Raw genomic sequence first — 71,568 nt, 5'->3', positions numbered from 1 at the left:
ATTTCTTCACCCAGAGAGTGGTGAACCTGTGGCATTCTCTGCCACAGAGGGCGGTGGAGGCCAGTTCATTAAATATATTCAAAAAGGAGTTGGATATATTTCTTAAGGCTAAAGGGATCAAGGGATATGGGTACTGAATTTGGATGATCAGCCATGATCTCATTGAATGGCGGAGCAGGCTCGAAGGGCCGAATGGCCTACTCCTGCTTCTATCTTCTATGTTTCTATGTTTCACTGGCTGGGAGGAGGATGAAAATCTTCCAGTGATCTTACATTCTGAGAAACACTGAGAAGTAAGAACAGGTGTGCATTGGCTAAAAGAATATGTGCAAAAAGTTGTTCTGAGCTGCAGAAATCACTATTGAAACTTTCCACACTCTTCATTTTTTCCCCTCTGACAAGTTCAAGCCAAAGCTATTGGAAGAGGCTGAGGCCTTTAACTAAAAATGTTAATGAAGGCATTAAAAGATGAAAAAGGCAATTCAATTGATAAATATAATTATATTATTGTGAAATATGTAATCTTATTTTTTAAATTTTATCTTTAACTTTTATTTTGGACATTACAAATTACTGATACTGAGAAAAAAGTTGGATGATTTTATTTCATAAAGCATTTTGAGCGATTTGTAGGGAAAAGATAATACAGTACCACCTAGTGAGCTGATTCTGTAATTACACAGTAACAAGAGCTAGTTTACATAGAAATTTTCAACTATAAATCTGGATATATGAACATATAATGGAAAAACTTGACACAAAAATGTGACAATAGAAACTGAGGTTTTGTAGATGGGAAGTCCACACAGACATCAAAATTTTAATAAGAGATAGATAGCTAGATAGATAGATAGAATGATACTTAAGTGAGGTCCTTCTTAGCCATTTCTATACTATAAATATTGAACTTTTAAAAAACTTTCCTGATGCGTTGTCCACCTTACTCTAGGAATCTTTGTTGTTGTTCTTCTCAACACCTTGTCAGTATGTGCAGCTGTTAGTGAGAATATAATCGGGGTTAGCTATGATATCATAACTTATTAAAACTTGAGTATGGATTTTCCTCTGTGGTGCGATCACTGCAGGAATTGTAGCTGGGCTAGGCTTTTGCTTGTTTTGTCATTATGCACGCTGCGGTGTATTCAAATTACTTTTCAGGAAATTTTTGAGTAAGTTCACAATGGAAAGATCGGTCACGGAACAGGTGCAGAACATTCTGTGGAAGGAAGGGGAACAGTCAGAAGGCATGGTCCATGTTGGAACCAAGGAAAAGGGTTGAGGTCCTGCAGTCAGAGTTTCAGGAGTTGGGAGGAAGTTAAAGTGCAGGACCTCAAAGGTGGTAATCCCTGGATTACCCTCAGTTCCATGTGCTAGTAAGTATAGAAGCAGTAAGATAAGGCAGGTTAATACATGGCTGAAGAAATGGTGCAGGAATGAGGGCTTCAGATTCCTGGGGCATTGGGCCCAATTCTGGGCAGGATGGACCTGTACAAAATGGATGGGTTGCACCTCAATAGGGCAGGGACCAATGTCCTCACAGGGAGATTAACTAGTGATGTGGGGGAGGGTTTAAACTAATTTGGCAGGAGGAGAGGCACCTGGATGAAGCATTAGAGAAGAAATACAAGGTGCACAGAGGACTAGGAAAGACAAACCCACCTAGAAGGACAAGGGCAGCAGACATGTGGGAACACCACCACCTGCAAGTTCCCCTCCAAGTCACACACCATCCTGACTTGGAAATATATTGACGTTCCTTCACAGTCGCTGGGTCAAAATCCTGGAACTCCCTCCCTAACAGCACTGTGGGAGTACCTTCACCACATGGACTGCAGTGGTTCAAGAAGGCGACTCGCCAGCACCTTCTCAAGGGCAATTAGGGATGGGCAATAAATGCTGGCTTTGCCAGCAACGTCCACATCCCATGAACGAATAAAAAAAAGAATAAAGAATAGTTCAGAAATAGGAGGAATCAGACAGGGGGAAAATCTGAGGCAGACCAAGATGGGTTGGAGTGCATGTGCGTAAAGGCACGGAGCATGGTAAATAAGGTTGGTGAGATGCAGGCACAAGTAGCCACATGGGATTATGATATAGTGGCAATAACGGAGACATGGCTCAAACAAGGGGAGTTATGCGCACTTAATATTCCTGGCTACAATGTATTCACGAAAGATCGGGAAGGAATAAAGGATGGGGTTTGTCAGTATTAATCAAAGATACTGTTACAGCACTAGAAATTAATGATGTACTTGAGTGTTCAAAGACAAATCTATTTGGTTAGAATTAAGGAACAATAGAGGAGCTATCTCACTGCTTGCTCTATACTATAGGCATCAAATAGTGGGAAGGAGATAGATGAGAAAACATGCAGGCAAATTGCAGAAAGATGCAAGAACTTTAGAATTGTGGTAATGGGGGACTTCAATTATCCTAATATAGACTGGGCAAATAACAGTGTAAAGGGCAAAGAGGGGGAGGAATTCTTGAAATGTGTACAAGAGAATTTTCTTGATCAGGACGCTTCCAGCCCAATGAGGAAGGAAGCAGTGCTGGCTCTAGTTCTGGGGAATGAAGTGGACCACTGAAGCATGTTTCAGTTGGAGAGTATTTGGGAAACAGTGTGACGTAAGAAAACTACTAGGCACTTGGTCTAAGCGTTAAACAAAGCTTTAATCAACTGTTTTACAACATGGAGGTCTAGTTGTGTCCTTCACTAGTTCCTGTTAAGAATATCCTGCGCAAGCTGGGCCCGTGCCCGAGTATTTATACACGCCCTGGACAGCGCCACCTGCAGGCCGCTCAGTTGATTCATGTCATTGTGCTCACAATATCATTAGGTTTAGAGTAGTTATGGAAAAGGAATTACAGGGGAAAACTGAAAAAGGAAATAAGAGGGGCAAAGAGAGTGAGAATAGATAACATAAAAGAGAACCCAAAAGTCTTTTATAAACATATAAATAGTAAAAGGGTAGTCAAAGGAAGGATGGGGCCGATTAGTGATCAAAAAGGGCAGCACGGTGGCATAGTGGTTAGCACTGTTGCCTCACAGCGCCAGGGACCCGGGTTCGAATCCGGCCTCAGGTGACTGTCTGTGTGGAGTTTGCACATTCTCCCCGTGTTTGCGTGGGTTTCCTCCGGGTGCTCCGGTTTCCTCCCACAGTCCAAAGATGTGCGGGTTAGGATGATTGGCTATGATAAATTGACCCTTAGTGCTAGGGGGATTCAATACGTGGAGTTACGGGGATAGGGTGGGATATGTGTTGGTGTAGGGGTTACGGGGATCGGGTGGGATATGTGTCGGTGCAGGCTTGATGGGCCGAAATGGCCTCTATCTGCACTGTGGGGTTTCTGTGATTCTGTGATTCTGTGAAAAAGGAGAACGCCTTGTGGAGGCAGAGGGCATGGCTGAGGTACTAAATGAGTACTTTACATTTGTCTTCACTAAAGATGAGGATGCTGCCAATGACACAGTAAAGGAGGAGACAGTAGAGAAATTGGACAGGAAAAAAATAGATAAAGAGGAGGTACTTAGAAGGTTGGCAGCACTGAAAGTAGAAAAGTCACCCGGTTCGGATGCGATGCGTCCTAGGTTGCTGAGGGAATTAAGGGTAGAAATTGCAGAGGCTCTGGCCACAATCTTCCAATTCCCCTTAGATATGGGAGTGGTGTCAGAAAATTGGAGGACTGCAAATGTTACACCCCTATTCAATAAAGGGGCGATGGATAAACCCGGCAATTACAGGCCAGTCAGCCTAACATCGGTGGTGGGGAAACTTTTAGAGACCATGGCCGGAATTTTCAGAGGTAAGAACGGGTGGGTTGGAGGCGTGGGGGGAAGTGAAAGTTGAAAAAGTGTGAACCCTGACCCCAACCCGCCTCCAACCCGTTAACATTCACCTTTCACTCAGGCGGGGCGGGGAGCGGGCTGCTAACCCGCTGCCAAGAGACAAGTTGGCAATTTACATATTAAAATGAGTCCTGAAGCCTCTACTTTAAACTGTTTTGCAAGTTTTACTGCAGGAGGCCGGGGATCCCGGGCCTTGGGCTTCCCGGTGTCTGCAATGAGGTGACCTCAGCCTCGGAAGCAATCCTTGTCGGCCGGGAGGAGCGGGAGTGCTTCCTCCCAAGCTCACCCACCATCAGCCTGGCCCTTCCCGGTGTCGGGGATTTGACCCCTCCAGGGATCGGACCCCCCACCAGGCCTGGAACATCCCCTCCCCCCACCCCCCCCCAGGATTGCGATTTGGCTCTGGGGTCGCAGATTGGACCCCCACTTCGGGGATCGTGACTGAGCCCCGGGGTCGGGGATCAGCAGACCCCCCCCCTGGGGCTTGGACCCCCCCTCCCCCCACTCCAGGGGACTGGACCCGAGAAGTGCCCAGTGGCGTCCCCCAGGGTTCGGTGTTGGAACCACTGCTCTTTTTGTTATATATTAATGATCTGGACTTAGGTATACAGGGCACAATTTCAAAGTTTGCAGATGACATGGACCTCGGAATGTAAACAGTGAGGAGGATCGTAACAGACTTCAGGAGGACATAGACAGACTGGTGAAATGGGCGGACACATGACAGATGAAATTTAATGCAGTGAAGTGTGAAGTGGTTCATTTTGGTAGGAAGAATGAGGAGAGGCAATACAAACTAAATGATACCATTTTAAAGGAGATGCAGGAACAGAGAGACCTGGGGTGTATGTACACAAATTTTTGCAGGTGGCAGGACAAATTGAGAAGGCTGTTAAAAAGACAAATGGGATCCTTGGCTCTATAAATAGAGGCATAGATTACAAAAGCAAGGTCATAAAACACTGGTTAGACCCCAGCTGGAGTATTGTGGCTAATTCTGGGCACTACACTTTAGGAAGGATGTCAAGGCCTTAGAGAGGGTGCAGAGGAGATTTACTAGAAGGATATGAGGGATGAAAGACTTCAGTTACAGGGAGAGATTAGAGAAAAGAGGGTTGTTCTCTTTAGAGCAGAAAACATTAAGGGGAAATTTGATAGAGATGTTGAAAATCATGAAGGCTTTTGATAGAGTAAATAAGGAGAAACTGTTTCCACTGGCAGAAGAGTCGGTAACCAGAGGACACAGATTTAAGGTAATTGGCAAAAGAACCAGAGGCGACATGAGGAAAACAAATTGACGTAGTGAATTGTTATGATCTTGAATGCACTGCCTGAAAGGGTGGTGGAAGCAGATTCAGTAATAACTTTCAAAAGGGCATTGGATAAATATTTGAAGGGGAATATTTTTCCGGGCTATGGGGAAAGAGCAGGGGATTGGGAATAATTGGATAGCTCTTTCAAAGAGCCAGCAAAGGCACGATTCTGTGATGTATCATTCTATGATTCTATGGGAACGGTGTAATGTATGGTATAAGTCGCAGATTACACCATTCCAGGAAATTATGGCCTAGCCACCATCAGGACATCCGCAGTCCAAGGGTACAGTCCCAGGCACCAGTGACCTTTGAGCTTTAATGGTTTCTAGAATAAACAATATTTAAAAATTAGCAATATTTAAAAAATTTACAACATATTAATTATTCCTGTATTTAAAATCGTAAGTTACGATCTTATTAGCTTTTTGCATCATCCATGCCCATAGTTTAAATCGTATTGGAAATAATTCGAAATAACACTTTACACAACCATAGAGAGTCCTCAGGCTAAAGTAAAATCACCACAAATAGTATGATAAAAGATTTACACGCAATGTTTTGTACGTTTTTTTGTATGTTCATTTTAAAATGTTACAGTCATAATGCTGTCGTTCATAGTACAGTAGTGGGTGCTTTAATCTTGTGACATTGCTAGAGGGCTCAGTTGAGCATAGTTAAAGATCAACTGCTCTTTAGTGAATCCTGTGCAATCTTTGCAGCATGTAACAGAGCATGCTGATTAGAGGAATGTTGCATTGTGAATTATAATGGCCTAGAAATTTGGGTCGGGGGCTTCCCGCGGGTATAAGCCCCCGACCTGCACTTACCCAGTGCGCCGGCCGTTGAGCTGTGGGCCCCCGTGGAATTCTGATCCGGGGCCTGGTCTAGCTGCCGGCGCGCAGTGCTTGCGTATCCCAGGGGCGCAGTTAGTTTGATGCGTCCCCTGGGATCACGTGGGCCATGGGGAGCCAATCGGAGCAGGGAATGCTCCATTCATAAGATTGACAGGAAGACCTGTCAAAAGTTATAAATACTACGGCCCCAAAACAGCACTAAATCTTCAAATAATTTTTTTTTTTTAATCACAATTTTTAAATAAACTATAAATTACATGAAATAACTATTTTAAACAATAATTTAAATTCTTGAAAAAAGTAATTTTATTTTCTAACGGGGCTAAAAATAAACTTACCTTGCTTTAAAGTATTTAAAAATAATAAACCTGTGGAAAAATTGTTTTAATTTTAATTAATTCACCACTTACCTTGTAAAAAGCAGGCCTTACGCCTGCTTTTTACATGTGTAACTTCTGCGTGCGCAGTGCATGCAGGAAACCGGCACTTCCATTGGGCTTACGGGTGAGTACCCCGTGTGTACTCACCCGTGGAGACCCGAATTTCTAGGCCATTAATATATCATGGGCAGGATTTTCATTGAGCCGTGGAGGCGGGCTTGGAGGCGTGTGGGGGGTTAAAATTGCAAAAACTGGCGTGCGGGACCCCCCCTGCCTGGTTCCCGACTCCGAGCAATTTTAACTCAGGCGTATCTGATGGTCCCGACTCCGTCCCGCATCCAACAGGAGGGACTGGTCGTTAAGGCCCTTAACAAGCACTAAATGGCCTCTATAATCCTATTTTAACAGGCCCTTGCAAATTTAACCCTTTTCCCACATGAAACACGCCTGGTGGGAAACACGAATGTGAAACCTGGCGGGAGCACTATTGGATTGCTGACTATCAACTGCAGGTCAACCATTAAAGAGGAGATTTGATCAGCCATCATTTGCAGGTGGCAGGACTTAGTGGTCTCAGGTCTGGGGCAACTTTTAGAAGGCTTAACCACACCTGTGGAAGGTTGGAACCTCACACCCATCTCCAGTGTGACCTCCTGGGAAACCCCTCTCACCACTTCACTCAGCGATTCCTCAACGGAGGCATATACCAGAAGCATGGAAGCCATTTATTTCCTTCCCATCTGGGCATTAGAGGAGCTCGCGCACCAGCTGCGGCACCAGCAGAACCAGGAACAACAGCAGCACCAGCAACAGCAGCAGCAGCAGGAGCGCCAGGCTGCTGCTCACCCACCTGAGGCTGCACAGGCCAGAAGGGGCCAGCGCCTGGAAGCCCGTCGGTGCAGGAGATACCCCCCAAACAGGGTCTACAGATGCAGGATCAGCTATCTCAACATGTCTGAGCAGCAGTGTCAAAGGCGGCTCCGGCTTTCACGAGAGGTAGTGACTGACACCTGTGCAATGCTACAGCAAGACCTGCTGCCCAGAGGACCAGGTGGACAAGCATTACCAGTGTCCGTCAAAGTCACCACCGCACTCAACTTTTTTGCCTCAGGCTCATTCCAGGGATCAGCAGCAGACATCAACGGCATCTCCCAGGCGGCTGCACACACTTGCATCATGCAGGTAACCGATGCCCTCTTTGCCCTCGCGCACAATCACATCCATTTCACCAAGGATCAAGCAAGTGTCACAGCGCGAGCAGTTGGATTAGCTCACCTGGCAGGCTTTCGAAGGGTGCAGGGTGTCGTTGACTGCACACATGTGGCCCTTAAGGCACCCCATCGCAATCCAGGTATTTTTGTCAACCGCAGGGCTTCCACTCCCTTAATGTTCAGCTGATGTGTGACCACAAGAAGGAAATTTTGCATGTTTGTGCCATGTACCCTGGCAGTTGCCATGACTCCTTCATACTGTGCCAGTCTAGTGTGCCTCCGCTATTCAGTCCACCAGACCAACTTAACGGATTGCTACTTGGAGACAAGGGCTATCCCCTGAGGACGTGGCTAATGACGCAGTTGAGGAGACCATCCAACGAAGCTGAGGAGAGCTACAACTCCAGCCACATGTCCACCAGAGCCATAATCGAGCAAACCATCGGTTTACTGAAGATGCGCTTCAGATGGCTGGATAGATCAGGTGGAGCCCTGCAGTACTCAGCAGCCAGGGTCTCCAGAATCGTCGTGGTTTGCTGTGCACTTCACAACATGGCACAGCGTCGTGGCTTGCAGATTCCTGAGGACCAAGTGGCTCCTCACATATCCTCCTCAGATGAGGAGGAGAAGGAGGAGGAGGAGGGCGAAAACGAACATCCTGCAGAGGCCCATCAACCAGCGGCAGCATTACGCGAGAACATTGCTGCCCAGGATGCAAGGAATGCACTCATCCTGGCCAGATTTGCTTAGCCTAGTCAAACAAACACCAGAGCATTGACAATGGGCAAGAACCAGAGGATTCCTAGCACTCTGACCACCACACTGACAGTTGCAAGTATGCCTAAGCCCTCAACGTGGAAGTCCCAGTAGCGAAATGACAGACGATACAACTGCAACATTTGTCATCAGAAATTTTATGTACATTAACGAAGTGATGGCATTTTTACAATAAACACAAAATTGCACCCAAGTGACTACCCTTGTGACTATTTGTGCAGAATTTTCCTCTTACGCGTGCTCCTACGTGGTGCCTCCCCTGTGGCTTCAGCAGATGTGGAGGCCCCTTGCTCACTTTGCTGCTGCTCCTGTCTCGACACCTTTGGCGGGCGTCCTCTGGGGTGGCGAGCCTGTGAAGGCTCGTCAACAGTCTGCTGCTCCTGCAGCTGTGCAGGGGTTGAGACCCCTATCTCACTTGGGTGTGGACTCTGGTTGGGCTCTGACCGAGGGCTCTGCAATGGCATGGAAGTGTGAGTGCTTGGAGAGGAGCCCCCACTTCCTTGAGGTCTGCCACCAACCTCCCTCTCATGGGTCAGGTCCCCCTCAGTGCCTGCAAGTGGCTGGAGAGCACCTTGCTGCACATCAGGGGGGCCATGGGGACCCATATCTGCAATGGCAGTCCTACTCAGAAGGACTTCCATAAAGGTCTGGTTTCTCTGTTCAATAGATGCCCATCGCTCCTCAAGAGATGTCATTCTATTCTGAACAATGACCATGTTTTCCATACCCTGGCGACTAAGCTCCTCCATGGCTGTAGCCATCCTCTCCTCTGCCGTAGCCATCCTCTCCTCTACGGTAGCCATCCTTTCCACGGAGGTTGCCATCCTTTCCGTGGTGATGCGTTCATGCGCCAATGACTCCACAAAGTCTCTGGTCATGGTCACTATGGACTCCTCCATTCGCTCCACACTCGCAGCGATCCTAGAGACAAAACCTGCCAGAGGCTCCTGCATCTGTTCCTGGAGTTCCATCACTGCTGATCTCATGGATGGACCCAGAGGCAGAGGGTTGACATGCTGCTGAGCTGAGCTGGCAGAGTCCTGCACCCTCCGACTAGGACTCTCCACTGCTGTCCCTGTCTCCACAACCTGCTGATGCTCACTTGTGAGCTCACCAGATGACAACACTACTCTATGTCCCGAAGGCCCCACCGAGGTGTGAGTGTCTGCGCTGGTGCCGGGTGCGCAGATTTCTGGTGACGCTGCACCCTCAGAGGTTGCAGCTTCCTCTGAGGAGTCTGGCTGCTCAGCCTCTTCTTCCTGGCTAGTGGGGACAGATGCTTGTGATGGTCCTGTGGGGGAGTAAAGGAAAGAGTCAGAGATGTGATGCCAAGGCTACATGCACATTGCTTTTTGCAGATGCTCATAAGTCCATCTGTTAGAGCTTCACAATCATTATCAGCGACTCATGCAATGTCAAAGAGAGAGAGATGGGAAACTTTTCTGTCACCAGCTTGCTGTCTTACACCCGTCTGTCCGTCCCCCACATGCGCATCATCCTCCAGTCCCACTATTTTGAGTGCCGCCTCCTCCCAGGTGGACTATAGAGGCTGTCCCTCCTCCTGTCCTTGTTCGCTCTCTTTTGTTGTGAGCTCTCTTTTCCTGCAATGAGGGAGACAAGTGGAGGTTGAGTGAGAATGAAGGAGTGAGTGTAGAGATTGCATAGCATATATACTTAGAAGGAGACAAAGATGGAGTGAGGTGGCAAGACCAAGGGCCCTCCCTGTGTGTTGTCAGTTGTTTTCATAGCATTAGAGTGATAGGGAGTGTGAGGGCTGCATAGTCGAATAGTTATGTGAATGTGAGCATTGAGAGAGAGGGAATGGGTAAGGGTGCAGGGATGTCAGTGTCAAGTGGGATGTGGAGGAAGAGGTTGCTAAAGCTGAGTGCTGGTGAGGAAAGGCAATGGGGGTCAGATTTAGGATGATGGGAAATTCATACTCACTTTTCCAGTGCGCTGAAGATCATGAAATCTTTTCCGGCACTGAATCCAGGTTCGCCGTGTGACTCCCAAGGAGTAGACCTCCTCAGCCACCTGCATCCACACTGCCTTAGTCTGCTTGGGAGGCCTCTTCCTCCCTGAGGAAGGGAAGAGCACCTCCCTGTTGGCCCTAGCCCCATCCACCAATGCCTGCAGGGCCACCTCGTCGAAACGAGGAGCTGATCTGGGCCTCCCGCTTGTCATCTTTACTGCAGGTCCCTCTGACACCAAATGGAGAAAGCTTGGCAGTCTGCAGAAGAAGCAAGGCTTGCTGTGGACCTTAAATGCAGCAGCAATGATGATGTCATCGGAGGGGACTTTCAGTCATGAAAAACCAATTTGCAAAGGCTTCCCACACGTTGGAAATCAATTGGCCACTTAAGTTAAAATTGCATCAATCTCCCACATCCATTTAGATTTGTGTGGGAAACACGAAATTCAGATAACATGACACCATCCCGCACCTGAGTTAAAATCCTGCCCAGTATGTATTTACTTGAAAAGTAAAAAATACAAAAATATGGATAAGAATGGTTGAGTAGATCTATATATGGATTATATGGAATACATACAAGTTCCTATGTTTCTATGAGTAAGGATATCAAGGGATATAGAAAAAAGGCAGGTAAATGGAGTTGAGGTACAAATCAGCCATGATCTAATTGAATGCAAAACAGGCTCGAGGGGCGAAGTGGCTTACTCCTGTTCCTATGTTCCCCTACTCCAATTTTCTTCAAACATATTAGAACATAGATTATATCCATATACAGAAACGACGTGTATTTAATATTATGATATGCAGGTAAGATAACAATAAAAATCATTCTGTGAATTGTACTTAACAATAACATTTCTGTTCCTTTCCCATTTTAAAATTTTAAGTGTGTCTACGATGTACAAATGCACTATTTTCATACTGGAATGTAACACTGAGATGTGAATAAAATTGAGTGTTTTCCATATTAAATCCTATGCTTTAACATTAGTAATTAGATTGACAGAAATATTCCATTTGAGAAAATATATGTTTCTGATATCAAAATTAAAGTATTAAGCTCTTGTAGTTTTAGACAGCCACAACAGTTAGGTATCCTTTTTAGTAGTGAACATCTGTTGCAACCTTGATTCCTATGTTCTTGTCCTAATAGAGTGCAGCCTGAGGAGCGGAAAAGTACCACACACCACAGGCAATTCATTTCACAGTGTTGTTGTAAATGCCACTCTTCAAATTATAGAGAAAGGGCATATAAAAGCTAATGTTATTTGTATTATATGTGTTACAGTAATCTCCCTTTAGTGCTATTAAATTGAAATGCGCTCAGGTTTTTCTAATCATCTTTTGACAGTTTGAATCACTCCTCTGATAGATTCCAAGGATAGATGCTTGGACATTTTTGCGTATCAGTAAATTTGTTTTTGGTTGTAGTGCTGCAATTTCAGGACAAATGATGTACAGAAGCTGCTGCAATCGTTTTTGAAGTAATGCCTTGTTAGTCCCTTGCAAATTTTGAGTTTATTGACAGCTGTTTATGATACATATACAAAAGTTTATATACAAAAGGGGGATTTTCCTCTTTGTTGCACCTAGAAACTGCTCTATTCCCTGGTGCAGGGAGGAAGTAAAGGGGTGGAAAACCAGGACATTTAGGGGGTTCATTTTTTCAGGAGGCAGGATCCTTTGGGGGGGGTGGGTGAGGTGGGGGGACCGAGGTGAGTGACAGCCCAACTGATTTTAAGTGCCGAGCCTTATTATCACATGCTTGGCAGGCTGGCTGCTCAATCGCATTGGCAGCAGGCCGTCCACCCACCTGACACATGTAATTTCTGCCGGATGCCCCAGACCATCAAATTTAAAGGGCAAATGTACTTCTTAAAGGGAGGTAGAATTCACATATTCTCAAAACTTTGACAACTTCGTATTGTGAATCTGCAGGAAGTTTCAAATGGCTGCAAGAAGGGGAAAGATAACCCCCAGATTTTGTTATCGTTTGAGGTGAGGGCCAGGTGTGATATATTTTTCCAACAACATGGGAAGAAGGTTCCCAACAGTTTGGCAAAAAACATGGCTAAAGATGGCATATCAGGTCAGCAGCAGGAACATCTCCCCAAGAACCTGGATACACTTTCGCTCTAGAGTTAATGGGGGAAAAATTCAGTTGGTAGTGTAGTGTATGTACCTTTAAGGGGAGAACTACTTTTTACAGCTCCTGTATACTGTAGTACCGGCAGTGACCACACCTGTATATAACCCTGAGTAGGGATCTGTACTGCTTAGTTTTAGAGCAACCCTCATCCAGTAAACACCTGTTGATTGTTATCTGCAGCCTCTGTCGATTATTTGAAGGACACACTACCTAAAGATATCCAGATTTAACATTGGCGACGAGTCGTTTCGAACCTACCTGCAACTCTGAAGAAGAAGGCCGATTCCACCAGTGCGGGCGTCGACAATCCAGGGAGAACTTGAGCATCGCAGAGGAGGCTGTAGAGAGCTGGGCTTGGTTCTCCAGCCGCGACGATCCAGCGCAGTGGGCTGGCAGCAGGTACGGCGAAGACCCTTCCCGGACAGTGGCGGCGGGAGCCGACCGACGGCACAGAAAAAGGCCGAGCAGCGTCGACGGGTAAGAGAGAGGGTAAAGCGCACAGGGCGCAGCCGGGGTTGAAGACCGAGCGGCGCCGAAGAGAGAGGGGGAAACGCGCAGAGCGCGGCCGGTGTTCAAGGGCTGAGCAGTGTCCGCGGGGGAAGAAAAGAAGGGAGAGCACGGGAAGACGCCATTTTGAGCCAGTGGAGAAGAAGGGAGAGTGCGGGAGACGCCATTTTTAGCCAGTCTAACCACACCCAGGGATGCCAAAGAGTGGCAGTGTCACAGCGTTCGACAATGAAGTCGAAGATTGGGCGACATATATAGAGCGCATAGAGGTGTACTGCAAGGCGAATGAGGTGCCAGATGCCAGGAAAGCACTGGTATTGTTGAATTCCATGGGTGCAAAAACGTACGGCTTACTGCGAAACCAAGTAACCCCAGAGAAGCCAGTGAAAAAGGATTTTGAAAGCATAGTGGCAATCCTACAGGACCACATAAACCCCACACCGCTGCTGATAACAGAAAGATTTAAGTTCCACAAAAGGAACCAGCATAAAGACGAAAGTAATGCTGAGTATTTAACGGAACTGCGCAAGCTATCGAAACACTGCCAGTTTGGAACGGGACTAGCAGATACTTTAAGGGACAAGTTTGTGTGTGGGCTTCAAAGTGAAGGAACCCAGAAACGGCTTCTATCAGAAAAGGATCTTACGCTGGACAAGGCTTTCAGCATGGCAGTATCACACGAAGCAGCCACATGGGGCGCTGCAGAGATACAATGGACACCGCAAGAATATGGCACAAATGAAATGTCATATGGAACGGGGAAGTGTTATCGCTGCGACAGAACAACACACGACCATAAGGATTGTTGGTTTAAGGACCAAGTGTGCAGACAGTGTGGAGAAGTAGGACACATAGCAAGAGTCTGCAGGTCGGGAAAGAAAACCAGCAGCAAGAAATCTCCACAGGAGAAGTACAAAAAGGTACATAAGGTGACGGAGAGTAGTTCAGACAAACAGAAAAGTGATACAGACTCCGGAAGCAAGGAGCTGGGTTGTCTGAAACTACATAATGTAATCAAAATGGAGGATCACCAAACTATCTGGGTCACGCTCAAGATAGACGGAGTACAAGTGAAAATGGAATACCCTTGAGAGATACAGAGATTGTCTTAAAGACGTACACGGGGCAAAAAGTCTACCCCAAAGGAAAAATAAGGGTGAACGTGATATACAACGGCAAGGAAACACCAAAAATGGACCTATATGTATTGCCAGATGGAGGACCACCACTACTAGGACATGAATGGATCCGGAAGATACAGCTAGATTGGCATTCCATACAAGCACAGACGGTAGATGCCAAAAAGGATGACGACGTCACACCTGGACGACTGTCAAAAATGCTAACTGATGCACAAGAAGTGTTCCAGGAGGGACTCGGAACACTAAAAGGCATAACAGCGACGATCAAAATAGAGGAAAATGCAAGCCCAAAGTTTTTTAAGGCTAGACCGGTGCCTTATGCGATCCGCCCAGCCGTCGAAGCAGAGCTGGAAGGTTTGGAACGTTCTGGAGTACTGTCCAAAGTGGACTGGAGCGAGTGGGCTACACCCATCGTTCCTGTAATGAAGAGGTCGTTGAGTAATACGCCTGGGGAACCAAAGAAGATTCGCATCTGTGGGGACTTTAAGGTGACAGTGAACCCAGTCCTTCACACGGTACAATATCCGCTTCCGCGGATTGAAGATATTTTCACCTCATTATCTGGAGGAAAACGCTTCACTAAGATTGATCTGGCCCAGGCGTACCTGCAAATGGAGGTAGAAGAAGCCTCGAAGCAGTACCTCACGATCAACACTCATAAAGGTCTCTACCAATACAACCGGCTGGTGTTCGGGGTAGCATCAGCTCCGGCTATTTGGCAAAGGGCAATGGATCAAGTCCTGCAAGGGATTCCAGGGACCCAGTGTTATTTGGACGACATCCCGGTCACGGGCGAAAATGACAGTGATCACCTTGCCAACCTGGAGCAGGTGCTCACTAGATTGAAGGAATATGGGCTCCGAGCTAATCGCCACAAATGCGAGTTTTTCCAGAAGCAGATCTCGTATTGAGGCCACGTTATTGATGAAGAGGGGTTACATAAGTCCCCTGAAAAGATTGAAGCAGTAGTCAAGGCTCCAGCACTGGAAAATGTATCACAACTGATGTCGTTCCTCGGGCTGGTGAACTACTACCATAAGTTCTTCCCGAATTTGTCTACAGTACGACACCCACTGAACACCCTACTGCAAACGGGGGTACCATGGAAGTGGAATGACGAATGTAAACGAACTTTCCAGAAGTGCAAAGAATTGATCACATCAAAAGAGGTGTTGGCTCATTTCAACCCAGCACTACCAATTCGGTTGGTGTGTGATGCATCACCCTATGGTATTGGAGCGGTGCTGTCGCACAAATTCCCGGACGGCTCGGAGAGGCCAGTAGCCTTTGCGTCTCGGTCACTAACCTCAGCCGAGCGTAACTACGCCCAGATTGACAGGGAGGCCCTCAGCCTAGTGTGGGGAGTGAAAAAGTTCAACCACTATCTGCACGGGCAGGAGTTCACCTTGCTGACTGACCACCAACCACTTGTCTCCCTCTTTAATCCAAAGAAGGGCGTTCCGGTGATGACTGCGCAACGGCTACAAAGATGGTCCCTTTTTCTAGGGGCGAACCAATATGAAATAGAGTATAAGGGCACGAAACAGCATGGAAACGCTGATGGGCTATCACGCCTGCCACTGCCTACTGCGGAGGAAGCACCAGCAGTGGACCCTGTCAAAATATTTTATTCGTCTATAATTGAACGCTTGCCAGTAACTAACGCGGATATAGAGAAGGAGACCCGAAATTACCCGACACTGTCCCGGGTATATGATTTGACGGTGAAGGGATGGCCAACACATGGCGACTCACTGTTGTCAGCATTCTCATCCAGAAGAGAACAGCTGTCAGTATGCCAGGGAACCTTGATGTGTGGATCCTGAGTGGTAATTCCACCCAAGTTAAGGGAGAGAGTGCTCAATGAGCTTCACGAAGGCCATCTGGGAGGGGTGAAAATGAAAAGCCTTGCTAGGGCTTATGTGTGGTGGCCGGGGATCGATCAGCAAATCAAGGACCTGACAAAGAGCTGCTCAGGATGCCAGAAGGTCCAAAATGCACCACCACATCCCCCTCTACACCCATGGGAGTGGCCCTGCTCTCCACGGCAACGGGTGCATATTGATTTTGCTGGTCCATTCATGGAGTAAATGTTTTTAATAGCTGTGGATGCGCACTCGAAATGGCCTGAGGTGATCAAAATGTCCTCCACCACCACGGAGAAAATGATTGCAGTCCTATGGACCATATTTGCCAGGAACGGCTTGCCAGAGCAGATTTGCTCTGATAACGGACCACAGTTTGTGTCCGAAGAGTTTCGGAAATTTATGAAAAGGAATGGGGTAAGGCATTACACATCTGTCCCGTATCATCCAGCCACAAATGGATTGGCTGAGAGGTTCGTACAAACCTTTAAAAAGGCAGTAAGGGCCATGTGTGATGACGACATTCCACTGCAGCATAAGGTGGACAATTTCCTGTTAGCCTACAGAAATGCGACACATGCAGTTACCAACCAGACCCCGGCCATGATGTTCCTTAACCGAAGGTTGAGATCTCGTCTGGATTTGCTCAGACCAAATGTACGAAGAAATGTTGAGAATAAGCAATTCCAGCACATCAATGAGAAGCCGACAAGGAGCTTCAATGTAGGGCAACCAGTCTTGGCCCGCGACTACCGAACAGAGAAATGGCAACCAGGAACGATATGCACACGGCAGGGGCCACTAATGTACATAGTGGATGTTGGGGAGAACATTGTGAGATGCCATGTCGACCAGATCCTAGCGTCACAGGAACGAGTCAACCCCATGTCTCGCGTACCTGGTAATGAACCCGACATACAGGTAGCATCTACCCCAGAAACAGCAGTATCGGAAGCTGGTGAACCAACCGACGACAGGGGGCCAGAATTGCCTCCGCACCAAGAGCAAGACACTCAGGAAAGGCGCTATCCAGAAAGTATCAGGAAGCCGCCCCAAAGACTGAATTTATAAATGGACTATTTTCAGCTAATGTTGCATGTTAAAAGTGTTAATTGTTAAATGAATGTTATGGTACTGTTAATCTAAAAGGGGAGGAATTGTAGTGTATGTACCTTTAAGGGTGTAGTGTCCGAGTATAAATAATACACGGACTGCAGGAGAACAATAATAACAGGTATTTACTGAACAGAGGGTACTCTTTTGTTTGTACCAAAAAAAAACAAATTGACTGTAAACAAAAGTTCAACTAAAACTTAAAAAATCAAATTAAAATGTGGTTATCCGGGTTGATGATGCACTCCACTCCCCGCGGCGCCCACCGGTCGCGGAAATACTCAAGCGCACCGGCGGACACCGCGTGTTCCATCTCCAGGGCCACCCGGGCGCGAACATGGCCGCGGAAGAGAGGCAGGCAATCCGGCTGGACGACCCCCTCGACCGCCCGCTGCCTGGACCAATTGGTGGCTCTTTTAGCCAGGCCCAGGAGCAGGCCCACAAGGAGGTCCTCCAACCTATCCGCTCCCCTCCGCACCGGGTGACCGTAGATCAAGAGCGTGGGACTGAAGTGCAACCAAAAATCGTGGAGCAGCCCCTTCAAGTAATGAAAGAGGGGCTGCAACCTCTCACACTCTATATAAATGTGAAACACGGACTCCTCCAGGCCGCAAAAAATGCAGGCGGCCTGGGAGTCCGTGAACCTACTTAAAACCTTATTGCACGGGACCGCTCCGTGCAACACCCTCCAGGCCAAGTCCACGATGGAACAAGGGAGGACTCCTGCATAGAGAGCCCTCCATTGGGGACCTCCGCCACCGCCGGTCGGCAAGACGCCACGCCAAGGCATGTCCGGACGGTAGACGAAGATGGCAAAGTGGAGAGTGTGCAGGAGCAGCCCGTACAGGAAATCCCTCCGCGCGGAATGAAAAGGCACGGAGGGTATTTCCTCGAGACGGCTCAAGTTGTGAGGTGCCGGTTCCCGAGGGGAGTTTCGGGGCCGGGCGCCGATGAGGAATTCCGTCCGAACGGGGGTAAGCTCGGACGGGATCGCCCCACGTGCTTGAGCTGCCTCGATACACCTAGTGGAGTCGGGGCCCAGTGCCGCTTTTACCGATTCGATGGTTTCGACCGCGAGCCGGACGTTGGCCCAGGACAGGCACCGCGCCAGCTCCTCCGGCGCCATCCAGCCCGCTCCTCCGCCATCGAGCAGGTCCCCGACTCTGGTCACCTTGCCAGCCACAGCCCTACCCTCTGCCAGCCGCCCGAACCCGTGTTCGTGGAGGTGCGGATTCCTGAGTAGCGGCTCCCGAAGGAGAGCCGCCGCTCCTGACGGGGGAGAGCTCCGCCTGGAAGCGACGTAGTTCCAAACCCATAGTAGTTCCTGGTAGAAAACAGGCAGCTCCCGCAGGCCGGCACGCCTGCTGCCCACTTTCGCAAACAGGAGCTGCGTGTCGTAATTGAGGCCGTGCAGCTGGCGGAAGAAAAACGTCGCCAGCGCACACCATCTCGGAGAATTCTCGACGTACAGGTATCTCTGCAGCGTCTGAAGACGGAAAGTCGCAGCCTGGGTGCGAAGGCACACCAGCGCCTGACCGCCCTCCCTACGCGGGAGACACAGAACCGCGGCAGAGACCCAGTGCTTCCTTTTGTCCCAGAAGAAGTCAATGAGCTTCTTCTGAATCTTGGCGACAAACGCAGGGGGAGGGATCAAAGTGACCAACCGGTACCACAACATGGCGGCCACCAGCTGGTTTATGACCAGCGCTCGACCCCTGTAGGACAACACTTGGAGCAGTCCTGTCCAGCGTCCTAGGCGAGCGGTGACTTTGGCCTCCAGCTCTTGCCAGTTCGCCGGCCAGGCGTCCTCGGCAGGGCTAAGGTAGACTCCCAAGTAGAGGAGGTGCGTGGTGCTCCAGGCGAAAGGCCTGAACTCCTCCGGCAGGGAGTCCACCCGCCACTGACCCATCAGGAGTCCGGAACATTTCTCCCAGTTGATCTTGGCGGAGGATGCGTCCGAGTAAATCTGCTGGCATTCCCTCATCCTCCGCAAGTCAGCGGGATCCATGACCGTGAGGAGCACGTCATCGGCGTAAGCCGAGAGGACCACCTCCACGCCCGGCCCTTGCAGAGCCAGTCCCGTCAACCTCTTCCGCAAGAGGCGCAGGAAAGGCTCCACGCAAATGGCATATAACTGACCGGACATGGGGCATCCCTGATGCACCCCGCTCCCGAAGCGAAGGGGCGCCATCAAGGACCCGTTAACTTTAATCAGACACTCCGCGGCGGTGTACAGAAGTCGGATCCGGGCGACGAAATGCGTCCTGAACCCGAATGCGCGCAGAGTCCCGAAGAGATACTCGTGATCCACCCTGTCGAACGCCTTCTCCTGATCCAGGGAAAGGAAGGCGACCGACAGACCAGCCCTCTGGGAGTGGTGGACCAGGTCCCGGACCAGATGGATGTTATCGTGGATGGTCCGGCCTGGGACCGTGTAGGACTGGTCAGGGTGGATCATGTGGGCCAGCACGGTGCCAAGGCGAGCAGACATGGCCCTGGCAAAGATTTTATAGTCCGTGCTGAGGAGGGAGACCGGGCGCCAGTTCTTAAGGAGGCGGAGATCGCCCTTCTTAGGCAGCAGGACAATGACCGCCCTGCGCCAAGAGAGGGGCATCTCCCCGGTCGCCAAACTTTCCCCCAGGACCCGCGCGTAGTCGTCCCCCAAGACGTCCCAGAACGCCCTGTGGAACTCCACGGTCAGCCCGTCCAGCCCCGGGGACTTTCCCCTAGAGAGCTGGCGGAGGGGGCCGGTCAGCTCCGCCAGGCTTAGCGGAGCGTCCAATTTTTCGGCGCCCTCCGGGCCGACCTTCGGCAGGTCCTCCCACAAAACTCTGCGCGCATCCTCGCTGGACGGATCCGGAGAGAACAGAGCCCCGTAATAGGCGCAGGTCTCCGCGCTGATTCCCTCCGGATCCGAGACCAGAGATCCGTCGTCGGCCAGCAGCCCCAAGAGCTGCTTACGGACCCCCTGTCTTTTTTCCAGCGAGTAGAAGAAGGGGGAGCCGCGGTCCAGGTCCCGCAGGAGCTGGATCCGCGACCTCACGTACGCGCCTTGGGACCCGACGAGCTGCAGGTCCTTCAGCGCGCCCTTCTTCTCTTCGTACACCTTCCGCAGGGCCGGGTCCTCGACGACCTGACCGAGACGGGACTCCAGGTCGAGCACCTCCTTCTCCAACCGCCCGACCCGGGCCTCCCGCCTCTTGGTCGACCCCTTCGCGTACTCCTGACAGAAGAGACGGATGTGAGCCTTGCCCACATCCCACCATAGCCTCAAGGAGGGGAAGCCCCCCTGCTTCCTTCTCCAGTCGGCCCAGAATTGACGAAACGAATCCCGGAACCGTGCGTCCTCCAGCAGCAGCTTGTTAAAATGCCAGTATGCGGACCCCCCCCGCGCGTGCAGCGGAGCGAGCTCCGCCCACACCAGGTGGTGGTCCGTGCATGGCACCGGCCGCATGGAAGCTGCCGGAACGCAGGAGACGTACGCCCGGGAAATGTAGAGGCGGTCGATTCTGGACCTTCCTCCCCCAGACCTCACGCTAGTGAAGGCGCTGGAGTCGGGGTGGAGATTTCGCCAGACGTCCACCAAGTCGAAGGACCCAACCAGGTCCCTCAACTTCTCCATCGCCGCCGGGCTTCGCGGGGGACCCGAACGGTCCCTCGCCTCGAGGGTGCAGTTAAAATCCCCCCCGAGGATGACGCACTCGCCCACGTCGATGGAGCCAAAGAGAGCGGACACTTCTTCGAAGAAGCGCACTTGCTGCGCACTGGTCTGAGGGGCGTACACGTTCACTAGATGGAGCGGCACGCCCCCCAGGCGAACAGTGACCTGGAGCAAGCGGCCCGGCACGTGCTCCTTGACCCCCAAGATCTCCGGCTGAAAATGCGGGGCCAGCAAGATAGCCACCCCGCTGGAATTGTTGGAGAGGTGACTCATGCTGACCCCGCCTTGCCACTCCAGGAGCCACGTGGCTTCATCTCCCGGAACGGTGTGGGTTTCTTGCACGAAGCACACTGCATACTTCCCGTCCCGAAGGACCGAGAAGTTATTGAATCTGCGGCGCGCCTCCCTGCTGCCGTTGATGTTGAGGCTGGCTATGGTTATCTTCATGTCAGAAGCATAGTGCAACCTCTACCTACACCTAACGGGGGGAGGAAGCGCAGCCGCTGGTCAGCCGCCACTTCCTCAGCAGCCCAGTAAGAAACGTTGTGAGCCGACGCAGCTCGAGCGGGTTCACACCCTCGTCCGCGCCCATGATCTTAACGGTGGCGCGGACGGAATCGATGAGCAGCGCCAGCTCCGACCACCTGTCGAGAGCCAGCCGGACCTTATTGCGCTGACCCAGGCATGTGGCCATAAAATCCCGGAGTTCCCTTACGGGAATGAGGGGAGACTCGGCAAGGGGCATGAGGTCATCCATCGCCTCGTCGGCGCTGGAGTCCGAATCGTCCTCCGTGCCCATCACCGAGTCCCCATCCTCCTCCAGGGGGTCGTCACCAGCGGCCGACCCATCCGCCGCGCAGTGCGAAGCGAACGGCTCGGCCGCGCCAGCCAGCCCCGCCTCCGCCCGGATCCCACCCCCAGGATCGGCGGCAGAGGATTTCTCCCTGGGCTTCTCTAGGGGTGCTGGGCCAGAAGACGGCGGCGGTTCAGAGCCCCCCTCCGCCTCAGACGCCGGAACGACCGGAGAAACCGGGGAGAGAACAATTCCCAGCTCCTCCAGTACGTCCGGCACCAGAGACGCAGCCAGGGGGCCATCCTCCTCCCCGCCACCAACCTCCGACCCAGCGGATGGGGGGTTTTGAATTAAAAGCTCTACCAGAACGAGCATGCCCTGGGAGATGTCCAGGTTGCAATGGGTGAGCTCAATATCCTCGAGCTCGCCCGACCCAGACCCCAGGCCGCCCGACCCGGCGAGGGGTAATGGCACCGATAGGTCAATTTCAATTACCGCCGCGGGTGGTTCCGCGACCCCCCCACGGGCAGGGTCTCGTCCCCATCCCCGGGAGGCACGCGCCGGACAGACACATCTGCCTCAGCCTCCCGAGGGATAGGCGACCCCTGCCGATCGCTGGTGATGATGACAGCGGGGGGGGGTGCGCAGCACTCGCGGCGGGCGACGACTCCCCCTGCTCGGAGGGACCTTCCTCCTCCCGGTCCTCCTCCTCTTCCAGGGGGTCGCGCCTGCTTTTTAGCATGGAGGGAGCGAGGGAGACCTCCATGTCTGCAAAGGCCTCCTCCTCAGCTCCCTCCGGCGGAGCAGGTTTGTCGGGTTCCTCGGGCCCAAGCCCGGCCGCAGGTATCGGCGTTACTGCTGCGGCGGTTGCGGCCACAGGCTCGGGCACGAGGCCCCTCCCGCTCGCGTCTGCCTCGATTAACTCCGCAAGGAGCACGGGTGTAAGGGGCTCAAGGGGCAAGGGCTGTGATATACCTATCAATTCATCCAATGAAAAGCGACGAGTTAAGAAAGTAACTATAGGTTTTTATTGGCTAAATAACAGAGCCCACCCTCGTGGGTGATCGGATCCAACAAGGAGGAATACCAGCCAGTCGACCACCTTTATACCTGGGCAGGTAGGTGGAGCCATGGGCGGAGTCAGCAGTGGTCAGCCCAGGTATAACAGCGTGACAAGAGGCGACCTCGTGTAGTGATACAACAGTGTAAACAGTGATAACCATAGTGTAACGATATAACAGTGATAACCATAGTGTAACGATAGTGAACGATAAAAGTGGTTTACCACATTCACCCCTTGTTTAGATTTGAGTCCGGCGGGGTGAAGTGTACTACCAGTTCGGGTATGTCCGTCTGTCCGGAGGCCTCGTAAGCCTTTCTGATCGTCGCAGCAGCGGCGGCAGTGATGCAGTATCCGACGTTAATGCTGGTGTCTGCGTGGTCAGCGAAGGCTCGTGGGGTTCCGGCATGCCGTCTACCTGGGCTGGATCTGGGGGAGTGGTGGGGGGTAATGGTGTTGGGTCAGGGGTGCCCGAGGGTGCAAGGTCTCATAAGGAGACTGTGTCCTCCCGCCCGTCTGGGTATGCCACATAGGCGTACTGGGGGTTGGCGTGCAGGAGGTCCACCCTCTCGACCAGGGGGTCCGTTTTATGGGCCCTCACGTGCTTTCGCAGCAAGACGGGCCCCGGAGAGGTCAGCCAAGTTGGTAGCGTGGTTCCCGTAGTCGACTTCCTGGGGAAAACCCACGAGGGTGGGCTCTGTTATTTAGCCAATAAAATTGATATACCTATCAATTTATCCAATGAAAAGCGACGAGTTAAGAAAGTAACTATAGGTTTTTATTGGCTAAATAACAGAGCCCACCCTCGTGGGTGATCGGATCCAACAAGGAGGAATACCAGCCAGTCGACCACCTTTATACCTGGGCAGGTAGGTGGAGCCATGGGCGGAGTCAGCAGTGGTCAGCCCAGGTATAACAGCGTGACAAGAGGCGACCTCGTGTAGTGATACAACAGTGTAAACAGTGATAACCATAGTGTAACGATATAACAGTGATAACCATAGTGTAACAATAGTGAATGATAAAAGTGGTTTACCACAGGCTGGCCATCCACGGGGGGACCCGCCCTAAGGTGTTTATTTTTCCGCCCCGCCTTCTTTCCGGCCGGACACGCTCCCTCCCCCTCGCCGGAGGCCTTGGTGGCATCGGCCCCCGACGTCGACCGTGCATCAGACGTTCCCGACGCGCGGGCAGATCCGGTGGGAGGAGCGTCGGCGGCGCCAGCCTCGGCCGCACGAGATGATCCGGCGGCCTTGGAGGCGGGGCAGTTTTTCCGGATGTGCCCCACCTCCTTGCAGGCGTGGCACCGCACACCGTCCGACGTCCAGAAGACGCGATAGGTGGTCCCCTCGTGGTGGACGACGAATGCCCCATCAGTGTCCTCCTCCCGCGCCAGCTGGATGAACAGCTGGCGCCGGAAGGAGAAGAAGTGGCGAAGGCTGGCCTCCCGGAAGCCGAGCGGGATGGGTGTGATCCCCGACCTCACCTCCCCAAGTTGACGTAGATGGGGAAGGAGGAGCTCACCAGGAACATAGGGCGGGACGTTCGAAATAACCACCCTCTGCACGGTGGCCTCGAGGGGGTCCACCGGCAGGAAGGTCCCGCCCACGGTGAGCCCCTTGGTGACAGCCAGGGACACCGCCCGCTCCGACCCCAGGAAGAACACAGCCTTCCCATACATTTTTGAGGCCGCTACAATGGCTGAGGGGCCGACAACCCCAGCCATGGCTTTAACGCAGGCCTCAATAGTCATAGTGGGGTGAGTGTAGCTCTTCACCCCAAGCTTTTTTGTCATCAGCCTAAAAGGTGACGGGGCAGCAGAAGCAGCGGGAGCAGCTGTGGCTGTGGCTGCCACTCCCGCATACGTCTTGGCTGGCCCCGTCACCGGCGAAGATGCAGTCGCCATTCTGGGGCAGTATTATAAAGGGCTGCACTCACCCCAAGTCACAGGCCTGAAGATGGAAATGGCCTCAGGTATTTTTTTTTTGGTTCTCTACCGAGCAGAGGGAGCTGTTTAAAATGAAGGCACACCTCTCCCCTTATTGCCTGAGGTTGGGAGAGGGGCCTTCTCCCCTCTGTTCAATAGGCAATTAATTAATAAAGTAAACAGGTGCCTTAGAAAAAGAGGCAGAGAGAGACAAAGAGAGAGAGAGAGGGGGGGTGGGAAGGAGGGAAGCCGCAAAGGCAGGGTCGCCACTCAGGATGGCGGGTGGGTGGGTGTTGGCAGGGGTGCACTCTCCTGATGGAAATTTAAAGTCTCTGACAGTGGTGTTCTTCTGGCAGGGGGAGAAGATGTCTTCACCTGGGAAGCTGGAGATGCCCAGGCTCAGTCCTGCACCAGGTCTTAATGATGTAATCAATGGAATTAACCACTTAACCTAGGCAGCTCCAGCTGGCCCAGGTCAGGCAATAGAAGGGATGCTTAATTAGCGGTGTGTGTGGCCTAGTTTTTAACAAGAACCACACACACACACACAGCCACCCCTTGATGTTCCGGACTTGTTTCTTCTTTTCTCCCCCCACCTAAAATACAAAGGCCTAGAAATTCAGTGGATAGCACCAGCCGTTAACGCCATAAGAGGGGTCTACTTCCAGCGCTAGGCACTTTGCGCCCGGGCGCAGCGCGATCCGCGCCGACGCCCAAATTCAGTTGACATTTAGCGCCGGCGCAAAGTGTTTGCGCCCGCTCAGGTGCGCGCGCAGCTTATGACGTCATATCGTCGCGCAACGCTGTTTGTGCGCCCCAAACCGGAAATTCAGTGGCGCCCGCCCAATGTGGGCGTGGCGCTGCTAAGAACTGTGAAGTGGAACGCAACAGAGGCCCTGTGGGCCTCGGGGAGCGCTAATTAAAGGGCACTTACACTGACCTATAAAGCCCAGCCATTTTGCTGCAATGACTTTACTGCTTTGGATTTCTGGACAGAGACCAAGGGACAGAGCTAACTGATTTGGGACAACATAGGAGAGGTATTTTTGGCTTCTGGCCAGTGCTTTGACATTTGACTCATTGTGATTTCACTGTTTTCAACTTCATTATGGGGGCTGTATGGGGGTGCAACCCTGAGTTGCAGCATTATGTGCGAAGGGCTCGCAGACGCTGTGAGAGAGGGCCAGCCATGCCTAGACGCAGAGGGGCCATCAGGCGTCGGCAACGTAGGCCTTACACACTCAGGCAATACCGGCAGCAGGTGTCCTATCTCACCATGACTGCGGCGCATTGTGTTAAGAGGCTGCGCTTCAGAAGGGAGGTGGTTGCAGAGATCTGCCAGCTGCTTCACAGAGATCTGCGTCCACAGCTGATGTGCAGGACATCTCTCTCAGTGGAAGTGAAGGTCACGGTGGCTCTGAGCTTTTATGCAAGCGGCTCCTTCCAAGCCGCTGCTGGGGACATAGCGAACATCTCCCGGTTTGCCGCGCATCGCTGCATCCGGCAGGTCACCGATGCACTTTTCGCGAGGAGACACCAATTCATCTCCTTCCCCATGACCCGACAGAGGCAGGAGCAGCGTGCAGTCGGATTTGGCAGGTTCGCGGGCTTCCCCATGGTGCAGGGCGCCATTGACTGCACGCATGTGGCTATGCGGGCACCTATCCACAATGCCGAGGATTACCGCAACCGGAAGGGCTACCATTCCCTCAATGTACAGCTGGTGTGTGACCACAGGCAGCGCATCCTAGCTGTCAATGCCCGCTTCCCAGGAAGCAGCCACGATGCATTCATCCTGCGCCAGACTACTGTGGCTGACATGTTCGAGGCACAGCCTCCAACAAGGGGATGGCTTATTGGGGACAAGGGCTACCCTTTGTGTACATGGCTCATGACCCCGCTCCGCGCGCCCAGGACCCCAGCGGAGGAGGCATACAACGAAAGCCATCAAGCCACAAGGAACATCATAGAGTAAACGATAGGCGTCCTCAAGCAACGGTTCCGCTGCCTGGATCGTTCCGGCGGCTCTCTACAGTACTCGCCGGATAGAGTCTCCCAGTTCGTCGTCGTGTGCTGCATGCTGCACAACCTGGCTATCCGCAGGACTCAAGCACTGCCACCTGACATTGCACCACCACCTCAGGAGGACGAGCAGGAGGACCATGAGGAGGAGGAGGAGGAGGAGGAGGAGTACCAGCCCAGGAGGGAGCCACAAGGTCCAAGGGCCGTCCGCCGGGGGCTTATTGCTCGACACTTCTAGGCCCCCTGTCAGGGAATGGGCTGTGGAAATGTACGCACCTGAAGGCAGCCGCTCCACAAGCCCTCAGCCGGTTAACGCAACAACCACTTGAAACATGACACCTGGACATGCTGAATAAATAAAATGCTTTATTTCACAAACTCAGGGCCCTTCCCACATGAAACAGAAAAACAGACAAGAGCCCCAAAAAACAGTCAAAAACATCTGTTGCTCCCAAAACCTGGGGAGGACTTAAAAAACTTGGCCATCCAAATGGCCTTCAACATCGGCCTTACAAAAATAAGGGCCCCCCTCCACAACACAAACACCCCCATAAAAACAAACAAGGCCTTGATCTTCAGCCTTCCCAAAATAATCCCCCCCAAAACACAAGCCCCCCCATATATAAGAAACCGCTCTCACCACACTCTAGTGGGTGTGCCGAGAGGGCGAGTCCTTAGACAGCCTTCCCCGGCCCCTGCCCGACCTGCTGCTCCGCCTCAACCTGGGCCCTGTGGCTGGGACAAGGCTGGGGGAAGGCTCATAAGGGCCCCGAGGCGTGTCGGCAGATGCCCTTGGGGGTCGGCCTAGACGACGCACGTCCCGGGAGGGGCCGGCTGCTGACTGCTGCAGCTGTCGCTGGCCAGCATCAGTGCCAGCAGCAGCTCGTCGCACCTTGGCTGGGGGAGTGGCAGTGTCGGCTGCACCAAGGGGGGCAAGCTGGCTGATGGCAGGCGCGCGATGTTCGCCAGAGACACTGGCACTCGGCCGGCCTGGCAGTGCAGCAGGCGCAGCTATCTGGTGGAGGCCAGACCGCTGTGCTGCAGCAGGGCGGCGGGTGCCGTGGCGAAGCCTCTGCGCCACAGCGAGTGTGGCAGAAGTGAGTGCCCGAACTGCCCTGGTATGTGGCCGCATCAGCTGTGCCAGTGTCTGGACGGCACCACTCATCTCGCGAGTCGCGTCCTGCACTGCCGCGAGATGCTGGACACCCCTGTCATGGGCTGCCGCGAGTTGTTCCACCCCCCTGGCCTGTGATTCCCCGAATGCGACCACACTCTGAGCCAGGGACTGAATGGCCTGAGGCATCTGGTCCACAACCCCCATGAACTCCTGGTGGCGCCGCTCAGAGGCCGCCGAGATCTCTTCGAGGAGGCGCACCTCCTGGGCGAGGACCCTCTCTGGACTGGAGGGAGGACTCTCCCTCTGGGGAGAAGGCGGCCGAGCTGGCCGAACCCTCCCGCGTGCCTCAACCCCACTGGGCCCAGGATCTGCCCTCCCCTGCAACACCTCCCCCCTCTGGGGAGCAGGCCGGCGTGCTGCCGGACCCTTCCCGCGTGCCTCAACCCCACTGCGCCCAGGATCTGCCCTCCCCTGCAACACTACCCCCTGGCTCTCCTGCAGGCCAGACGTCCCCCCTCCATTGCCATCCCCTGGCGCGGCTGAGGGTTCCCCCGATGTGCCGCCTTCCTCCTGGTCCTCGTCGTCCTCCTCCTCCAAGGGCCTGGCACTCTGAGCTTCAGGGACCACCTCCTCCTCAGCAGCTGAAAGCAGGAAGGCATAAGAGTAGCTTTAGAGTGAGGACACGGCGTCAGCGAGGGAGGCCTGAGTGGTGGCATTATGCGCATTTGTCGGTCAGTGGGAAAGGATCTAGATCTGAAGCGCTAGGGCAACGAGAGAGGTCCAACCCGTCATGTCCTTACCAGTGGGTTCCAGTACAGGGTCCGCATCTCCAATCGCAACAGGGCCAGTCACCCGGGAACGCATGAGTCCAGCCACGCTCTCCTCCAGATCAGTGAGCGCCTGGTACTGGGGACGGCCTCCACCGGTGACAGTCTGGCTCCTCAAATTCCTTGCCAGCTTGGCCTGCAAGAGAAAGGACGGACTCCAAGTACAGTGTGGTGCCCTGTTGCTGTGTGCACTGCCTCCCATGGTGGAATAGCTTGGCCAGTGTGGTGCCCTGTTGCTGTGTGCACTGCCTCCCATGGTGGAATAGCTTGGCCAGTGTGGTAAGTGCAGAAAGTGCTATTGATGATCATGCCAGTGCCATTGCTGCGGGAGGAGGGCTGCCCATTAGGCCTTTGAGGTCCCTTTGCCCATAATGTGAGGTTCACATGCAAGGATGAGGAGGACACTGGAAAGGGTACTCACCTTCACCAACCGAGTGAGGTCGTTGAACTTCTTGCGGCATTGGTCCGCACTCCTGGGGACATCGCAGGTGGATGACACCCTGCGGGCGATTCTCCTCCAGGCTTTCCTGTACTCGCTCCTGGGAGCCTTGTTGCCACTGTCCGGGCACAAGATCTGTCTTTTGTCCTCCACACCATTAATGAGCACCCTCAGAGCATGCTCGGAGAAGCGCTGCGCTCGTTCACGGGCCCTCTCCATGTCTCCTGGCGCTATTTTGGCCCACCAGCAGTGTTGAGGCCTAGCTGCAGGGCTCCAGTATGCAGGGCGTGGCAGCAGTCAAAGTCGACCCTTCCCCCTTTAAGAGCAGGCCGGCGTCAGGGTGTCTGCTGTCAATCAAAACATGACCGCACCTGCGCTGCGCCCGGCCTCGGCGTTATCAGGCCGCATCGCCGGATTAGCGCCTGAACAGAGCATTGCAACGCCAGTTTCAGCGCTCGGCCAAACTCTTGGCCAACTCTACTGAATTTCGGCGAGGTGGCCTGCACTTTCCGGCGGGCGCTAACTTTAGCGAGCGCCCGACTTTAGCGCCCCAAAAGTGTCCAGACTGAATTTCTAGGCCAAAGTCTTTGGGAGAGTGCCCCAAATAACACCCACCTGTAGATATTTTTGAAGATGATATTCCTCCCTCCTTCCGAACAGTTGGTGTTGGTTGATAGTGGTTTCTCTCCCCTCTCTCCTTCTCCTGAAGTGGAGGCCAATTTGGGGAGGCAGTGATAGGAAAGGCCTCTCCCCTGGTTGATGTTATTGCAGGCCTCCTTTCTCCTTCTCCTCCTCTGTCCTCTCTCTCCAGGCACCCCAGCTGCTTTGATGATGGTGGAGGTGGAGGTGGTGGTCCTCTGCCTGGTCAGGGGACCACCACTTTAGTCCACTCTCCAAAGTCTGGCTGCTCCCTCTGCTCATGCTTGCAGCTGCACAGCCAGCAATGCTGTGCAAACTGAACAGAGGGTAACTTAAGACTGAAATACAGAAGTCTGCTATGGCTTTATATACAGGGGTGGTCACTGCCGGTACTGCAGTATAGAATCAGTTTTTCTCTTATAGGTACATACACAACAATTCCTCCCCTTTTAGATAAACAGTGCATAACATTCATTTAACAACTAAATAATAACTAATTACAATTACAATTTTCTCTGTACTATATACATCAACTGAAATAATCATTTATAAGTTCAGTCTTTGAGGAGGCTTCCTGATCCTGACTGGATAGCGCCTTTCTCGAGTATCCTGTTCTTGCGGCGGAGTTGATTCTGGCTCATTGTCATTGGTTGGTTCGTCAGCTTCCAATACCACTGCTTCTGAGGTAGACACAATCTGTACTTCGGGTTGAATACCAGGTGCACCTGCTCGTGGTATGGGTTTGGCTTGTTCCTGTGACTCTAGAATCTGGTCAGCATGGCGTCTCACGATGCTCTCTCCAACGTCCACTGTGTACATTAGTGGTCCCTGCTGTGTGCATATCGTTCCTGGCTGCCATTTTTCTGTTCGGTAGTCGCGGGCCAAGACTGGTTGCCCTATCTTGAAGCTCCTGGTTGGCTTCTCATTTATGTGCTGGAATTGCTTATCCTCAACATCTCGTCTTATGTTTGGTTTGAGCAAATCCAGGCGACATCTTAGCCTTCGGTTGAAGAACATTATGGCTGGAGCTTGGTTGGTGACTGCATGTGTCGCATTCCGGTAAGCAAACAAGAAATTATCCACCTTGTGTTGTAGTGGTATGTCGTCATTATGCATTGCCTTTATTGCCTTTTTAAAGGTCTGAACAAACCTCTCAGCCAATCCATTTGTGGCTGGATGATATGGGGCAGATGTGTAATGTTTCACCCCATTATTCCTCAGAAACCTCCGGAAATCCTCTGACACAAACTGTGGCCCATTGTCAGAGCAAATCTGTTCTGGCAAGCCATTCCTGGCGAAGATGGTCCGTAGGACTGCAATAGTTTTCTCCGTGGTGGTGGAGGACATTTTGATGACCTCTGGCCATTTCGAATGGGCGTCCACAGTGATTAGGAACATTGAGTCCATAAATGGACCAGCAAAATCAATGTGTACCCGTTGCCATGGAGATGAGGGCCACTCCCATGGATGTAGCGGGGCCTGTGGTGGAGCGTTTTGGACCTTCTGGCATCCTGTGCATCTCTTGGTCATATCCTCAATTTCTTTATCAATTCCCAGCCACCACACAAACGCCCTGGCTAGGCTCTTCATTTTTACCCCTCCCAGATGACCCTCATGAAGTTCATTGAAACATAGAAGATAGGAGCAGGAGTAGGCCATTCAACGAGATCATGGCTGATCATCCAAACCCTAGCACCCGGTCCCTACACCGACAGCCATCCCACCCAAGCCCTATCCCCGTAACCCCGTAACCCCACGTATTTAATCCCCCCTAACACGAAGGGCCAATTTTTATCATGGCCAATCAACCTAACCCGCACATCTCTGGACTGTGGGAGGAAACCGGAGCACCCGGAGGAAACCCTCGCAAACACGGGGAGAATGTGCAAACTCCACACAGACAGTCACCCGAGGCCGGAATTGAACCCGGGTCCTTGGCGCTGTGAGGCAACAGTGCTAACCACTATGCCACCGTGCTGCCCTTGAGCACTCTATCTCTCAACTTGGGTGGAATTACCACTCAGGATCCACACATCAAGGTCCCCCGGCACACTGACAGCTGTTCTCTCCTTGGCGAGAATGCTGGCAACAGTGAGTCGCCATGTGCTGGCCATCCCTTCACCGTCAAATCATATACCCGAGTGTGTGTCGGGTCATTTCGGGTTTCCTTCTCTATACTTGCGTTTGTAACAGGTCGCATGGAATATCTCAACAGGGTCCACTGCAGGTGCTTCCTCTACCATAGGCAATGGTAGGCGTGACAGCCCATCAGCGTTTCCATGCTGTTTCGTACCCTTGTACTCTATGTCGAACTGATGTGCCCCTAGAAAAAGCGACCATCTTTGCAGCCGTTGCGCCGTCATCACTGGAACGCCCTTCTTTGGGTTAAAAATGGAGACCAGGGGCTGATGATCAGTCAGTAGGGTGAATTTCTGCCCACGCAGATAGTGATTGAACTTCTTCACCCCCCACACCAGGCTGAGGGCCTCCCTGTCAATCTGGGTGTAGTTACGCTCGGCTGAGGTTAATGAGCGTGACGCAAAGGCTATTGGCCTCTCTGAACCGTCAAGGAATTTGTGTGACAGCACCGCTCCAATGCCATAGGGAGACGCATCACATGCTAACCGAATCGGTAGTGTTGGATTGTAGTGGGCCAATACTTCTTTTGAAGTGATTAGGCATTTACATTTCTGAAAGGCACGCTTACACTCATCACTCCATTTCCATGTTACTCCAGTTGGCAGCAGGGCGTTCAGTGGGTGCAGAATTGTAGATAAATTCGGCAAGAACTTATGGTAGTAGTTCACCAACCCAAGGAACGACGTCAGTTGCGACACATTTTCCGGTGCTGGAGCCTTGACTGCAGCCTCAATCTTGTCCGGCGACTTATGCAACCCTTGCTCATCAATCATGTGGCCACAATACGAGATTTGTCTCCTGAAGAACTCGCATTTGGGGCGGTTGGCTCGTAGCCCATATTCCTGTAATCTCGTGAGCACCTGTTCCAGGTTGGCAAGGTGTTCACTGTCATTTTCGCCCGTAACCAGGATGTCGTCCAAATAACACTGGGTCCCCGGGATCCCTTGCAGGACTTGTTCCATCGCCCTCTGCCAAATAGCCGGGGCTGATGCTACCCCGAATACCAGTCGATTGTACTGGTAAAGGCCTTTGTGAGTGTTTATCGTGAGGTATTTCCTAGATGCTTCTTCCACCTCCATTTGTAGATACGCTTGGGCCAGATCAATCTTTGTAAAGCGTTTCCCTCCAGATAGTGAGGCAAAAATATCTTCTATCCGTGGAAGTGGATATTGTACTGTGTGCAGGACTGGGTTCACAGTTACCTTGAAGTCCCCACAGATGTGAACCTTCTTCGGTTCCCCAGGCGTGCTGCTCAATGATTTCTTCATTACAGGAATGATGGGTGTGGCCCACTCGCTCCAGTCCACCTTGGACAGCACACCCGAACGCTCCAGACTCTCCAGCTCTGCTTCAACGGCTGGGCGGATCGCGTAAGGTCTTAAAAAATTTTGGGTTTGCGTTATCTTCAATTTTTATCGTTGCCGTTACTCCTTTTAGAGTCCCAAGTCCTTGTTGGAACACCTCTTTCGCGTCAGTTAGAATCTTTGACAGTCGTCCAGGTGTTTTATCAGTCACAGTTAGCGCCTGAATGGAATGCCAATCCAATTGTATTTTTCTGATCCATTCACGTCCCAATAATGGTGGTCCTCCATCTGGTAGTATATATAGATAGTTTCTGTGTTTCCTTGCCGTTGTATTCAACTGGCACCCTTATTTTTCCTCTGGGGTAGACTTTTTGCCCCGTGTATGTCTTCAATACAATGGACGTGTCCTTCAAGGGTATGTGTGGGAATAGCCGCTCATGGTCTCGTCGATTCATGACAGTTAGGGCTGATCCTGTGTCCAATTCCATCTTTACTGGGGACCCTGCTATCATGAGGGTGACCCAAATGGTTCGGTGATCCTCCTTTGCGATCACGTTGTGTAACTTTAGACAACTTAGTCTCCTGCTCCCGGAGTCCTTATCACTCTCCTGATCTTCCGAACTAATGTCTGTCAATTTCTTTACTTTCTTGTACTTTTCCTTAGTAGTTCTTGTAGTGTTGGTTTTCTTTCCCAACCTGCAGACTCTTGCTATGTGTCCCATTTCCCACATTGCCTGCATACTTTGTCCTTAAACCAGCAGTCCTTCTGATCATGAGTTGTTCTGCCGCAGCGATAGCACTTTTCTGCTCCATACACCATTTCATTAGCACTGTATTCTTGTGGTTTCTGTTGTATTTCCGCAGCTCCCTGTGCTGCTGCTTCGTAGGATACTTCCACGCTGAAAGCCTGTTCTAGCATCAGGTCCTTTTCCGAAAGTAGTCGTTTCTGGGTTCCTTCACTCTGGAGCCCGCAGACAAACTTATCCCGTAAGGTGTCTGCCAGTCCTGCTCCGAACTGGCAGTGCTTCGATAACTTGCGTAGTTCCGTAAGATAGTCAGCATTGCTCTCATCTTTGTGCTGGTTTCTTTTACGGAACTTGAATCTTTCTGCTATCAGCAGCGGTGTAGGGTTTAGGTGTTCCTGTAAGGTATTAACAATCTCTTCAAAACTTTTCTCCATTGGTTTAGCTGGGGTAATTAAATTCCGCAATAGGCCGTACGTTCTCGCGCCCATCAAATTTAATAATACCGACGCCTTCTTTCCATCGGCCACCTCATTTGCCTTGCAGTACACTTCAATTCTTTCCACATACGTGGTCCAGTCTTCTACCTCGTTGTCGAAAGCAGTGATACTGCCACTTTTCGGCATCTTGGGTGATTTAAAATGGCGCCTCCCGGGCTTTTTCTTCTTCACCAATGGATTAAAATGGCGCCTCCCGCGCTTTTCCTTCTTCCCCAATGGAATAAAATGGCGCCTCCCGTGCTTTTCCTTCTTCCCCTTGCTGCCACGCTGCTCCTAGCATTCTGCAGGGTAATGGCGGCGACCCGCGGCTTCAGCGCGTCTCACTTTTCCTTCCCCTTGTTTTATTTTCGCTACGCTGCCCGGTTCTTGAGCACCGACCGCGCCCTGTGCGCTCCACCCTCTCTCTCTTTTCCTCCCGACGACGCTGCACGGCCCCTTTGCAGAGCCGCTCGATCGAGCTCGAGCCCGCCGCAGTCCGGAAGGGTCAGCGCACTACCTGCTACCAGCACGATTTGCTGGAACACCTTGACTGGGGAGCCAATCCCAGCTCTCCACAGCCTCTCCTGCAACTCTCCGAACTCCGATGGATCCTTGGGCGGTTGCCCGCGGTCGACGCCTGTTGTTCTGACTTCGACCTCCAAAAGCTTCTTCTCAGGGAAAGATCCCCGTGAGGTGATGTAGTACTGCAGGTGAGTTCGAACCTGTTCGTCGCCAATGTAGTGTCCGAGTATAAATAATACAGGGACTGCAGGAGAACAATAATAACAGGTATTTACTGAACAGAGGGTACTCTTTTATTTGGATCCAAAAAAAAAAAACCCAATTCAACTGTAAATAAACAAAAGTTCAACTAAAGCTTAACAAATCAAATTAAAATTTGGTTTTCTGTGTTGATGATGCACTCCAGTCCCCGCGGCACCCATCGGTCACGGAAATACTCAAGCGCACCGGCGGACACCGCGTGCTCCATCTCCAGGGCCACCCGGGCGCGAACATGACCGCGGAAGAGATGCAGGCAACCCGGCTGGACGACCCCCTCGACCGCCCGCTGCCTGGACCAATTGATGGCTCTTTTAGCCAGGCCCAGGAGCAGGCCCACAAGGAGGTCCTCCAACCTGTCCGCTCCCCTCCGCACCGGGTGACCGTAGATCAAGAGCGTGGGACTGAAGTGCAACCAAAAATCGAGGAGCAGCCCCTTCAAGTAGTGAAAGAGGGGCTGCAACCTCTCACAATCCATATAAACGTGAAACACGGACTCCTCCAGGCCGCAAAAAATGCAGGCGGCCTGGGAGTCCGTGAACCTACTTAAAACCTTATTGCACGGGACCGCTCCGTGCAACACCCTCCAGGCCAAGTCCCCGATGGAACAAGGGAGGACTCCCGCATAGAGAGCCCTCCATTGGGGACCTCCGCTACCGCCGGTCGGCAAAACGCCACGCCAAGGCGTGTCCGGATGGTAGACGAAGATGGCAAAGTGGAGAGTGTGCAGGAGCAGCCCGTACAGGAAACCCCTCCGCGCGGAATGAAAAGGCACGGAGGGTATTTCCTCGAGACGGCTCAAGTTGTGAGGCGCCGGTTCCCGAGGGGAGTTTCGGGGCCGGGCGCCGATGAGGAATTCCGTCCGAACGGGGGTAAGCTCGGACGGGATCGCCCCACGTGCTTGAGCCGCTTCGATACACCTAGTGGAGTCGGGGCCCAGTGCCGCTTTTACCGATTCGATGGTTTCGACCGCGAGCTGGACGTTGGCCCAGGACAGGCGCCGCGCCAGCTCCTCCGGCGCCATCCAGCCCGCTCCTCCGCCATCGAGCAGGTCCCCGACTCTGGTCACCTTGCCAGCCACAGCCCTACCCTCCGCCAGCTGCCCGAACCCGTGTTTGTGGAGGTGCGGATTCCTGAGCAGCGGCTCCCGAAGGAGAGCCGCCGCTCCTGACGGGGGAGAGCTCCGCCTGGAAGCGACGTAGTTCCTGGTAGAAGACAGGCAGCTCCCGCAGGCCGGCACGCCTGCTGCCCACTTTCGCAAACAGGAGCTGCGTGTCGTAATTGAGGCCATGCAGCTGGCGGAAGAAAAACGTCGCCAGCGCACACCATCTCGGAGGATTCTCGACGTACAGGTATCTCTGCAGCGTCTGAAGACGGAAAGTCGCAGCCTGGGTGCGAAGGCACACCAGCGCCTGACCGCCCTCCCTAAGCGGGAGACACAGAACCGCGGCAGAGACCCAGTGCTTCCTTTTGTCCCAGAAGAAGTCGATGAGCTTCTTCTGAATCTTGGCGACAAACGCAGGGGGAGGGATCAAAGTGACCAACCGGTACCACAACATGGCGGCCACCAGCTGGTTTATGACCAGCGCTCGACCCCTGTAGGACAACACTCGGAGCAGTCCTGTCCAGCGTCCTAGGCGAGCAGTGACTTTGGCCTCCAGCTCTTGCCAGTTCGCCGGCCAAGCGTCCTCGGCAGGGCTAAGGTAGACTCCCAAATAGAGGAGGTGCGTGGTGCTCCAGGCGAAAGGCCTGAACTCCTCCGGCAGGGAGTCCACCCACCACTGACCCACCAGGAGTCCGGAACATTTCTCCCAGTTGATCTTGGCGGAGGATGCGTCCGAGTAAATCTGCTGGCATTCCCGCATCCTCCGCAAGTCAGCGGGATCCGTGACCATGAGGAGCACGTCATCGGCGTAAGCCGAGAGGACCACCTCCATGCCCGGCCCTTGCAGAGCCAGTCCCGTCAACCTCTTCCGCAAGAGGCGCAGGAAAGGCTCCACGCAAATGGCATATAACTGACCGGACATGGGGCATCCCTGACGCACCCCCCTCCCGAAGCGAAGGGGCACCGTCAAGGACCCGTTAACTTTAATCAGACACTCCGCGGCGGCGTACAGAAGTCGGATCCGGGCGACGAAATGCGTCCCGAACCCGAATGCGCGCAGAGTCCCGAAGAGATACTCGTGATCCACCCTGTCGAACGCCTTCTCCTGATCCAGGGAAAGGAAGGCGACCGACAGACCAGCCCTCTGGGAGTGGTGGACCAGGTCCCGGACCAGATGGATGTTATCGTGGATGGTCCGGCCCGGGACTGTGTAGGACTGGTCGGGGTGGATCATGTGGGCCAGCACGGTGCCAAGGCGAGCAGACATGGCCCTGGCAAAGATTTTATAGTCCGTGCTGAGGAGGGAGACCGGGCGCCAGTTCTTAAGGAGGCGGAGATCGCCCTTCTTAGGTAGCAGGACAATGACCGCCCTGCGCCAAGAGAGGGGCATCTCCCCGGTCGCCAAACTTTCCCCCAGGACCCGCGCGTAGTCGCCCCCCAAGACGTCCCAGAACGCCCTGTGGAACTCCACGGTCAGCCCGTCCAGCCCCGGGGACTTTCCCCCAGAGAGCTGGCGGAGGGCGCCGGTCAGCTCCGCCAGACTTAGCGGAGCGTCCAATTTTTCGGCGCCCTCCGGGCCAACCTTCGTCAGGTCCTCCCACAAAACTCTGCGCGCATCCTCGCTGGACGGATCCGGAGAGAACAGAGCCCCGTAATAGGCGCGGGTCTCCGCGCTGATTCCCTCCGGATCCGAGACCAGAGATCCGTCGTCGGCCAGCAGCCCCAAGAGCTGCTTACGGACCCCCCGTCTTTTTTCAAGCGAGTAGAAGGGGGAGCCGCGGTCCAGGTCCCGCAGGAGCTGGATCCGCGACCTCACGTATGCGCCTCGGGACCCGATGAGCTGCAGGTCCTTCAGCGCGCCCTTCTTCTCTTCGTACACCTTCCGCAGGGCCGGGTCCTCGACGACCTGACCGAGACGGGACTCCAGGTCGAGCACCTCCTTCTCCAACCGCCCGACCCGGGCCTCCCGCCTCTTGGTCGACCCCTTCGCGTACTCCTGACAGAAGAGACGGATGTGAGCCTTGCCCACATCCCACCATAGCCTCAAGGAGGGGAAGCCCCCCGGCTTCCTTCTCCAGTCGGCCCAGAATCGACGAAACGAATCCCGGAACCGTGCGTCCTCCAGCAGCAGGTTGTTAAAATGCCAGTACACGGACCCCCCCCGCGCGCGCAGTGGAGCGAGCTCCGCCCACACCAGGTGGTGGTCCGTGCATGGCACCGGCCGCATGGAAGCTGCCGGAACGCAGGAGACGAACGCCCGGGAAATGTAGAGGCGGTCGATTCTGGACCTTCCTCCCCCAGACCTCACGCTAGTGAAGGCGCTGGAGTCGGGGTGGAGATTTCGCCAGACGTCCACCAAGTCGAAGGACCCAACCAGGTCCCTCAACTTCTCCATCGCCGCCGGGCTTCGCGGGGGACCCGAACGGTCCCTCGCCTCGAGGGTGCAGTTAAAATCCCCCCCGAGGATGGCGCACTCGCCCACGTCGATGGTGCCCAAGAGAGCGGACACTTCTTCGAAGAAGCGCACTTGCTGCGCACTGGTCTGAGGGGCGTACACGTTCACTAGATGGAGCGGCACACCCCCCAGGCGAACAGTGACCTGGAGCAAGCGGCCCGGCACGTGCTCCTTGACCCCCAAGATCTCCGGCTGAAAATGCGGGGCCAGCAAGATAGCCACCCCGCTGGAATTGTTGGAGAGGTGACTCATGCTGACCCCTCCTTGCCACTCCAGGAGCCACGTGGCTTCGTCTCCCGGAACGGTGTGGGTTTCTTGCAGGAAGCACACCGCATACTTCCCGTCCCGAAGGACCGAGAAGTTATTGAATCTGCGGCGCGCCTCCCTGCTGCCGTTGATGTTGAGGCTGGCTATGGTTATCTTCATGTCAGAAGCATAGTGCAACCTCTACCTACACCTAACGGGGCGAGGACGCGCAGCCGCTGGTCCGCCGCCACTTCCTCAGCAGCCCAGTGAGAAACGTTGTGAGCCGACGCAGCTCGAGCGGGTTCACACCCTCGTCCGCGCCCAAGATCTTAACGGCGGCGCGGACGGAATCAATGAGCAGCGCCAGCTCCGACCACCTGTCGAGGGCCAGCCGGACCTTATTGCGCTGACCCAGGCACGTGGCCATAAAATCCCGGAGTTCCCTTACGGAAATGAGGGGAGACTCGGCAAGGGGCACGAGGTCATCCATCGCCACGTCGGCGCTGGAGTCCGAATCGTCCTCCGTGCCCATCACCGAGTCCCCATCCTCCTCCAGGGGGTCGTCACCGGCGGCCGACCCGTCCGCCGCGCAGTGCGAAGCGAACGACTCGGCCGCGCCAGCCAGCCCCGCCTCCGCCCGGATATCACCCCCAGGATCGGCGGCAGAGGATTTCTCCCTGGGCTCCTCTAGGGGTGCCGGGCCAGAAGACGGCGGCGGTTCAGAGCTCCCCTCCGCCTCAGACGCCGGAACGACCGGAGAAACAACAATTTCCAGCTCCTCCAGTACGTCCGGCACCAGAGACGCAGCCAGGGGGCCATCCTCCTCCCCGCCGCCAACCTCCGACCCAGCGGACGGGGGGTTTTGAATTAAAAGCTCTACCAGGACGAGCATCCCCTGGGAGACGTCCGGGTCGCATTGGGCGAGCTCATTATCCTCGAGCTCGCCCGACCCAGCCCCCAGGCTGCCCGACCCGGCGAGGGGTAACGGCACCGATAAAAGGTCAACTTCAATTACTGCCGCGGGTTGTTCCGCAACCCCCCCCACGGGCAGGGTCTCATCCCCATCCCCGGGAGGCACGTGCTGGACAGACACATCTGCCTCAGCCTCCCGAGGGACAGGCGACCCCTGCCGATCGCTGGTGATGACGACAGCGCTGGGGGGGCGGGGGGGCGCAGTACCCGCGGCGGGCGACGACTCCCCCTGCTCGGAGGGACCTTTCTCCTCCCGGTCCTCCTCCTCATCCAGGGGGTCGCGCCTTCTTTTTAGCACGGAGGGAGCGAGGGAGACCTCCATGTCTGCAAAGGCCTCCTCCTCGACTCCCTCCGGCGGAGCAGGTTTGTCGGGTTCCTCGGGCCCGAGCCCGGCCGCAGGTATTGGCATTACCGCTGCGGCGGTTGCGGCCACAGGCTCGGGCACGGGGCCCCTCCCGCTCACATCTGCCCTGATCAACTCCGCGAGGAGCGCGGGTGTAAGGGGCTCAAGGGGCAAGGGCTCACCATCCACGGGGGGGCCTGCCCCAAGGTGCTTCTTTTTTCCCCGCGCCTTCTTTCCGGCCGGACACGCTCCCTCCCCCCCGCCGGAGGCCTTGGTGGCATCGGCCCCCGACGTCAACCGCGCATCAGACGTACTTGACGCGCGGGCAGATCCGGGGGGAAGGGCGGCGGCGGCGGCGCCAGCCTCGGCCGCACGAGATGATCCGGCGGCCTTGGAGGCAGGGCAGTTCCTCCTGATGTGCCCCACCTCCCTGCAGGCATGGCACCTCACACCGTCCGACGTCCAAAAGGCGCGGTAGGCGGTCCCCTCGTGGAGGACGACGAACGCCCCTTCAGTGTCCTCCTCCCGCGCCAGCTGGATAAACAGCTGGCGCCGGAAGGAGAAGACGTGGCGAAGGCTGGCCTCCCGGAAGCCAAGCGGGATGGGCGTGATCCCCGACCTCACCTCCCCAAGTTGTCGCAAATGGGGAAGGAGGAGCTCACCAGGAACATAGGGCGGGACGTTGGAAATAATGATCCTCTGCGCGGTGGCCTCGAGAGGATCCACCGGCAGGAAGGTCCCGCCCACGGTGAGCCCCTTGGCGACAGCCAGGGACACCGCCCGCTCCGACCCCAGGAAGAACACAGCCTTCCCATACATTTTCGAGGCCGCGACGATGGCTGAGGGGCCGACAACCCCAGCCATGGCCTTGACGCAGGCCTCGATGGTCATAGTGGGGTGAGTGTAGCTCTTCACCCCAAGCTTTTTCGTTATTAATCGAAAAGGTGACGGGGCAGCAGGAACAGCGGGAGCAGCTGTGGCTGTGGCTACCACTCTCGCATAGGTCCCGGCTGGCCCCGCCACCGGCGAAGATGCAGTCGCCATTCTGGGGTGCTTTTTTTAAGGGCTACACTCACCCCAAGTCACAGGCCTGAAGGTGTTAATGGCCTCGGTGTATATATATATATATTTTTTTGTCCTCTATTGAGCAGAGGGAGCTGATTAAAATGAGGACACACCTCTCTCCTTATTGATTTAAATTGGGAGAGGAGCCCTCGCCCCTCTGCTCAATTGGCAATTAATAAAATAGATGAAACTAAGGTGCCTTAGAAAGACAGGCAGAGAGAGACAAAGAGAGAGAGAGAGGTGGGGGGGGTGGGAAGGAGGGAGGCCGCAAAGGGCAGTGTTGCCACTCAGGATGGTGGGTGGGTGTTGGCAGGGTTGCACTCTCGGATGGAAAAAGTCTTTGGTGATGGTGGTCTTCTGGCAGGGGGAGAAGACGTCTTCACCTGGAAAAGCCGGAGAAGCCCAGGCTTAGTCCTGCAACAGGTCTTAACGATGTAATTAAATTAAATTAAGGACTTCACCTTGGGCAGCTCCAAGCTCTCCCAGGGCAGGCAATAGAAGGGATGCTAATTAGTGGTGTGTGTGGCCTAGCTTTTAACAAGAGCACACACACACACACACTACACCCCTTGATGATCCGGCCTTGCTTCTTCTTTTCTCCCCCCCACCTAAAATACAAAGTCTTGGGAGAGTGCCCCAAATAACACCCACCTGTAGATGTTCCGGATGAAGTTTTCTTCCCTCCTTTCAAGCAGTTGGTTTCTCTCCCCTCTCTCCCTCTCCTGAAGTGGAGGTCAATTTGGGGAGGCAGTGATAGAAAAGGCCTCTCCCCTGGTTGATGTTGATGTAGGCCTCCTTTCTCCTTTTCCTCCTCTGTCCTCTCTCTCCAGGCACCTCAGTTGATGTAATGATGGTGGAGTTGGTGGTGGTGGTGGTCCAACGTTCTCCTCCTCTTCCTGGTCAGGGGACCACCACTTTAATCCACTCTCCAAAGTCTGGCTGCTCCCTCTGCTCGTGCTTGCAGCTGCACAGAGGGTAACTTAAGACTGAAATACAGAAGCCTGCTATGGCTTTATATACAGGGGTGGTCACTGCCGGTACTGCAGTATAGAATCAGTTCTTCTCTTAAAGGTACATACACAACAAAGGGGAGAACTACTTTTTACAGCTCCTGTATACTGTAGTACCGGCAGTGAGCACACCTGTATATAACCCTGAGTAGGGATCTGTACTGCTTAGTTTTAGAGCAACCCTCATCCAGTAAACACCTGTTGATTGTTATCTGCAGCCTCTCTCGATTATGTGAAGGACACACAACCGAAAGATATCCAGATTTAACAGGTAGCGCCACCCGTTAGCGCCTTAAGAGGGCGCTAAGTGGGGCGCAAACCAACTAGCACCCGGGCGCAGCGATATCTGTGCCTCTCGCGAAATTGACCGGACATTTTGCGGCGGCACTAAACAATACTGCCCGATCTCCTGCGCACGCAGATCTTGACGTCATTCGAGAGTGCAACGCCCTTGGGGCGCTCCGGACCGGAAATTCAGTGGGGCCCCCTCCTTTCCGCCTGGCGCTACCAACGACAGGTTGACTGGAACGCTTCCCAGTCGCTGTGAGGCTGGGGGGGCGCTATTTAAAGGGGGCCTCTTCCTGGCTTTTGTGTGGTAGCCATTTTTGCACCACTCGTTTTGAGAGAGATTTGCAGAGAGACAAAAGAGAGAAAGACAGACTTCTGCATTGAGTCAACGCTGTCTGAGGTAGTTTTGGCTTCGGACCATAACTTTGCAGGTACTTTGCTTTTTGACCTTCATAACTTTGATTGGCCAGATACTATGGGGGCTGCAATGAATGGGAACGTCGTCCTTCTCCATCACATTCAGAGGGCACAGAGACACAGAGAGAGAGTGGCAATCATGGCCAGACGGAGGAGGGTTAACAGGCCTCGGTACAGGAGACCTTACCCTCCCAGGGTTTTTCGCCAACAGTTCTCCTACATTAATATGTCTGAGGAGCAGTGTTTGTGAAGGCTGCGATTCAGCAAGGAGCTGGTCACTGAGCTGTGCCACCTGCTTCAGCCAGATCTGCAGCCTCAACTGAGGAGCAGGACGTCTCTGTCGGTGGCAGTGAAGATAACAGTGGCTCTCAACTTTTATGCCACAGGCTCATTTCAATCAGCTACTGGGGACATCGCCAATATCTCCCAGTTCGCGGTGCATTGCTGCATCCGTCAGGTAACAAATGCCCTCTTTAAAAGGAAACGAGAGTACATCTCTTTCCCCATTACCCCGGACAAGCAGCAAGAACGCGCAACGGGCTTTGCTAGGATAGCGGGCTTCCCCATGGTGCAGGGCGCCATTGACTGCACGCAAGTGGCTTTGCGGGCGCCGCAAGAGAATGCCGAGGAGTTCTGCAACCGGAAGGGCTTCCATTCCTTAAACGTCCAGTTGATCTGTGACCACAGAGAGCTGATACTCGCTGTCAATGCCCACTTTCCAGGTAGCAGCCACGATGCCTTCATCTTGCGCCAGACTTCTGTGGCAGACCTTTTCCAGGCACCGTATCACCCAGGAGGTTGGCTTCTCGGGGACAAGGGATATCCTCTGTGCACCTGGATGATGACACTGCTCCGTTCGCCCTGCACCCCTGCTGAGCTACGATACAACGAGAGCCATCAAGCTACCAGGAACATCGTTGAGCACACAATCGGCGTGCTCAAGCGACGGTACCGCTGTCTGGACCATTCTGGAGGAGCCCTGCAGTACTCGCCTGAGCGAGTCTCCCACTTCGTTGTTGTGTGCTGCATGCTGCATAACCTGGCACTCCTCAGGACCCAGCCAATGCCAGCAGACATTGGAGCACCAGCGGAGGAGGAGGAGGAGGAAGACGAGGAGGATGATCATCAGCAGCACCAAGGCGGGAAGTAGGCACAAAGTGGAAGGGCCGTCCATCAAAGGCTCATAGCAAGTCGCTTCTAGGCCCCCTCTGAGGGAATGGCTTCTGCCATTCAAACAACCTGAATGAAACCATCCCGCAACCCCTAAGCCGGTCAAGGCAACAATGAGTGCAAAGACCAAACATGCACATTTTGAATACAGACACTTCTTTATTTCACAAACTGTGTCTCATTTCCGCATGACAAAGTAATAGAATGAAACACAAAAAAAAAGTCATTCACATAACTGACTCTCACAACCTGGAGACAATGTCCAAAACAGTAACAAAAATTTGACCATGAACCTCGGCCTACAATAAAACAATGAAAGACATTTTGCCACACCTACTTTTTGCCCTTCGAGGGTGATCTGCTTCCCTTGCGAAATTGCCCCCTTCCCACCCTGCAGCTCCTCCGTAATGGGACCCCAGTGGCTGGAGCAAGGCTAGGGGAAGGCTGCTGAGTGTCAGAAACTGAGACTGCAGATGCCCTTGAGGGACGGCCTTGACCAGCTCTGGGCCTGGAGGGCCCAGCTGCTGACTGCTCCAACTCTTCATGGGCAGCAGCAGTCTGTTTGTTCTACAGGTGGTGGCAACTGCAGTGGAGAAGTGCCAGTGGTGGCAGCAGGAATCTTGAGAGAGGACAGCAACTCCCTGCTTGACCGACACACTGGCACTCCCACGGGGCAGCACTTCAGCATCCGGAGCAATCTGATGGAGCACAGATTGCTGGCCTGCTGCGGCGCGGTGAGAGCCCCGGGGAAATCTGCCCGATCCAGCGAGGGTGGCAGCGGTCAGTGCTCGCGTGGCCTCAATCTGCGTCTGCATGAGACCAGCCACTGACTTGCAGCACTTAGCATTTGCGTGGCAGCCACCTGTGCTACAGCGAAGTGCTCCACACTCCTTGCCAGTGATTCAATGGATTCGAGCAACCTTGCCACTGCAGCCATGAGCTCAGTGTGCCTTTGCTCCACCTGGGCGCTCATTTCAGTGAGGACCCGCTCCTCGTCTGCGTCCAGTGCAGCAGAACTCGAGGCCATACTCGCTGTCCGGGGAGAAGGCCCCTGAGCTTCCCTAACCCCCTCACGTTGCTGCAGCCGGCTGGGTCCTGGAGCTTCACCCTCATCAGACCATTCCCCCCTGCTCCCCTCCAGGGAAGGCATGTCCCCTGTATGGGCATGGGCTGCCTCGATAGAGGGTGGCACTGATGGTCCGGCTTCCTCTTCCTCCTCGCCTTCAGCTTCACTCTCACTGGCAGCTTGAGGGCCCGTCTCCTCACCTGGTGAATCACCATCTGAAAACAGGGAGGTACAAGAGTGGCTTTAGCGTGAGGACAGGGTGGCAGCGAGGGAGGCATGAGTGCAGCGATTTAGTGATTTGGATTGAAAGTGTCAAAGGCTGCTGTTGTGAGGAACAAGTGGAAGGAGAGAGGACAAGAAGATGATGACCTTACCATTGCTGTCCAGAATGGGGTCGGCGTCTCTAGTGGCGACGGGACCAATCACCCGGCTTGCCACAATCCTGTGGACGTGCTGCTCAAGATCGCTGAGGGCTTGAAGGTGAGGCAGCCCACCACCGGTCCGTTGCTGCTGTCTCCTATTATGAGACAGCTTGGCCTGCAAGAAAAAGGACAGCATCTGAGTAAATATGCAGCCATGATCTTGCCTGAAATGCTTCCCATGGTTGAATAGCCCTTACTGTATGCAGCCATGATCTTGCCTGAAATGCCTCCCATGGTTGAATAGCCCTTACTGTATGCAGTCATGACCTTGCCTGAAATGCCTCCCATGGTTGAATAGCCCTTACTGTATGCAAAGTGTGGAATGTGTGTGTGTGTTTCATGAAAGGGCCATAGGTGTTGGATGAGTGTTGGGCATTGGGGCTTTCAAGACCCTCTGGCCATAAAGTGAGGTGGAGATGGAGGGATGAAGAGGTTTTGAAAAAAAGGCACTCACCCTGACGACACGAGTGAGGTCATTGAACTTTTTCCTACATTGCACATGGGTCCTAGGCACCATGCTGCTTGAGGGCAATCTCTGAGACACCTCCCTCCACACTTTCCTGTACTCGCTTGGCAAAGGCCTCCTGCCACTCTCTGGGTACAGAATGGATCTTCTGCGCTCCACCCTGGGAACCAGAGCCTCCAAAGCCCGCTCGCAGAAGCACTGCGCTTGTTCCCTGGCCCTTTCCATAGTGTCTGGCTGCTAGATTTAGCCACAGGTCTGCCCAGGCTAAGATTCAAGGCTCCACTGAGCAGGGTGTGGCTGCAGAGCAAGATCGACCCTCCCCTTTAAGAACTGACCGGCGCCAGTGTGTCTGTTTTCAATCGCTAACTGACAGCACCTGTGCTGCACCCGCCCTCTGAAGTAGCGCCTCGCTCCTCGGCCTTAGCGCCTTAAGAGAGTTGTGTAGTGCCTGATTTAGCGCTCCAATCACCTCCAGGGGCCATAAAAGCCAAGTTTGCTGTCGGAGGCGATAATTAGCGCCAGGCGCTAATCTTTGCGCCCGGCCGATAATTGCACCCCAAATGGGGCGATACCGAATTTCTCCCCCAATAACCTCACAAGGGCAGCAAAGATGAGTACAACCACTCCTTTCCCCATCTCTTGCATTGTACCTGGTCACAGTTCATCTCCTCCAGCATTCAGATGTCAATTCCTTTTACCCGCCATAGCTCCATATCCCTTGATACCCTTGCCTAACACAAATTATCAATCTCAGTCTTGAAAGCACCAATTGTTCCAGCATCCACAGCCTTTGGGGCAAAGAAATCCAGATTTCTACTATTTGTGTGTAAAAGTGTTTCCTGATTTCCCTTCTAAATGGCTTAGCTCAAATTTTAAGATTTTGTACCCTTGTTCTTGATTCCCCATCAGAGGAAATTCTCTGTGTCTACCATATCACATCCTTTTAACGTTTTAAAAGTGTCGATCAGATCACCCCTCAATCTGTTATACTCAAGGGATTATAAGACAAGTTTATGGAACCTGTCCTCATAATTTAACCCTCTAAGCCCCAGTATCATTCTGATGAATCTGCGTTGCACCCCTTCTAAGACCAATTCAATTCAATTTTTTATTTGTCATATATGCAGCAGACGTGTGTACTGCACAATGAAATGTTGATTTTTACGAGTCCTCCCAACATTGGAATAAATATGGCATAACAATGATAAAAAACTAATAGAAATACAGTAATAATAAATAAAACAACAGTAATAAATAATAATAAATTATACGTTCATGAGTCTTATGGCCTGGGGGTAGAAGCTGTTTCGAAACCTGCTGGTACGAGACCGTGTGCTTCGGTATCTCTTACCGGACGGGAGCAGGGTGAAGAGGTTGTGCCTGGGGTGGTTCACGCCTTTAATGATTCTCAGGGCCTTCCCCCGGCACTTCTCGGGGTAGATATCCTGGACAGCAGGTAGTTTAATTCAATTATTAGACCAATATATCCTTCTTGAGGTACGGTGCCCAAAACTGAATGCAGTACTCAAGATGGGGTCTGAGCAAGGCTTTATATAACTGAAGCATAACTTCTTCCCCTTTGTAATCCAGCCCTCCTTGAGATTAACACCAACATTCCATTAGCCTTTTTGATTGCTTTTTGCGTCTCTCTACTAGCTTTTAATGATTTGTGTTCTTGGACTTCCATATCTCTTTGCTCCTCTACAGTTCCTAGATTCTCACCCTTTAGAAAATACTCTGATTTATCTTTCTTAAATCCAAAGTGGATGACCTCACACTTGCTCACATTAAACTCCACCTGCCATAGCTTTGCCCACTCACTTAATCTGTCTATGTCCCTTAGCAACTTCTGCTCCCATCTGCACTACTTACTGTCCCTGCTAATTTAAGGCAGTGCTGACTGAGGTTTCCAAAACTGTTAGTGCAGAGGGGCTTGGTTTCATTGTTCAGGGTAGGGAACTGAGCAATTCAGTTTAACGGTTGTGCCATTAATTCATTCTTTGCATTTCTTGCTGCAAGACCTGGTGCTGCCTCTCCTCCCGATGCTTAGGCCTCACCTTTGGTGAGCTGTTCCTCATCAGATGAATATTCATCCTGTTCCAGCTGCAATCTTCTCTGGTCAGCTATGTTGTGGAAGAAGCAGCAAGCTACAATTATGCAAAAGACTCTGCTGGATATTGCAGGAAGCTGCCGGACCTGTTACGACATCTAAGCCTTTGCTTTAAAAGTTTGATGATCCTCTTTGTGGTGTCATGGCTCTGATTATATCTGAACTGCCCAGGCATTATGGAGTTTCGAAGGGGTGACAGGAGCAAAGTTTGCAGGGGTAACCCTTGTCCCCAAACAGCCATCTTCTAATATTCCTGCCATGGTCGAAAAGTGGGGAGAATAGGACTGCTGCTGGCTGAATGAATCATGGCAGCTGCCTGGGTACCTGGCACATACTGCATGATTCTCTAAGTGTGATCACATACTAACAGGACATTGATAGAGTGGAGCCCCTTGTAGTTAACAAAAGCTGGTCCTGCGGCTGGTCCTGTGGTGCCGCATGGTGACATTAGTGCCGTCAATTGCACCCTGAACTCTAGGGAAGCCAGCCATTGCTGCGAACCTCAAGGATTTCTTGGCTGTTTTCATCAATTGGGAATGAGATGTAGTGGTTCCCTCTGGCAATAGTGAATTTGTCAGCTGATTGATGTATTTATGGATTGCTGACTGCGAGATGTGAGAGACGTCCCTCATAGCAGCCTGGAAGGATCCTGATGCAAAGAAATTCAGGGCTGTGGTCACCTTCACAGCCACTGACATGGCATGGCCACCTGGCACTGCAGGCTGCAGGTCTTGTTGTATGAGACTGCATTGGTCAACAACTACCTGCCTCGATAAGCACAGGCTCCTCATACACTGCTCCTCAGAAATGTTGAGAAAGATGACCCTTGGTCTATATGCCCAGTTGGGATTATAAGGTCTTCTGCAAGCAGGCCCCCTCACCTGTTGTACTGTCAGAGGCTGATGGTTGCTGAGGCCTCTGCTGCAGCTGTTATTGCTGCTGTTCTTCTTTCTTATCCTCTTTCTGCATCCAGTACAAGGCAGCCAGAGCAGCATCCATTATAAAGTTTCATAGCCTCTTCAGAATGAGTAAAGTAGAGAGACTATCCGAAATAAACAGTGGCCCTGAATTTGCGGTCGGAGACTTCCCACGGGGAAATGCCTCCGATCTGCAAATAAAATGCCCACTTACCTGGTGGTCCAGGAGGTATGGAGACTCACGGTCCTGGGCCTCTCCGGGTACGTGTGGGTAGAGGCCCACGTATCTCAGGGGCGCACACAATTCGCAAGCGCCCCTGAGATCACGTGGGCCAGCCCAACGAATGATAAAAGGGGATCCCCATTCATGCTTATAGGGATTCTGTATGTATGGAATCCCCAAAAGTCTGAATGGGAATACCGTAAAAAATACCTCTACACTTCAAATAAATTAAAAAAATTTTTTTTAATGTGAGCTATGGGGGCGGTTTGTGGTGGATGGACAGTATGTGGCCACCAGATGGAGACAACGTCCCCCTCTCACTCCAATTCAGGTGATGGCCACACCCACCTCCAACACACCTGAGGCAAATCTACCCATTAGCTCACGAGTTTAAAAGACAAACTAGTGCATCCCTTCAGAGCCTGAGCACGACCCTGAGTACCTGGCAGCTGTTGGGGCCCAGCTTGCAGCTGCCAGAGAGAGGTCTGCTGTTGAACCCGGGTGGAATAATGTTTAGTTCTGAGAGCCTGATGTGACCCTGGACCGGCTGAGAAAGATCCAGTGGTAAAGTAACCCTGGCTTATTGTTTTTTGGAGGAAATTGATTTAAGGACTGCCTTCCTAACCACCCGGGGTGGGTGATGGTTTTGTTCTTCAGTTTTTTGAACGTTATGTTTTTGGATTTTGCCAGGCGTGAACCTTTTTTCCCCGTTTTCTGAGAATAAAAACACAGCTAACTGCTGTTTTTCATTTACCAATCTTGTGACTGTGCTTGTGTCCTCCGGTCCCACATCAACACACCCTTCGGTCTAGGTGGTGGTTGATCACAAAAATTAATTAAAATTACATTTAATTAAATATTTAAAAATTTTTAATTTTTTGAAAAATAAATTTACATGTTTTAAAGGGGCTAAAAATAAACTTACCTTTGTTCACCAGTTTTTTAATGTATAAATTATTGATAACATTTTATTTTTCTCTTTGTTTAAACTCTTACGCTGGTAAAAGCAGGCCTTTTACCAGGCATAAAATTTCACGGGCATTCGCCGGACAGAAATTGGGTAAATAGCTCTCTGTCCACAGTTGCCCTTTTCCCGGGGATTCGTATGATCTGTTAAGAAGATTCTTGACAGATCGCAAGTTCCAGGTTTGCGAGCATGCGCTTCGCGTGCGAAAACCCGGAACTTGCGCGGCCCCTATAGCTGCATGCGCACCTTGTACGCGCCCATAGGGGCCGCAAATTACGTTCCATTATTGTAACTCTCAATTCAGTCCAAATACAAAAACTTCACAAACATACAGATGCTAATGATCTGAATGCCTGGAAGTGCTTACCTGTTTAAATCCTGTGGCCTGATGAATCTGCCACCAATGGGCAGGAATTCTGTGTTTCAGTGGCAAAATGGTGTTGGGCTCCTAATTGCATCATAAGACCCCGATTTGCATCACTTTCATGAGACCCCCGCCTGTAGCAGGAGCCTCAACCGACTGCACCCCAGTAAAATGGCAGCAGTCACGCAGAAAATGGGAAGGGACGGTAAGTTACCCCTCCTGATTTTTACCACTCTCACATCCTGTTCCCACCTAATGGGGGATGGGGTTGGGGTGGAAATTAAGGTCTCTACTGCCAATATGTAGCCCTGGGACTTTCTGGGCAACCCTCATTGTGAGTAACTGACTCACCATTAGTATTAAAATGAAAGAGGAAGGGGTGTGCATTCCTAGTCCTTCCACCTTGGTTTCCAATGTGTCTGCCCATCAGGCATTCTAATGTAGGGGTATCCCAAAATAATGTTGCTGAGGCCTGCATAGAACCCTTCTCATACTGGAGGATTTGAGGAGGGGGGATGCCAGAAACAACCTAAAAATAGAAAGTGACTGCTTTTTTTTTTATCTGCCCAGCATGCTCGTCAGGCCTCAGGGTGTTGCACAGATTGAAGAAGGCTTGGAAGTAGTATACCCTAGGAGTTAGATCCAGGGTCCCCTTTTGAGATAGATGAGTACAATCTCAAAATTTGCTGATGACACAAATGATGGGGTTTTGACAAATAGCAAGGAGGTAAAATGCTTGAGGAAGACAGGTCAGTGGAATGGGTAAACTGGTGCCAGATGCAATTTAATGTGGATATAAGTGTGAGGTAATACATTTTTGGAGGAAACACAAGGAATGAGAGTATACTATCATTGGAAAGATGCTGAAGGATGTTGATGAACAGAAAGTTCCCATTCATAATTTCTTGAGTGTGAGTGCAGGTAGATGAAACCATAAAAAGACCAACAACATTTTGGGCTTTATAAATAAGGGCAAAGAGTACAAGAGTAAAGAAGCAATGATAACTTTGTACAAAGCATTGGTTAGACCACTGTGTGCATTTTTGGGTCCCCCATTATAGAAAAAAAAAGTTTTGCATTTATATAGAGCCTTTCATGACCACCAGACGTCCCAAAGTGTTTTAAAGCCAGTGAAGTACTTTTTGAAGTGTAGTCACTGTTGTAAGGTAGGAAACGGAGCAGCCAATTTGTGCATGGCAAGCTCCTACAAACAGCAATGTGATAATTATAAAATAATCTGTTTTAGTGATATCAATTGAGGGATAAATATTGGCTAGGACACCAGGGATAACTTCCTGGCTGTTATTCGAAATAGTGCCATAGGATCTTTTACATCCACTTGAGAGAGCAGACAGGGCCTCAGTTTAACTGAAAGGATATTTATTAGTCCTAGCCACTTTGGGGCTATCCCGGATCAGGCGTATTTCTCAGATGTTCACTTTCAACTAAAGTTTGAGGTAGCCGAATCCTAAAGATGCTTAACTGGGTCTAAAGGTCCAGTCTATCTCTCCCTAAAGGAAAGGAGCAACCCGAGAATGTTACCGTCCTCCAGATAGCACTTTTAATAAGTTTAGCCAGACTGTAACGTCCCGGATATTATGAGGGTCCGGAGATCTCCTTCAGAAATGTACCCCTCCACCAAAGAGTGTACAGAGATTGAGTTTGCGAGTTATTGATACAGAAGACTTATGTGAGACAATTCTAAAAATAGAGATTCATTAAAAGAATCGACATGCAATTTACAGTTGGTGAATCAGTCAATCGCAACGTTAACAGTTCTAAAAAAGAGAAAAAATACGATCTTTTTAACAGAGAATCTTACTTTTAAATCTTAACTTCGCTACAGTATTACAGTTCTTAAAATTTTCGATACAGGATATCCATTAATATCAAATTACCTTCGATCCCCGAGGTACAAAGTGTAAGACCACAGAGCCGCCTTTGTAGTCGAGAATCGCTTTGCCCGATTAAAGCGATTCTGATATCCCATTTGAGACTTCAATATTTATACCCTTTTTCAGTTGTATCCCATAAGGTTTCTGCTGATCCAAGTTAATTATCACTATTCATCTTTGTGCTGACCTCTTGCAATTCTTACTGCTACATCGGCAATAGTTATTGGGAGTTTTTACCATATAGGTGTGAAGGCAGATGTCCCTTATTTATGTGTCATCTTTACGAGGGCAGATGTTCCTTATCTTATGTGCCATCTTTAAGAGGTTTAATTTAAATCACTTATCCAGGGTTGACCATTGTTCTTTTCCCAAAAGGCCAGCCATTCAGAGCCACCCATTCTTCTGTTTCAATAAGGTTATTTATTCAGGGTCAACAACTTGTCCTATTTCAATAGCCAGAATTCTTTCATAGCTATTTCATAGTTAGGTTTCTAAATTTCCAAACCCAGTTTGTCATGTTTTAAAGAATTTATATGGTAGAGTTCCTTATAAGGTACTCTTCAGGGTCAACCACTGTCTTATCTCAACAAGGCCAGAATTCTTTCATAAGATAGTATAGTTTTCTAAAAAGGTTATATAGTATAGGGTCTTCTGATTTGGTCAGTGGCCAGGGACAGGAGGATGTGATTGCAAGTGAGGCAGGTATGGGGACCCAGGAGGTGGAGGAGCCTCGGCTTTTGCAGTTGTCCACCAGGTTTGAGGTTCTTGCGGCCTGTATGGATGAAAGCAGTGGCTGCAGGGTGAATGAGCAAACTGACCATGGCACTGAGGTACAGGAAGCCATTCAAGCGGGGGGAGTTAATAGGAATGTAGTGGTAATTGGGGACAGCATAGTCAGGGGGATAGATACAGTTCTCTGCAGCCAAGAGCAAGAGTCCAGATGGCTGTGTTGCCTGCCTGGTGCCAGGGTTCAGGACATCTGCTCTGGGCTGGAAAGGAACTTGCAGTGGGAGGGGGAGGAGCCAGTGGTTGTGGTCCATGTAGGTACCAACGACATAGGTAGAACTAGGAAAGAGGTTCTGCTGAGAGTATGAGCAGCTAGGGGCTAAATTAAAAAGCAGAACCTCAAGGGTAATAATGCATTATTACCTGAGCCACGAGCAAATTGGCATAGGGTAAATAAAATTAGAGATGAATGCGTGGCTGAAAGACTAGTGTGGGAGAAATGGGTTTCAATTCCTGGGGCACTGGCACCAGTACTGGGGAAAGTGGGATCTGTATCGTTGGGACGGTCTTCACCTGAACCGTGCTGGGACCAGTGTTCTGGTGAGTCGTATAACTAGGGCGGTAGAGAGGGCTTTAAACTAAATATTGGGGGCATGGGATCAAATTTGGGAAGATGTGGTAATTCAAAGATTAGAGACAAGGCAATAGAGAAAGGTATTAATATGGGAAATGATAAACAGACCGTGACAGGAAGGGATAGAGATACAAATCTAAGAATAAATCAACAGATAAGGCTAGAGGTTACAAAAATAATAAAAAGACAAAACTAAAGGCTCTGCATCTGAATGCATGTAGCATTCGAAACAAAACAGATGAACTGATAGCGCAAATAGAAATAAATAAATATGATCTGATAGCCATTACAGAGATATGGCTGCAGGATGACATAGATTGGGACCTGAATATTGAAGGGTACATGACATTTAGGAAGGACAGGAAGGTGGGAAAAGGTGGAGGGGTGGCTCTGTTAATTAATGATGGTATTAGTACAATAGAGAGGGATGACCTAAGTTCAGGAAACCAGGATGTAGAAGCGGTTTGGGTAGAGATGAGAAATAATAAAGGCAAGAAGTAACTTGTGGGAGTGGTGTACAGGCCCCCTAACAGTAACCACATGGTAGGATGGAGTATAAAGGAAGAAATAATGGGAGTTTGTCAGAAGGGTATGGCAATAATCATGGGGGGATTTTAATCTGCATATAGACTGGAAAAATCAGATGGGCAAAGGTAGCATAGATGAGGAGTTCATGGAATGTTTTTGGGATAGTTTTTTACAACAGCACATTCTGGAGCCAACCAGAGAGCAGGCTATACTAGACCTGGTATTGTGCAACGAGATAGGATTAATGAATGACCTCAATGAAGGCGCCCCTAGGTAGCAGCGATCATATGATTGAATTTTACATTCAGTTTGAGAAAAGAGTGGGTCCAAGACTAGTATTTTAAACTTAAATAAGGGCAATTATGAGGACATGAAAGCAAAGCTAGCTAAAGTGAACTGGCAAATTAGGTTAAGGGATAGGTCAATAGAGTTGCAGTGGCAGACATTTAAGGGGATATTTCAAAATACAGAGAATATATACAATGCAACAAGAAAGAAACATTCCAAGGAGAGGACCCACCATCCGTAGTTAACTAAAAAAGTTAAAGATAGTATTAAACTTAAAGAAAAAGCATATAATTGCACAAAGATGGGTGGCAGGTCAGAAGATTGGACAGAATATAAAAATCGGCAAAGAATGACTAAAAGATTAATAAGGAGAGAAAAATTAGAGTACGAGAGAAAGCTAGCTAGAAATATAAAAACAGATAGTAAGAGTTTCTATAGATATTTAAAAAAGAAAATAATTAACAAAGTGAGCGTTGGTCCTATAAAATGTGAGTCTGGGGAATTAATAATGGAAAATAAGGAGTAGGCAGTTGAATTGAACAGGTATTTTGCATCAGTTTTTACTATAGAGGATACAAGTAACATCCCAGAAATAGCTGTAAATCAGGAAATGGAAGGGAGGGAGGAACTCAAGAAAATTATAATCACCAGGGAAGTGGTACTGAACAAATTGTTGGAGCTGCGGGCTGACAAGTCCCCGGGTCCTGATGGACTTCATCCTAGGGTCTTAAACGAAGTAGCTAGTGAGATAGTTGATGCGTTGGTTTTAATTTTCCAAAATTCCCTAGATTCGGGGAAGGTTCCATTAGATTGGAAAATAGCAAATGTAACTCCTTTATTCAAAAAGGGAGGGAGACAGAAAGCAGGAAACTGCAGGCCAGTTAGCTTAACATCTGTCATAGGGAAGATGTTAGAAGCTATTATTAAAGACGTTATAGCAGGGCATTTAGAAAAGTTCAAAGAAATCAGGCAGAGTCAACATGGTTTTGTGCAAGGGAAATCATGTTTAACCAATTTATTGGTGTTCTTTGAGGAAGTAACATGTGCTGTGGATAAAGGGGAACTGGTGGATGTACTGTACTTAGATTTCCAGAAGGCATTTGATAAGGCGCCACATCAAAGGTTATTGTGTAAAATAAAAGCTCATGGTGTAGGGGGTAACATATTGGCATGGATAGAAGATTGGCTAGCTAACAGGAAACAGAGGGTAGGCATAAATGGGTAATTTTCTGATTGGCAAGATGTAACGAGTGGTGTGCCACAGGGATCAGTGCTGGGGCTTCAACTTATTACAATTTATATAAATGACTTGGATGAAGGGACTGAAGGTATGGTTGCTAAATTTGCTGATGACACAAAGATAGATAGGAAAGTAAATTGTGAAGAGGACATATGGAGGCTACAAAGGGATATAGATAAGTTAAGTTAGTGGGCAAAGATCTGGCAGATGGAGTATAATGTGGGAAAATGTGAAGTTGTCCATTTTGGCAGGAAGAATAAAAAAGAAGCATATTATCTAAATGGTGAGATATTGCAGAGCTCTGAGATGCAGAGGGATCTGGGTGTCCTAGTGCATGAATCACAAAAGGTTACTATGCAGGTACAGCAAGTAATTAGGAAAGCTAATAGAATGTTATCATTTATTGCGAGGGGAATTGAATACAAAAGTAGGGAGGTTATGCTTCAGTTGTACAGGGCATTGGTGAGTCCACATCTGGAGTACTGTGTACAGTCTTGGTCTCCTTATTTAAGGAAGGATGTAAATCCATTGGAGGCAGTTCAGAGAAGTTTAACCAGACTAATACCTGGAATGGGCAGGTTGTCTTATGAGGAAAGGTTGGACAGGCTAGGCTTGTATCCGTTGGAGTTTAGAAGAAGAGGTGACTTGATTGAAACATATAAGATCCTGAGGGGTCTGGACAGGGTGGATGTGGAGAGGATGTTTCCTCTTGTGGGAGAATCTAGAACTAGGGGTCACTGTTTAAAAGTAAGGGGTCGCCCATTTAAGACAGAGATGAGGAGAATTTTTTTCTGAGGGTTGAGTCTTTGGAACTCTCTTCCTCAGAGGGCAGTGGAAGCGGAGTCTTTGAATATTTTTAAGGCAGAGGATGATAGATTCTTGGTAAGCAAGGGGGTGAAAAGTTATCGGGGGTAGGCGGGAATGTGGAGTAATCAGATCAGCCATGATCTTATTGAATGACGGAGCAGACTCGAAGGGCCGAGTGGCCTACTCCTGCTCCTAATTCGTATGTTCGTATGTACATATGTATTCCTTCACATAACGTCTCATCCAAAAGACGGCACCTCCGACAGTGCAGCACTCCCTCAGTACTGCACTTGAGTGTCAGAAAGGACAATAAAGTCCTAAACCTCAACCACCTGCTCCCTCCCCCCTCCCGATTGCTGGGGACCGACCCCAAGGAAATGGGTTGCTCATTTAAATATTATGAGGCTGGCGTACCTCATGGTGATCCACCATTACAAATTTAACACTGGCTGGTCAGGTTTCCCAGGCCTCGGGGAACCTGCCAGCTAAAGTAAGGCAAGGACTGTTGGATCCAGGAGGTAAGTGCCTTTTCACTTACCTGCTGGTTCCAGCGTCCCTGCTTCACCCATCCCCCATGGCCAGACACCCCGAGGCCTCCGATCTCCCTCCATGAGGCCTCCGATCACCCCCCTACGAGGTCTCCAAGGCCTATGATCTCCGTGACCTCCCTGCCCCCGATGCCTCCAATTCCCCCTCCACGAGGCCTCTGATCACCCCCCCGATGCCTCCAATCTCCCCCTTACTTCCCCCCCCCCCCCAAGGCCTCCGATCCCTACTCCAGCCTCTGACCTCTGACCTCCCCACTCCAGCTGCTGATTGCCTTTCTGGCCTCCACTCAGCAACCCTGATGCTCCTCCGGCCCCGAAACACCGACCCCACCCGATGCTCCTCTAGCCACTGAAACTCTTCCGGCTCCTGAGTCCTGACTATGGCCCCACCCCCCCCGCCCCTCTCACCGATGCTCCTTTGGCTCCCAACCCCTCCCCCCTGCCCCCCAATGCTCCTCTGGCTCCCGAAACTCTTCCATAGAAACATAGAAGATAGGAGCAGGAGTAGGCCATTCGGCCCCTCGAGCCTGCTCCGCCATTTAATGAGATCATGGCTGATCATCCAAATTCAGTACCCTGTCCCTGCTTTCTCCCCATATCCCTTGATCCCTTTAGCTTTAAGAAATATATCTAACTCCTTCTTGAATATATTTAATGAATTGGCCTCAACTGCCTTGTGTGGTAGAGAATTCCACAGGTTCACCACTCTCTGGGTGAAGAAATTCTTCCTCATCTCAGTCCTTAATGGCTTACCCCTTATCTTTAGACTGTGACCCTTGGTTCTGGACTCCCCCGCCATCGGGAACATTCTTCCTGCATCTAGTCTGTCTAGTCCTGTTAGAATTTTATAAGTTTCAATGAGATCCCCTCTCATTCTTTTAAACTCCAGCGAATATAAGCCCAATCGACCCAACCTCTCCTCATACGTCATTCCAACTCCCATTTTCTGTTTATATTTATTATCTCGTTGCTTTTTTGGGGATCTTGCTGTGCATAAATTGGCTGCCATGTTTCCTACATCATAAGTGACTAAACTTCAAAAAGTACTTCATTGGCTGTAGAGTGCTTTGGGACGTCCTGAAGTCGTGAAATGCACTATATAAATCCAAGTTCTTCTTTCTGTCATTGTATGTAGTACATTACAAAGCTTCCAGTTTACTTCTTTCTGATTTTTTTCCCCTAACCTACTCTCATTAAGCACTAACTGCTTATTGTGTGTACTGTATTTGCTTCACTCCTTCAAATGGACAAACAGTTGGAGGAAGAGAAACAACAGCCGTTTGAAAAATGAAGACAAGCAGCAGGTGGGTCTGTTGGAAGACAGTATGTGATGAGTGCTGCTTGAAGAAAACCTTACCCAGCCCACAAGATCAAGAGTTACTTTCTTGGATATTTCTGAGTAGTGCAGTAGGAGGCTGTGCTTCACCAAGCAGGCTGTTGCTGACCTAGGATTACTTAGGATTACATAGGATATACGGCACAGAAACAGGCCATTTGACCCAACCAGTCCATGCCGGTGTTTATGCTCCTCCTGTCTTTTCTCATCTAACTCTGTCAGCATAATTCTCTATTCCCTTCTTCCTCATATGCTTATCTAGCCTCCCCTTAAATGCATCTATACTATTTGCCTCAGCTACTCCCTGTGATAGCGAGTTCCACATTCTCACTACTCTTTGGGTAAAGAAGTCTTTTTCTGAATTCCCTATTTGATTTCTTGGTGACTAGCTTATATTGATGGCCTCTAGTTATGCTTTTCCCCACAAGTGGAAACACTCTCTCTATCTACTCTGTCAAAACCTTTCAGGCTCCTATGCAGCCTGTTGCAGTAGGATTTGGTGCCTACTGGACCAGGGAGCCATGCTTTGCCAGTGGCTGTTAAAGTCACCAATGCTTTCAACTTTTTGCCACAGGCTGCTTCCAGCTGTGACAGGCGACATCACCCACATCTTGCAGTCTGCAGTGTACAGCAGTGTCAAACAGGGCACCAATTGCTTCCTTGTCAGAGCAAAACAGTACAGTATTTTTGCAATGGACAGTAACAGCCAGAATGAGAGAGCTCTGGGATTTTCAGCCGTGGCCAGTTTTCCTTCTGTTCTGGGCAAAATAGACTAGACTCATGTAGCAGCAGCTCATCCATCCCACCACTTTTCCACCCATCCAAGAATGTCAGAGGATGGCTGCTAGGGGACACTGGATACCCCTTCCACACATTGCTGATGACACCCCTTTGTAACCCTAGCATGCCTGAGCAACACAGGTACAATGAGAACCATGTGATCACCAGAAACATTATAAAGCATACCATTGGCATTTTGAAGCAAAGATTCAGGTGCCTTGATCGCTCTGGCGGCTCCCTACAATATGGCCCAGACAAAATGGGCCACAGTTTTCTTCTCATTGCTTGGCTCCTGATGTCATATGTTTGTATTCCTCAGCAGAGCTGGGAGACTTTGCCCTCTGGTAAGCTGTCTCCTGGGCTGTCCATGATATCAGTACCTGATGCTGCTCACTAGTGCTGAGTGATTCACCATGTTCAGACTCCTCAACCTCACTCTCTAACTCAGCTGGCATGTCAATCTCTGCTGGTGATTGGGACTAATGGCACATGTGACAGTGCCACCTCAGAAGGATTCTCCTCCTCTTAGGTGTCTTCTGTGTGCTGTGGCAGTTGAAAAGGATCCAGAGTAAAGAGAAAAGGGATGAGTTATGATAGTACTGAGAGGCTGGACTGTAGCAGGTGACAGGCATCACAATACAGCTTAATGTAGTCAAGCTGTGTGGTTGTCTGTTTTTCTCAGAGGTTCATGAAGGGGTGCAAGTAATGGTTGGAGACCCTATTTACTAAAGACCTCAGCCTCAACTTATCCTATCCTGATAGCTCTTCAGGGCCACTGATCTTGAGTGCTTGTTGCTCCAGCTGCAACAGCACCATGAGGTTGGATGGTCCTCTTCTGGTTTTACTCCTCTCCTGTTGTGCACAGTCTTGTCCTGCAAAGAGAGGAAGAGAGTGTCTCCTAGAAAGGAGAATGCAGATGTGTGACTTCTGCTTGTTGTTTAGATGCTGAGAGGGAGAAGAAGCAGGAGGCAATCAGAATGGGGAGGTGTTGAAGTGAAAGCAGGTATGTGGAGTGTGAAGTGAGAAAGGATGCACGAAAAAAGTTGGTGACTGTGCAAAGGCTAGCAAATGAGAAGTGAATCGTCCTAGTGCGTGTTGTGAAATGAGCAAGGAAGAGGTGAGTGTGCGTTCGTAATGAGAATGAGAAGTGGTATAATGTGACCTTGTGCTCGGTGTTGAAGGATGTGATGGAGGGGAGGGAAATGTTGAGCGATGGTGAGGGGTGGAAAGGACTGTTGCCATGTGTTGTTGAGAGAGCTGGAGAAATTACTACTCTTGTGAGGTCATTGTGTTAACCCCTCGCTTCTGTGAGGAGGATCTACCTCTAACTCGGGGTATCAGGGTTCGCTGCTTTAGGAGACTCAACACGCCGGTCAGTCTATTGTCACTTTCTCAGTAATACACAAAGTCAGAAACTGTAAAATAAGTAAAGTTTTATTCTGGTCACCAGTACTGGACTTCACTCTGAGAAACTCTTTGGCCTAGAAATTCAGTTGGGCGCGCCAGCCGTTAGCGCCTTAGGGGGAGTAGATCTCGAGCGCTAGGCGCTTATCGCCCGGGCGCAGCGCGATCTGCGCCTCTCCCCAACTTCAGGACACATTTAGCGCCGGCGCAAAGTCTTAGCACGCGCGCCCTGCTGCGCGCGCAGATCATGACGTCATTTAATAGTGCAACGCCCTTTGTGCGCCCCAAACCGGAACTTCACTCGCGCCGGCCCATTGTGCGCCGGGCGTCCCGAGCGACTGTGAAGTGGAACGGTACACAGGCCAGCCGGGCCGGGGGGAGCGCTAATTAAAGGGCACTTACCCAGCAGTATAAAGGCCAGCCATTTTGCAGCATTCACTCTTGTGCAACGGTTTTTTGGACAGAGACCAAGGAGGAGAGTTTACTGCTTTGGACCAACACTTGGACAGGTATTTTTGGCTCAGGCCAGAGCTTACCAATTATCTTAGCCTTCATTCAGAGCTCAGTGTTTGCCAGCATATAATGGGGGCTGCATTGGGTGGCAACGCTGAATTTCAGCCTTATGCCAGAAGGGCTTACAGACGCCGTGAGAGAGTGGCAGCCCTGGCTAGATGCAGAGGGGGCAACAGGCGTCGCCAACTGAGGCCTTACCCACGCAGGGTATACCGCCAGCAGACCTCCTATCTGACCATGTCTGCCGCGATGTGTGTTAGGAGGCTGCGATTCCGAAGGGAGGTGGTTACAGACATCTGCCGGCTGCTTCAGAGAGATCTGCAGCCACAGCTGATGCGCAGGACGTCTTTGTCGTTGGCAGTGAAGGTGACGGTGGCTCTCAACTTCTATGCCTCCGGCTCCTTCCAATCCGCTACTGGGGACATCGCTAACATCTCCCAGTTCGCCGTGCATTGCTGCATCCGCCAGGTGACCGAAGCCCTTTTCAGAAGGAGACATCAATTCATCTCCTTCCCCATGACCCTGGACAAGCAGCAGCAGCGTGCAGTGGGGTTTGCAAGAATAGCGGGCTTCCCCATGGTGCAGGGCGCCATTGACTGCACGCATGTGGCTTTGCGGGCACCTCTTGAGCATGCCGAGGATTACCGCAACCGGAAGGGCTACCATTCCCTCAATGTACAGCTGGTGTGTGACCACAGGCAGCGCATCCTAGCTGTCAATGCCCGCTTTCCAGGCAGCAGCCACGATGCCTTTATCCTGCGACAGACAACTGTGGCTGACATGTTCCAGGCACAGCCTCCCCCAAGAGGATGGCTTATCGGGGACAAAGGCTATCCTTTGTGTACCTGGCTCATGACCCCGCTCCGCGCGCCCACGACCCCTGCTGAAGAGGCATACAACGAGAGCCATCAAGCGACAAGGAACCTCATAGAACAAACAATCGGCGTGCTCAAGCAACGGTTCCGCTGTCTCGACCGCTCCGGGGGAGCCCTCCAGTATTCGCAGGATCGAGTCTCCCAATTCGTCGTCGTTTGCTGCATGCTGCACAACCTGGCTATCCGCAGGACTCAGGCACTGCCACCTCACGTTGGACCACCACCTCAGGAGGAGGAGCAGGAGGAGCATGAGGACGACGAGGACGAGGAGTACCAGCCCAGGAGGGACGCACAAGGTCCAAGGGCCGCCCGTCGTCGGCTTATTGAACGTCACTTCTAGGCCCCCTGTCAGGGAATGGCTTGTGCCAATGATAGAACATGATTGCAGCCGCTCCGCAAGCCCTCAGCCGGTTAAGGCAACAAACACTTCAAAGATCAAACATGGACAATGTGAATAAATAAAATGCTTTATTGTACAATCTCTGGGCCCTTCCCACATGAAAACCAAAAACAGAAGAAACCCCCAAAAAACACTCAAACACATTACTCGCTCCCACAACCTGGGGAGGATTAACAAAATAGGGCAACTAAAATGGCCGTCATTCTCGGCCTTCGTCCAAAACAAACATCACATCATCGGCCTTCAAAAAACAAACATCCAATTCTCGGCCTCAAGAAACAAACACAAATGGCCACACATTCGACTATTTGGCCCGCTAGGGCGATGCCTTGACCATCTTTGGGTGGCCCCTGCCCGCCCTGCTGCTCCGCCTCAAAGTAAGGCCATTGGCTGCTGCAAGGCTGGGGGCAGGCTCCTGAGGGGCACATGTCGTGACGGCAGATGCCCTTGGGGGTCGGCCTAGTCGAGGTCTGGGTGTCGAGCGGCGGGCTGTTGATTGCTGCAGCTGTGGCTGGCCAGCATCAGTCGCTGCAGCAGCTCCTGGCAGCTCCACTGGGGGAGTGGCAGTGGCGGCTGGAGGAATGGCGGCAAGCTGGCGGATGGCAGGCGCTCGCTGGTCGCCTGAGACACTGGCACTCGCCCGGGCCAGCACTGCAGCATGCGCACCAATCTGCCGAGGGACAGACCGATGTGCTGCTGCAGCGCGCCGGGTGCCCTGGCGATACCTGGCTGACACAGCGAGTGTGGCAGCAGTGAGTGCCCGTGTTGACCTGTTCACTGCCCGCAGCAGAGCAGCCAGTGACTGGACGGCACCACTAATCACCTGGCCAGTCGCTGAAAGGTCTGCCCGGTATTCCGCCCGACTGGTGGCCTCTAAGGGCCCGAACTCGGCCACACTCCGAGAGAGGGAATCGATGGACTCAGGCAACCGTGCCACTGCCGCCATGAGCTCCGTGAGCCGGCGCTCCGAGTCCGCGGACAAGTCTTCGAGGCGTTCCATCTCCTTGGCGAAGAGCATCTCCTGACTGGAGGCCGGACTCTCCCTCTGGGGAGAAGGCCGCCGAGCTGGCCGACCCTTCCTGCGTTGCTGGAGGCCGCTGGGCCCAGCAATTGGATTCCCCTCCGATGCATCCCCCCTCTGGGGAGAAGGCCGCCGAGCTTCCACCCCCCTCCCGCCTTTCTGCAGCACGCAGGTCCCAGGAGCTCCCCTCCCCTTCGACACTTCCGCCACGCTGCCCTCCAGGGAAGACGTGTCCCCTACATTGGCCTGGGTGGCCGCGGCTGACGGTTCCCCTGATGGGCCGCCTTCCTCTTGCTCCTCCTCCTGCTCCTCCTCGGAGGGTCTGTCACTGGCAAGTTGAGGGACCTCCTCTTGACCATCTGAAAGCAGGAAGGCACAAGAGTAGCTTTAGAGTGAGGAGAAGGCGTCAGTGCGGGATGAATGAGTGGTGGCATTCAGCGCATTGGTCGGACAGTGGCAAAGGATGTAGATCTGATGCGCAAGTGGGACGAGAGAGGTGCAAAAGGTGATGTCCTTACCATTGCTTCCCAGAACAGGGTCGGCATCTCCACATGCAACGGGCCCAATCACCCGGCAACCCATGAGGCGCTCCACGCGATGTTGCAGGTCGGTGAGTGGCTGGATATGGGGTCGTCCTCCCCCGGTCGCAGTCCGGCTCCTGCGATTATTCGCCAGCTTGGCCTGCAAGAGAAAGGACGGCCTCTAAGTACAGTGTGTCGCCGTGATCTTGTGTGCACTGCCTCCCATGGTGGAATAGCCTGGCCAGTGTGTCGCCATGATCTGGTGTGCACTGCCTCCCATGGTGGAATAGCCTGGCCAGTGTGTCGCCATGATCTGGTGTGCACTGCCTCCCATGGTGGAATAGCTTGGCCAGTGTGTTCAGTGCAGAATGTGCAATTGATGCTCATGCCTGTGCCATAGCTGCTGGATGAAGGCTGGCCATTAGAACTTTCAGGTCCCTTTGCCCATAATGTGAGGTGCACATGCAAGGATGAGGAGGTCATTGGAAAGGGTACTCACCCTGACAATGCGTGTGAGGTCATTTATCTTTTTGCGGCATTGGGCACCGGTCCTGGGGACGTCGCTGTTGGCTGACAGCTTGCTGGCGACATGCCTCCAGGCTCTCCTGTAGACGCGGACCGTCGCCTTCTTGCCATTGTCCGGGTACAAAACATGGCGCCTCTTCTCCACAGCAGCAAGCAGCACACTCAGATCACGCTCTGAGAAGCGCTGCGCACGTTCACGGGCCTTCTCCATGTCTTCAGGCGCTATTTGGGTCCAGCAGCAGTGTTCAGGCCTAGCTGGAGGGCTCCACTATCCAGGGCGTGGCAGCAGACACAGTCGACCCTTCCCCCTTAAGAGCTGGCCGGCGCCAGGGTGTCTGCTGTCAGTCACGAGATGGCCGCACCTGCGCTGCGCCCGGCCTCGGCGCTATCGATCACCACCTCCGGCTTAGCGCCCAAAGAGAGGCGTCCAACAGCAGTTTTAGCGCTCGCCCGAACTAGTAGGGCGAAGCTAATGAATATCGGAGAAGTGGCCTAGATTTGGCGGCGGCCGCTAACTTTAGCGGACGCCCCACTTTAGCGCCCCAAAAGTGGCGTCAATGAATTTCTAGGCCTTTGTGTCTCTGCACACAAGTATGCCTCCCAAAGAGTGAGCGCCGAGACTCACGGGGCTATAATATTTATACATTTTCATAAATTGCAAGTCATGTGTAAACAGAAAACTAGGCGATCACACGCTACACAAGTCGTTTGTTTCTTTTTACAGAGTTCTGTTTAAAATTCACTTTAGCTTTCAACAAAATTCGGCCCTGAGACTGTCTCTACTCTGTTCTATAAACATTCTGTTTCTGTTCTTTCTTATCTATTTGTACTGCATTCCCACAGTCCTGCATCAGTTTTTTTTTACATTTAAACCATTCACCCATGTCAAGTAGTCCATCATGCTTTGTGAACCATTGGTAAGGCAATATGGGATTAATCCAGCTTAACATTCCCTCCTTTTATCATTACATGATAACCGTGACCTTTTCTCTACATACTGCACAGGGTGTCAACTATTCCATACATCCGTTACATATTTAAAGATTATTCTGCCCCGCCTGGGGTCTCCTCTACATTGCTTCGGATCTTCTCTTTCGGTGTGCTCCATTAATTCTGCCCCGCCTGGGGTATCCTCTGTTTCTTCTATCTTTCCTGATGTTACCCCGCCTCGGGTCCCCTTTCTCGCTGTTGAGGTTATGTCCATTATGACAAGAGCGGTGATGACAACTTGCAGTGTGAAGCGTGAATCTATTTTGTCTTTCCTTCGACCTTCACTGCGGTATGCGTGGTTAACAGTACTTGATAGGGTCCCTTCCACCTGGGTTCTAGTCCTTTTCGGTAGAAATTCTTTACGAAGACGTAATCACCCGGTTTGAGTCGATGACAGGCGTCCTCTGGTGTTGGTTTAGTAACAGCTGTTACCTGTTGATGAGACAACTTTAAAGCAGAGGTTAGTGACATACAAGAAGACATAATCTGATTGTCCATTACATGAATATCTATTTGTCTGTCGTCTTGGATGGGAGCCGAGAACGGGGTTCTTAAAGGTTTTCCGAAGATAATTTCTGCTGGTGATAATCCTGTCTTTCATTGGTAATACTTCTGGCCATTTTAATTTGGTTTCTACACAAAGTTTGGCCGATTTTAGTTTTAGGGCTCCATTAGCCCTTTCCACCAGTCCTGCTGATTGTGGATGGAGCGGGCAATGTAAATGCTGTCTAATATTGAGAACATTGCAAAGTTCATCATTCATTTCTGCAACAAAGTGTGGTCCGTTGTCGGAACTCAATTGTATTGGCACTCCAAACCTTGGCACAATATCTTTCAGTATTATTTTGCACACAGTCTTCGCAGTATTGTTCCTTGTTGGGAAGGCTTCTATCCATTTACTAAATACATCAATGATAACTAGTACATATTTATATCCATAAGCTGATTCTAATTGTACAAAATCTAACTGTAGTATTTGAAAAGGGACTGTCTGGGATAGGAGTTGTTGCTGTTACTGTTGGTATGGCTTTTCCTGGGTTGTGTTGCTGACATATCAGACAGTGATCAATTGTCTGCTGTGCCACTTTTTCCCAATTTGGGTTGTACCAAGAATTTTCCAATTTGGAGCAACTATCCTTCCCTTTGGGTCGGCATATAGTTGTGTCAAAGGATCCTTTTTACAATTTTCTTTTATCCACTTTTGTTTTTCATTTTCAGGAGTGTCCTCCTGGTGCTTTTGTACATCTTCCAACGATGGGGCACAAGAGGGATACTTACTTCCCTCCCTCCTTTTGTTCCAACTGGGGCATTTGTTTTTGGTCCATATACATAGCGGCATATTTTGCTGCTTCATCTGCCAATCTATTCCCCTCGGCAACCTGTGTATGTAACCGTGTGTGTGCCTGGCATTTTACTATGGCTAATTCCCCGGGTAGTAATACTGCCTGTGTCAATCTTTCTACCTGTACTTGGTTCAATATGGGAGTTCCAGATGTGGTCAGAAAACCCCTCCTTTTCCATATTATTCCGAAATCATGCGCTACTCCGAAGGCATATCTCGAGTCCGTATAAATATTTACTTTCATCCCTTCTGATAATTCGTATGCTCTTGCTAGTGCGTGTAATTCTGCTTTCTGTGCTGACCAATGATTTGGAAGTTTCCCTGATTCTACCACATTTGGTGATTCTATAATTGCGTATCTTATCTGTCCTTCACCTGTATCTGATCTAGAGGCTGATCCATCCACAAAGTACTCATGGTCTGGGGTATTCAAAGGCACGTCCTTTAAATCAGGTCTGATTATTGTTTGGGTCTCAATTTTTGTTACACAGTCATGTATTGGTTCACCTACATGTTCTGTGGGTTAATCTCATATCTACTTATCCTTGCCGACGTCATGTGCTGTGTGGATAATTTGTTCAGTAATTGGTAGTAGTCGCATACAACCTAAATAGTCTATCATACATTGGTCTTCCTAAGGGCGGGGCCTCTCTTAAGGCTTGTTTTAAAGAATTGAACGCATCTCTTTGTGCTTCTGATAGAACGAACGGTTCTCTAACCTGTGATCCTGTTAGTATAGTTAGGGGCCTCGTATGTTTAGTGATTTCTGGTATCCATCTGTCCTGCAGAAATTTATTAATCCTAAAAATGCTCGTATTCCTCTTTTACTGGTAGGTTCCGGATGTTGGGATATTGTTTGGGTCCTTTCTGAGAGCAGGACTTTTTCATCTGGTGTCAGAATGTGCCCTAAGTATGTTACATGCTTTTTGCAAAATTGAATCTTTGCTTTTGATACTACATACCCTTCCCTTGACAAATGGTTCAAAATGAATTTTGTATCTATTTGGCAATCCATCGCTGTTGCCGGGACTGAGCTGAAGCCAATAATTCCCCCAATCTCACCAACGTTTGAGTGATAATTTCATCATCCTCTGATGCTTCATCGTATGGCAATTGTTCAAAAGCTTGTTTCATAATTAACATATCCTGCTCTACTTTATCCACAGCTGCCGTCACGTCTTTAGCCGATTTCTCAGCCATCGGGTACATTCTCATTTCGTAATTCATTGCACATTGCACATTAGTTGACACACACACACACCATGCAACTTCAATCACAACTTCTAGCTGCAGTCATGATCGCGAGAGAGAAAGAGAGAGAGAGAGAGAGAGAGAGAAAGCGCGCAGCCTGTGACCTCGAAGAGGGAAGCACAGGCTTTTAAAGGGACAGTACACTGAAAATGAATGAGCACACACTCGGCAGTTTTTTATTATTCTTAACTACATCTTACACTTTCAATCACTTTCCTTTAATTACCATTCATATCTCATTCATGAGTCCTGGAGAAACTTTACTGTCCAGTACAATATTTAAGATAGAAAACATAGATCAAACGTTCTCACTTGATCCAAGTTATTAACACTTTTTTATTTATCATTATTATAGAGGATATTTTATTTTCCCAAAAGTAACCCAATATATAGTGCCTGAGTCCATTTCGTCATTTCAAAATTATCCCAAAAACCAAACAGCAGTATTATTGTACCGGCAGGTTTTGTTAATGTTCAATTTCATTTCTATCAATTTATCCTCCATTTCCAATTTCAGAAACAAGTAATTCTCAGGCTAGGTAGCTTAGACAGTGTTTTAACATTAGTGACAGAAGTGCTGCAATTAGTTTACAAGGTAACTTCCATATAACAAAAGAAAGAAGAGACTCCATTGTGACTCTGCTTAGAGCCCAAGGTTAAGTTATCAAATCATAAATTCCTTCTGTCATTGGGGAAATATTAACTTAAAATTAAGAAACTTAAATTATTTAACGTCCAATATCTTTAAACTTCATACTAAAGTTGGGTTAACTCCTTTGCAGGATTCTAAGAAGGTGGAGCAAAACATTATCAAATGCACGTCATTACGTTACTTCACGTAAACTTAAAAAAACTTTCCCGATTGAAAAAGACAGTTGTGTTTTTACACTTTAACCAAACATGAACACGGAGGTAATAAGGACAAAGACGGGATTGAGCAAAATTCACAAGCTAAGTATTATTCAATGCGGTCTACACAAATTCACACCAACCAGAATTTCACCGTGGCCACAATGAAAGTTTGGTTTTAATAGGTTAATTAACCTCATAACTCCAATTTAATCCAGATCTTGTAAACATTCAAATTAATTTTCTTCCAAGCACATCGGCAACTGTAACTTTAAGGCAGAAGCCCATCTTTTGTAAAACTATGAACAGACAAACAAAACAAAATAGCACACTCTTGCAGAAAACAGTAAATTATGTCACATTAATTTTCTTATTGTCCTTTCTTCAGATGTCTTTCCAAAATACTGTAAAAACATTGAGTATAACTGGAGAAAATTAGTCTTTCACAAAACAAATCAAATCAAACTGCTTTAGAAGATTTCACCATAGCAACTGCGACTCCAAGGTTAAATCTTAGACTGAAACTTAATCTTTTGTTAAACAAACTTTTTGTTGTTCTTCTCAGTTTTTACACACCAGCTTAATTTAAATTGTAGTTCAAAGATTTTTTCTTCTTGGGGCACAATCTTATTCGCACATTCTTAAAACTTCCAAAATCCAAGACAAGACAAACATTTTTAAGCGCTTTTAACACAAAGAAGTGGGTGGAGCTAAAACATGCATAACAGAATCTTTCTTTTAAAGACAGACTTTTCAGACAAAAATACTGTAACATCTTAAACATTCATAGTCAGGAAAACAGTCACACTTTCACACAAACTGAAATTCCAGCATTTTTTTTAAGGATCCTTTCACTCAGCAAATCTTGTGTTTTATTTGTCTCGGCACAAATGTTAATAACTTCCATGTCGGTAAAACTTTAAGTTTATCTTTTTTCCCCTTTTTTTTCTTATTTTGTTCAATTATTATATTTCCTGCCCCCACTTTCCCCACTCTTATTTTTTCCTACCCCCATTTTCTCACTCTTAGTACGTACTTGATTTTTTTCCAATTTGTGTACGTACTTGCGAACTGGTTTAATGCGCTTAACCCTTTACACACTTTATGGGACTCGAACCCAAAGGACTTGAACCTATTTATGGGACTCGAACCCAAAGGACTTGAACCTATTTATGGGACTCGAACCCAAAGGACTTGAACCTGTTTATGGGACTACGAACCCAAAGGACTTTAACCTTTTTATGGGACTCACACCCAAAGGCCTTTAACCTACCATATGCTTTATCTGATTTTGCGGTTTAGGGTAATCTGACTTTGAGAAAGTGTTATCTTCCGAATTCCTACCTAAAGGATTCCGTCAGCACTAGGCCAGGATCATCAGCGAATGCGCCAAGTCACTTCGTATCAGACAGAGCAAAAAGGTAAAAATCTTACCTGTGGCCACTTAGTTGCACAGTAGTCCGAAAGCGACTTGTCAGCCTAGACCGCTGCGATTTGGACCGAAGTGCTTTGGAATCCCATCCTCGTCGCCAGAATTGTTAACCCCTCGCTTCTGTGAGGAGGATCTACCCCTAACTCGGGGTATCAGGGTTCGCTGCTTTAGGAGACTCAACACGCCGGTCAATCTATTGTCACTTTCTCAGTAATACACAAAGTCAGAAACTGTAAAATAAGTAAAGTTTTATTCCGGTCACCGGTACTGGACTTCACTCTGAGAAACTCTTTGTGTCTCTGCACACAAGTATGCCTCCCAAAGAGTGAGCGCCGAGACTCACGGGGCTATAATATTTATACATTTTCATAAATTGCAAGTCATGTGTAAACAGAAAACTAGGCGATCACACGCTACACAAGTCGTTTGTTTCTTTTTACAGAGTTCTGTTTAAAATTCACTTTAGCTTTCAACAAAATTCGGCCCTGAGACTGTCTCTACTCTGTTCTATAAACATTCTGTTTCTGTTCTTTCTTATCTATTTGTACTGCATTCCCACAGTCCTGCATCAGTTTTTTTTACATTTAAACCATTCACCCATGTCAAGTAGTCCATCATGCTTTGCGAACCATTGGTAAGGCAGTATGGGATTAATCCAGCTTAACAATTGAAGCACTTCCTGAAGTGGATTGAGATCCATGGGGTGATGCTCCTGGAGCTGACAACCTTAGCAATCTTCCCTCCTTGCCCAGACCACTTTAAGCAGGACCACCAGGGAAGCCTCAGAAAATCTTAGGGCTTGCATGCGACTCATGCCGACTCAATTTTTTTCTGTACCACTCCAACATAAAGCTCTTGCAGAAGGGAATATAACCTTGATTTAAGAGGTGCATTCCTGCTTTAAATAGGCTGACCCACAAGAAATTTTGCTGTGGAAGTGGGTGGGCTTCCTGGAGGATCAGTGAATCAGGTGGGAAACACATTGCTT

The 71,568-nt window shown here is 50.7% G+C and overlaps 1 protein-coding gene across 1 annotated transcript; it reads right to left on the bottom strand.

Annotated features, from left to right (window-relative positions):
- Window positions 1-62,461: 62,461 nt before the first annotated feature.
- On the bottom strand, window positions 62,462-71,302 carry LOC147106298 (uncharacterized). The gene is made up of 3 exons (XM_086009288.1): window positions 64,691-71,302; window positions 64,189-64,351; window positions 62,462-64,029 (listed from the first exon to the last, which is right to left on the bottom strand). Exons 1-3 carry the CDS (start codon window positions 64,925-64,927, stop codon window positions 62,966-62,968), a joined length of 1,464 nt encoding a protein of 487 aa, XP_085865414.1. The 5' UTR covers window positions 64,928-71,302; the 3' UTR covers window positions 62,462-62,965.
- Between the last annotated feature and the right edge of the window lie 266 nt (window positions 71,303-71,568).

This window comes from Somniosus microcephalus, chromosome 16 (assembly GCF_052327205.1).
Source record: "Somniosus microcephalus isolate GS21.2 chromosome 16, FLI_Smic_1.0, whole genome shotgun sequence".
NCBI lineage: Eukaryota > Metazoa > Chordata > Chondrichthyes > Squaliformes > Somniosidae > Somniosus > Somniosus microcephalus.
Note: the sequence above shows the minus strand (reverse complement) of the source record. Positions and strands in the feature narration are given on the sequence as shown.

Bases quoted from the DNA above. Each gene is read 5' to 3' on its own strand.
- LOC147106298 (XM_086009288.1), bottom strand. From the start codon at position 64,927: ATGGAGAAGGCCCGTGAACGTGCGCAGCGCTTCTCAGAGCGTGATCTG. The intron at 64,352-64,690 runs GTGAGTACCCTT...TTTCTCTTGCAG, and splicing joins ACCTCACACGCATTGTCAGG to GCCAAGCTGGCGAATAATCG. The intron at 64,030-64,188 runs GTAAGGACATCA...TCCTGCTTTCAG, and splicing joins CCCTGTTCTGGGAAGCAATG to ATGGTCAAGAGGAGGTCCCT.